At 49.1% G+C, this 71,169-nt stretch overlaps 1 protein-coding gene across 8 annotated transcripts; it reads right to left on the minus strand.

Moving 5' to 3' along the window:
* Positions 1-7,856: 7,856 nt before the first annotated feature.
* ZNF384 (zinc finger protein 384) lies at positions 7,857-53,886 on the minus strand. Of its 8 annotated transcripts, none has more exons than XR_008598502.1 (10): positions 53,500-53,825; positions 50,381-50,451; positions 50,055-50,295; positions 49,396-49,726; positions 20,631-20,855; positions 19,879-20,061; positions 18,992-19,070; positions 16,495-16,653; positions 15,469-16,353; positions 7,857-8,267 (listed from the first exon to the last, which is right to left on the minus strand). XR_008598502.1 is itself a non-coding variant. In XM_055002404.1 (10 exons), the coding sequence occupies exons 1-10, from the start codon at positions 53,765-53,767 to the stop codon at positions 15,607-15,609; spliced, it is 1,770 nt and encodes a 589-aa protein (XP_054858379.1). In that variant the 5' UTR covers positions 53,768-53,825; the 3' UTR covers positions 10,679-15,606. The 8 variants fall into 8 exon arrangements, 7 of the variants coding, with proteins under 7 accessions (XP_054858379.1, XP_054858382.1, XP_054858383.1 ...); XM_055002404.1 differs by lacking the exon at positions 7,857-8,267 and having other exon boundaries at positions 10,679-15,729; positions 16,264-16,353; XM_055002407.1 differs by lacking the exon at positions 7,857-8,267 and adding an exon at positions 52,013-52,087 and having other exon boundaries at positions 10,679-16,353; positions 53,500-53,517.
* Between the last annotated feature and the right edge of the window lie 17,283 nt (positions 53,887-71,169).

The raw sequence follows: 71,169 nt of genomic DNA on the forward strand, positions 1-71,169 counted from the left end.
TCCCAGCCCCCTGCGCTGCCTTTCGCCTGCCCCGCAGGACAGGGGGCGGCCAGCTTGCCGCGCACCCCTTGTCCTGCGGGGCAGGCAAATGGCGTGGGTGGCTTCTGAGCCCGGCCCCGTGCTGCCTCTGCCAACTTGTGGAGTGCCGGGGCACCCAGCTTGCTGCACGGGGCTGCATGCTCTGCCCTGCATGATGACGTCGCAGAAGTGACATCATCATGCAGCACCGGGAGCGTGCGCACAAGGGGCTGGACTTGGGGTGCCCTGGGTGCCGGCAACCCTAGATCCGGCCCTGAGTTCACTAACTCTCCTGGCAGAAGTAATAGCTACCAGGAATGCCACTTTAATCGAAAGGATCCTTAAGGGACATGTGGCTAAAGGCTCAAATGGTCTAACCATCAGACTAGCCAGAACCAGCCGCAATGATCACTGAAGTACAATTCGAGCCACTGGAGGGAACATGTTTGAAGACCTTTCAGAAATAGTTTAGACGCATATTGCGAGAAAACTGTCTTTTTGTCTACAGGGGAATGAAATTCTGAGATTGCAGCCAGATACACTTTAGCCAAAGAGAAAGAAAGCCCAGCACATTTTAGATTCAACAGATATTTTAGAACAGAGGCTAACAGCATGTATGGCCTTTACTCTTGGATCACCCTACATGTTGATCCCATTTATGGGTGTCAGACTTCCTAGTGTTAGGCTTTCTAGCATTCAGTAGAACCTCTGCTATTCCAAGAAGACCCCCTACTGCAGGATTAGCCATGCCATCAGTTTGCGTCTGCGTAGGTCGTGATCCCTCACTCCTCGGTAGAGGAGGAGATCCGTTACCGACAGTAAGTGTCAAAATTTGCCCTTGGCCGTTAGAAAGTCTGGGAAACTATGCTTGATGAGGTGAAAATGGCACTATTACTATGCAGTTTGTCTTTCCATCTGTATTTTGCAGATAGTGTGAGCTATCAGAGGTATGGGTGCGAAGGCATGAAATGGGTACCCTGACCACGTTAACTGGAATGCATCTCCCAGAGATCACGAGTCCATCCCTCCTCTGGAACAGAACAATGCAGCCACAAATTGGTCTACATCCGGGAATCCCCATTGTTGGAAGATCGGACGTATACATGACTCTTTCAGTGACCAAGTTGTGAGTGGAGAAGCCTAGCCTGCTCAGTCCGTCTGCAATGAGACTGAATGTCCCCAGGACATGGGTGGCCTGGAGGGAGACATTGTGTTGCACTACCCAATCCCAGATCAACATGGACTCTAGGCAGAGGATCTCTGAGGTAGTGCCTCCCTGTTTGTTTATGTAGAGCATGGTTGTACAATTGTCTGTATTTGGACATGTTTGTTTTGCATATCTGTGAAGGAGATAAGTACATAACGAACCACGCTCGTTTCTAATATATTGATATGTAACTGTGAGTTTTGAGATGGCCACAATGTGCCCCCCAGTTTTCCATCAAAGCACCTGTGGTAACCGTGGCTTCAGTTTTTGGGGAACCAAACTGAATGCCTCTAAGGAGATGAGGACCTAATAATTACCAGTTCAACAATCTAATAACTTCCCTAGGAATGGAATACTTTCTATTCTGGGCATGTAGTGTTGGCGTTACGGGCAGGTAGAAACCATAGTTGTAGGCCCATCATATATAACTTTGCCAGGGGAGTCACAGATGGAGTTGCAGCCATTAGCCTAAGAAGCATTTGGATTTTCAGTGCTGACTGGAAACGACAGCACTGAGCCTTTCTCTTACGTGCTCTCTCCAATGGGAAAAAAGCCTTATTTAAAGAAGAGAGTCTATTAATGTGCCAATAACTAGCTTTCTTCTAGGAGGGTTAAGGCTTGATTTCTTAAAATTAACCATCAACCCCAAACGTTGACACGTCTCTAAAACCATGTCTATTTTTTTCCGTAAGGCCTTCTTAGAATGGGCAGAGATCAACCAATTGTCCAGACATGGGTAAACAGAACAATATCTAGTTCTCAGGTCTGCAACTACTACAGCCATGCTCTTAAATGCTCTTGTAGCTAGTTGGAACAGTAGGACCTAGTATTGATATGTGGTCTCCCCCAAACTGAAATCTTAGAAATTTCCTGTGAGATGGGTGGATTGAGATATGAAAATTGGCATCTTTAAGGTCCTATACTGCAAACCAAGAATCATGGGGCAACAAGCATAGTACCATACTTTGTGTTACCATTCTAAATTTACATACCATCTTGTTCAAAACCTTCAGGCCTAGTATGTGTCTAAAGCCCCCGTCCTTCTTGAGGACTATGAAGAACCTTGGATAAAACCCCAGTCTATGTTTGGATGCTGGTCCCCATTGTACAGCACCCTTTTCTAGCAGAGCTGACAACTCATTAGCCAGTCCAGGTATCTCAAGTAGATTGACGAGGAAGACTCAAACATGGGGAACTGTTAAATTCAATTTTATAACCATTTCTGATAACTTTCTATTACTGAAATATCCATGGTGATGGACCCCCCAGGCTGCATAATAGTGGGTTAGTCTATCACAGAAAACAGATTCCCCTTGTTAGTTGTTGTAGATTTTCCGGGCTGTATCGCCGTGGTCTTGGCATTGTAGTTCCTGACGTTTTGCTAATGCTAATGGGGGGAAGCCTAACTCAAACAGGACACAGTATCTTATTCCAGGACACTAAAATACTGGACAACACTTCCAACTACTTTGTCAGATTGCACAGGGAAGCCATTGAAATTCATAAGTATAAGCACAATTTCAACAGGAAAGAAGAGACTTTAAGAATGAATAGAGCATGGTTTCCAGTCCTGAAAAACACCAGGCTAACAAAATACTCTACATCTTTCAATAGCCCTGCAGAGAAGATTAGCATATCAAGCACCAATCCAGATGCAAAAGAACCTCCTCAGGATACAGAGAAGCTTCCCCCCATTAGCATTCCACACCCTGGGAAACTTACAGGATGACTCAGCCCAAACCCACCTTCCTGAGTAGATATAAATTGCATCTTCTCTACACTGTGACACTGAGAGATCTCTTTCTTTTGGTGCTACACCTCTGAAGATGCCAGTCACAGCTGCTGGTGAAACGTCAGGAACTACAATGCCAAGACCACAGCCATACAGCCCGGAAAATCTACAACAACTAACGTTCTCCGGCTGTAAAAGCCTTCAACAATATATAGATTCCCCTTGTGTTAGTCAAAATTGCTTCTGACTTTGGCTCAGATCCTTGCTCCCTGCCTTGCCTCTGTTTATGAGTGGGCTTACACCTCTGATATTGCCCCTAACGTCGAGCAACTAGTGCTGATAGTGTTGGTATCTGGAGTAGAGAGCTCTATACTGCTGCTGTTGCTGCTCTCCATGGGAGGGTCAAGAACTTGAGTGCTGAGGGGACGGCAACACCCCATAGGATCTTTCGGTCTGCTGATCCTTCTGTTGGGGGGGGAGGGGTGAATAGAAAGGGACATTTGTTCTCCTTAGTTTTAAAAAGCCTTTCAGCATTCTTAAATGTAGGGGACATAGAAACTGGTTTCTCACATAATAAAGACATCAAGTCTATTAACCACTCAATCATGGGGACCACGATGTTGGCTGAGTTCCCTGAATCGTGGTGTGGTAGTATTTTGTCTGTGGGACTTGGCTCAGAAGAAGCAACATCTATGTCCAAGGGTTTAGCCATTCAGAGCATCTACTCAGCACAGAGTTGAAAGTCATCTGTGGGAGAAACAGGTTTCTTATCATCCACAGCCACATCTGGAGATGGTTCAGATGAGAGAAGATAAGACTGGGGCTCCACTCCCCCAATCTGGGTCTGATTCAGGTAGATGAAAGGCCATAGATGATTTCAGAATGGAGTGTTGTCGAAGATGCACCCGCAGTTGTGCAAGATCAGATGAGGATCCCACAGATTCTGCTCCATAAGTTTCACTGCAGTTGACTCTGAAGGTGGAGGCGCACCATGATATCAAACTGGGCATCTGTGTGCATAACAGCTGTGATGTGAAATCTGTCCAGAACCCAAACGGGCCAGGTATGAGGGTTCTCAGGGCAGATCGCCTTCCTCCTCCCAGGAGCAAGCTGAGCAGGAGTCTGAGTGAGGGGAAGGGGGACGTGGGGTCTCCACTACCTCCAAATGTCCAGTCTCAAAATCTACAATTTGTATTCTGTGAAAACTCTTACGCTTGGAGCATTTGGATTTGGCCTTTTCCCTAGGTGGTTCAAATTATTCAGGGGTTGGCCCTTCTGCTCCCTTGGATCTATGCCCGACATAACTTTGGAAAGAGTGTGGATCTGTAGGTGTGATAAACTGGGCCCACACTACCCAACCTGATGGCTCTCTAGACTCAGAGAGTTGTTGGATCCGAGAGGTTGTCAAAGCTGGTGGGCTCGTTGATGTTGTCGGATTTGTGATGCTGCTGGATCTGAAGGACCTGGGCTGCTGGAGGCCGGCTGGTGGATCTGAGATGGAGTTGGATCAGTTGGCCTTGGTGCTCTTGAAGCTGAGCGATGTCTTTGGATCTGAGATGGGATGGTCAAATCCAAGGGGCTCAGAGCCTCAGACAACTGGTGGTGAGTGGTGACAGATCCGGTCGGTGGGCAAGCTCTGCAAGGGCAGAGAACGTCACCAATTCAGCAAAGGGGCAAATTGAAGCCAACGATACCTGTTTCCATAAAGTAGCCTTAAGCTTTTTCGGCTCTGGCTTTAGGGGTGAAGCTCTGGCAAAGTTTGCACAAGCAAACATTATGTTCCTCTCTCAAACAGATCATGCAAAGATAGTATCTATCTGTTTTCGTCATTTTCGTATTGTACTGAATGCATCTTTTAAATAAGGCCTTTTCAGCCATTCTTACCATCTCGCTATCTTCTTGTTTATCTAGGTGAAGAAAGAATCCAATGGAAAGACTCTTAAGAAGAACCTCTCTGATTGGCGGCAAGAGGAACTGAGGGTCAGAGGTGTCGGTCCTCCCAAACAGCGGGATGTTTCAGCGGGGAACAAGCTGCGCCGGTGCTCTGGGAAACAGCAGATTCCTCCTAGAGGAACTTTAGCTACAAAACCTACCTATCGGCAGGCTTGTCCATGCTCAATCCCACGTGGGACTGCGCAGAAGACTGAAAATGAACGTTAGAATACTTGAAGGGATAGCCTGTAAACTCAAAATAGGTGCCCCTGAAACTCCCTTTGTTCAAAACAATGAACTTAATATATATATCAACAATATACCAGTGAACTTAAGTTTCCAAAGGAGGGAGTACTTTTGGTATCTAACACTGGCCCTGCATCTAAGCAGGAAACATAATGTCCTCCGCTAGCTAATATTACCTACTTTTACTCCTATACCTAGTGCTCCCAACCCTTGACGGAGTGCAGCTCCAGCCTTCGTTGATGGTGAAGAGCCTGGGCATGTACCTGGATGCGACACTTTCAATGGAGGCCCAGGTCACGACTGTTGCCCAGTCTTTTTTCCATCTTCGATAGGCCATGCAACTGGCGCCCTACCTCTCGCCTTGGTGATCCATGCAATGGTCACCTCCAGATTAGACTCCTGCAACTTGCTCTACACTGGGCTGCCCTTGCGCTTAACCTGGAAGTTACAGCTTGTCCAAAATGCAGCGGCACGGGTTCTTACGGGAACCCCATTCAGGGTGCATATTCATCCAGTGCTGTGCCAGCTGCACTGGCTCCTGGTTGAGTTCTGGATCCAGTTCAAGGTGTTGGTTCTGGTATTCAAAGCCCTCAACAGGCTGGGGCCAACATACGAGGGATGTTCGCCTGTCCTCAGCTAGGGCCTGGGCCTTCTCTGCTCTGACTCCAGCCTGGTGGATCGCACTCCTGTTGGAGATGTGGGCCCTGTGGGATATGCTGCAATTCTGCAGGGCCTGTAAGATGGTGATGTTCCTCCGGGCCTTTGTTTGAGGACCAACATCTGTCCCCTTTTCCATCTTTTTTCCTGACCACCATGCCCCACTTTCTGTCCTCCTGCTCTGGTACCATTCCACAGTCAACCCTGCAGAATTTGAGCTGATGACTTTTATGGTGGCCTGTGTATTTTAACGATGCCTGAAATTGAATTGTTATGATTGGTGATAACTTCTATAGTTTTATGTTGTTAAGACTGCATTTATTGATGTTTTGTTAATATTAATTGCCTTGAGCCCGTTAATGGGGAGGATGGGATATAAATCTAATGGAATAAAAATAAATTAAATAAATTAAAATAATAATAATCACCCTTCATCGTTGCTAATCTGACTAAAACGTATTGTCTTTCCTTCTCTCTGCTTAACAAGGGAATGGTGTGACCTGATTTGTGCCACGGTTGAATTTAAATAATCTGCTCTTAAATCATTTTTAAAGGTAAAAGGTATTGCTTCTCTATCCCCATATGCTTTGGTGTTACCTCAGATATTTTAAGGACATCAAACTAATTAGTCTGCAAAGAGCTGCTCAAATCCCCACCTGGGGTCTGTCCTGTATTGAGGATGCCTCCATGTACTGTACCAGAAACGTCTTTTCTGCTCCCTCCGGCAACCCCTGGCAGCCATTAAACTTGAAAGCTTGCTCACTATTCTACAAATTACAGTTATTACTAATAAAGGTGTTATTTCTACAGCTGCCAACTCGAACATTTCCTTTGACCAAAGGCAAAAAACTGAGAAGTTTAATTTATTTCTGAAGTTCGATGCAACCTTTCGGCCCATGATGCAGGTCAGATTTTCCTTTGCTTGAAACATCGTGTGAGTTGGCAGTGCTGTCTGTTGAACAAAAATTACTTATTTTATTCTTTCTACATCTTAATCTGTCCACTATCCTGACTCCAGGATCTGAAGGCAAATCTATGATGCCTTTTGTGTTGAAGTTTAGCAACGTAATCTTGAAGGGGGAGCACAAAAGCACTTAGGGAGCCAACCAGGAGTTACTCCAGCGTATCCCAGGCTTATGCCAGTGTAACTCCCCCTACACCGGCACAGTGGCTGGCTCTGCTCTGACCTGGAACCTATGCTGGCACACGGCCACCGCGGCCAAGCACAGGTGTAACCACGGAGCAAGTTCATGTGCTGGCGAGGGGGGCGTGAATCAGTTGGCTCCCTAAACTGTTTTGGGGCAGGGAAAGGCCCCAGCAGCAGCAGCAGAAAGTTACACCATGGTAAACAACCATGTAGCCTGTAGGCACGCATTGTACGAGAAAAGCTGACCGCCCTCTTGTGCCCGTCCCCAACCAAGTGGCCCAGCAGAGCACAGGAATGGCCCTAGGGCCATTCCTACCCTGCAGTAGGTGCTGTTCTCCCTCCACTTTCCTGCCACCAGCTCATTCCAAGATGTGTTGGCCGAGGTCCTGGAGGAGTCCTAGTCCTTCGTGAGCCACAGTCTCCACAGCTTCCTGGACGCAATGCTGGGTCGTCTCCAGGAGCATGTCCGCTTCCCTGTAGAGGAGGCTGTGCTCATCTCATCTGGTCCAGCTTTCCCTCTCTTGTGAGGCCCTTGAATGTTGAGGGTGTAGTTGACTGCATGCACGTAGTCCTCTGTGCCTCCCCCCCATGCAATCGACCACTAGGGCATCTTCTCAGACTGCAACTGGGTGCAAGAGCACCTTTGGTGTGGTAGCCTCTGAATGGTGGCCCTGTCCCATGGCACAGGGGTCCATCATGTGACAGCCCACCCACATCCCTCTTCCTGTGGCCATGGACCGCGGAGCCTGCCTGCAGTGCTGCTGCGAGGGCGCTGAGCTGCCCAATGGGCTTGGGACCATCCCTGAGGATGTACGGTGGGGCTGCCCCTAGGAGGAGTGGGGGATGCAGGGAAACTGCTGTCAGCTGCAGTTGGGTAAAGAGGCAGGCAGGCAGGCACCGAGAGTTCAACACAGGCTTTATTGAAGTGCCAACAGCAAAGACAGTGTGTTCGGGTACGTGTTGCCAACTTCCTTTGGCTGGGACAGCAGCTGTGTCTGCTTGCGTAGGGATTGGAGCCGCAATGGCCATTCCTCATGCTGCTGCCTCAGGGCTGCCCAGGGAACGGTTCCGTGGGCAGGGCTAGGATGGCAGCAGGGAGGGATCACTGGAGGCTGGAGCAGCCAGGCTCTTTGGTCTCCCTGACCGGTCGTGACCTGCCTGAATGGGAAACAGAGATGTGTGGCAAAGGATTGGGCCTTGTGCAAGCCACAGGTAGGTCTGCCACATTCTGGAAGGCTGTCCGTCGCTTGGGATGGTGCTGCCGGCAGGGCAGTGCTCGTCGTCCGCATCTGGCTGTTCTGTTCCCATGGCTGCTTGGAGCTCTGATCCTGTGAGGGAGGCAGACAAAAGGGTTTCCACCTGCTATCGTGAGGGGGTTGCCAGAGGAAATACCCAGTCACCCTGGCCTGCAGCAGCACCCTCTCCTCTGCCTGAGGGGGAGCCCGTCCAAGGGGGTCTGCTGCAGAGCCATGCCATGGGCTGCTTGGGGCCCTCCCCCCGAAACACCTGCTCCAAGCAGGGCTCCCTAACTGACTGCCTCTGTGGCAAGCATGGGCCACGCCGGCTCACGGGCAGGGGACAGCACACCCCCCCTCCAGCACGTCTCCACCACAGAGGCCAGAGGGTGCAGGTGAGGAGGAAGGCCAGTGTGAACAGACAAGCTGAGGCAGCCGCGTCCTCAGCTCCTTACCTGTTGGTGCGCCCTCACACCTCCCCAAGCCAGGACTCGGGATATGGGCGCCTTGAAAGGGACGTGGGTGGTAGTTGTCAGGCATTATGGATGTGGCTATTCCCCCATGTGTGAACGCAAGGCACACCCCAGATTTCACAAAGTCCCCCCTGCATATTCTTGCCCCGCCACTTCGAGCCCCTCTCCTGCTTTGCACAGGGGACTCTTGGGCAGAGCCTCCAGCTGCCCTCCTACTTAGCTGGGATTATGGGTGTCCTGGCCGTGGTCATGTAGCGTGCCCAGGGAGCTGATAGGACGTGGGGGAGGGGGCTCGGCTGCCACAGAGGCAAGTGGATTGGCCCCCGGGGTAGTCGGCATCCTATTTAAAGTGCTAGTGCTCCCAAATTCATATTCATTTAGAACATGCAATTCATACAACAAGATCATGTATTAAATACAAAATGCAAAGTTCAAAGAACAAGGACCACATATTCCCCTCCCATACATTCCAAGGAAGCAGGATGCCAACCCCAAGTCCAATAGCAGGTAAGTGCTGTGCTTTGTAGAGAGTACAAGGCTCATTTGGTTCTTTTTTTTTGCTGATGGGTCTTCTTCAATATTCCATACGAGAGCTCCTGAAGGGTAGTAGCCCAAACTGGGGGCCGGCTGCAACGCCAGATTTCGTCTTCCGACTTCCTCAGGGGCAGGCAGAGGATCACCGTATGGAGATAAACTATTTTCAAATGTCCATTCCCTCATAGAACCTGGAGAGTGACGCAGAGAGAGAGAGAGAGAGAGAGAGAGAGAGAGATGAGGAAGTCAGAAGACGAAATCTGGTATACTTACCTGATATTGGACTTGGAGTTGGCATCCAGCTTCCTTGGAATGTATGGGAGGGGAATATGTGGTCCTTGTTCTTAGAACTTGGCATTTTGTATTTAATACATGATCTTGTTGTATGAATTGCACGTTGTAAATGAATATGAATTTGGGAGCACTAGCATTTTAAATAGATCATATGACTGTTTCTTTAATCCCGGGTGGTGTTCTTTTCCACTATGCTTTTGAGCTGTTGCTCCGGGATTTGCCCTGTTTGTTTGCTAGTCATGAGGGCCAGGAATACATTGGAGGGCTGCTTGGGTAGCTCGCGGCTGCGGCTCATGCACCCTACCAGACCTGCTGTCGGTGGGGGTGGCCCAGGTACGACTGGGGGGCAGGGAAGCCTCCCCAGGGATGAGCCCAGCATGGCCCCCTCCTTGTCCTCTGGGGGGCTGCAGCAGGCGCTGGAGGATGGCTCCCACACACAGCTCCCCGGCATGGTGCAACTAAGATCGGTTCACGTGGGACAGCCCCCTCATCTGCATAGAGGGATCCTTGCAGCGGCAGGATGGGCAGCTGCAGCAAGCTGACCGCCCCCTTTGCACATGGGAGGGGCATCCAACACTGTCTAGTGGGCCACGGGAGGGTGTTGTGGGACTGCAGGCGGTGTGGTTGGGGCAGGACGACGGCGTTGGCAGGCAGCGAGGATAGTGTTTTGTGCACTGGCTGTGCTACTGGCTCACTGCTTTTGTGCCTCACAGGTCTGGTGCAGGCATTGGGGGATGCTGGTGGGGCTGCAAGGGGAATGGTGGCACACTCACCCCAGCAGGCTTGCTGCACCTTACCGGCCTCAGCCGCCCGTGCAGCTCTCCTGCCAAAGTCTTTAGGAAGCGGACTAGCGGTGTCGCAGTTACGTGGGCATGAGGCCAGCAGCAGCCAAGCAGGCCTCAGGATTATGCTGCCCATCACCTGTTTCAAGCCAGCCCCTTGGTTAGACGGAAGCGTTCTCCCACTGGTTTCTGGACGTTGCCACTTTTAATGTCAGATTTGTGTCCATTTATTCTTTTGTGCAGAGGTTGTCTGATTTGTCCAATGCACAGAGCAGATGGATATTGTTGGCACATGAGGGCATATATCAGATTGGAGGATGAGCAGCTGTAAGAGCCAGAGACAGTGCAGTTAACGCCATTGGGTCATGTAATTGTATTCCCTGGGTAGATATAGGGGCAGAGCTGGCATCTGGGTCTGTTGCAAGGCCTGGTACCTGTGCTGGTGACTCTGCTGGCCGATTCATGGTTGTGAGTGAGAAGTCGTTTAAGGTTGGGGGGCTGTCTGTAGGCAAGGAAAGGTCTTCCACCCAGGGCTTCTGAGAGAGAGGTATCATTTTCCAGGATGGGTTGTAGCTCACTGATGATACGTTGGATGGGTTTGAGCTGGGAGCTATAGGTGACCACCAGTGGTGTTCTGTTGTTAGTTCCTTTAGGTTTGTCCTGGAGCAGACTGTTTCTGGGTACTAGTCTGGCCCTGTCGATTTGTTTCACCTCATTTGGTGGGTACTGTAGCTCCAAAAATGCTTGTTGTAAATCTCTTAAGTGGGAGTCCTGATCAAGAGGACAGGAGAAGATACGATTGTAACGTAAGGCTTGGCTGTAGACAATCGACTGGGTGGAAGCTGGAGGCATGTAGCTATGAGTATCGGTCGGTGGGTTTCCGGTATAAGGTGGTCTTCATCTGTCCATTATGTAGTTGTGCAGTGGTGTCCAGGAAGCGTACCTGCTGTGGGGAGTGGTCCAGGCTCAGGTTGATGGTGGGGTGAAAGTAGTGCAGACATCTGCACTAACAGACATCCAAGTTCACAGGCACTTCCTCGCAGCAAGACTGAAAACATAGGGTTGGGCACCATGGACCTGCTCTGCTAGCAGTGGCAATTTTCTGTGGTGTAAGGAGCCCTCCTCTGATGCAAGAGTCTCTTTGAGCCACAGTATACAACTCACACCTTGGCTGCACAAAAGTTAACTAGAGCTATGCTCTAGTGCCCAGGTTTGAATCTCTGCTCTGCCACGGATGCTCACTGAGTGACCTCGGGCCCCTTACACTTTCGGCCTAACCTCCTTCACAGGGTTGTTGGGAGAAAAGAGAACGATGCAAGCTGCTTTGGTTCCCGCTGGGGGGAAAAGGCAAGGTATGAATGAGGGAGAGAGATACTGAAGGAGTTTCCTTCATTAACTTACTTCTGTCATCTTCATCACTTGCATGATGAGAATCAAGGAAATGCCAGATGGCGAAAGTAAAAACGGGGAGAATACAAGCCAGGGGCTCTGCAAGGGAAAGCGGCTCTCATGAGGCCCAAGAGGCCTTTGCTGGCCTGCAAGGAGTTGCTTGAAAGCACAGCTTGCTGAAGTCTTGGAAGCGGAGTAGTTCCGAGGGGCAGGCAAGCAGAACAAAAAAGCTGGGCCCTACTGGGCTCTTGGCCACTCCCTTGAGTTAAATGCTAACACAATAAAACTGGAGGATTGTGCTGATTTTCATAATTCATACATCATATAAATCAAGCTTTTCTTTGGATTGTTTAGGCAGAGATCGGTAACTAGTAGGCAGCATATGCAAACATGAAGCATTTCTTAGGAAGGCAGTAAAGACCACCTTCAAACTCCTTGAACGGAACCACCAGGGAGTGGAAGAGTCACAACTGTCAGGATTTTAAAAAGCAGAGGAAAGAACCCAGAGAGACGCACACGGGCCCACTGTGGCCCCCCCCCTCTGTTGCCATGAGAGGACAGCCCGAGAACTAGGAAGACGAGACTGGGCCTGGTCAGCCCTCTGGCCTCCTACAAGCAGCAGGACGAACAGCAGGATTTGGGCACCTACTTTTTTCTGCTTTCAGACTCTTGGTCCACCCAGCTGTGTTCAATGGTTCAAGAAAATTCACACACCACACAACCCCAGTTCCATGAAAATTAAGAGGGCTTTTGGAGTTTATTTGTTTTAAAAAAATAGTAATGAAATTAAATACAAAATAGGTCTAATGCAATACTAAGGTTGGAAATTTAAAATATCCCCTTTTCTCCCCTCTGGGAAATGCAACAGGACAGGGGCTGTAGAGCAGCTGGAAGCCCCCCCACACTGAGCTGACGTGGTGATTTCAAAATGTACAAGCAAACAGGAAATCCTCTCCTTAATATGCAGCGACCTAAACTCTGCCGGTATGCTTCTTTTTCACTGAAGACAGAAAAATATCCAGTAACACACGAAAACTACCCAGAGCCATAAACTTTTGGCATATCTTGACTTGGTGCGTTTTGGTTGGCCACCTTAACACTGTATCCGGGGAGCAGTGATTGACACACTGCATAAAGAAATCTGTGTACTCTTACCTCCAGATTCCACAATCCATTTTCCTGGAGCGGCACAGAGAACTGTGAGTATGCGTGTTAAAAAGATTTAAGAGAGGCAGGAGAGAGGGGAAGGGCCGCCAAGGAAAGAAGATTTTCTGCTCAGTCTGATGGACTGCAACATTCCAACAGCAGCTCACGCGGTCTTGACACCTGCACAGGCAGATATGACTCTCAGCCCCTGCCAGGTTTCAATATTTGGGATCACAGAGGACTCATCCATACGCTAACATCGCAAGGAGGGTGCAATTCTCCCACCAGATCAAAGACCTCTGTGCTTGGAGCACTAAGATTCTCAGCCACGCTGCTAGCCTGGCCCAAGAGCAGGGCACCGCTGCTCGTGACAGCAAACTCACCATTGCAGGAAAGCTTCAAAAGGCACACAGCACAAAGGATAGCTGGTGTCCTCACATATTCTCCTCACATATGGGTGGCCATCCCCTGGACAGCGTGCACATTTTCCTTATTTGGTAGCTACTGGGGATGGTACAAGAGATGGTTTTTTTCAAATCGCTGAAAAAAGTAGAACCGTTGATGCCCCCCTGCCCCTCTACAGTAGGTCCACAAACCTGTTTGACCTGAGGCTGTATCAAAAAGGGGGGGTGGGCTTAATGAACATGTCCCCACACCCACTGATGGGCCTCTCCTACCTCATTTCCGGAGCTTAGAAAAGTCAAGAGGCTGGATCAATCTGTTCAGCTCATGGAGGCGCTTCCCTCCAGCACGACCAGTCTGGAATAAACACCTCCACTAACAGAACAGATCCACGGGATCTAACCCACCCTCTGCTGCCCTGTCTTCTACTGTGCTCTTCACAGCTCAGCAAGCCCTTGCTCTGTCCTCAGAGATGAAGGAGAGGCTCCTGCCACTTTGGCCCAGCAGCACAGCTAATGATTCTCCCGACCCCGAGCATCCGCTGCTGGGCAAGTGAGGAAGAGCTGGGAATGTATGAGCCGTGGGCCAAATGGCAAACAAACATTACTGTGTAACAACTGGAGCTATGTTGCAAAACCTTGACAAGCCCCCCCCCTTGCATTGTTCCACTTCTGCCTGGTATACGCAAAAAGAAAGGGCAGCCGGGGGGAGGGGGGACGGACAGACGGGAATTCCCACATCTCTCAAATGCTCACAGTGACAAGAGACACAAAGTCATCTCGGAGCCAGACGAAGGGAAGTGCAGGATTCTGGCAGACACGCACAGATAGTGCTGAAGAGCAAAGACACTTTGTAATATTCATACTCACGCCTGACACAGAAGGAGCACGCACACTGAACATTCACAGCCTCCGCCCCCCAACAGTCAAAACAGAGTCTTGGAATATTTACGCACCTGGTTCTTTTAATTTCAACAGGGCTATGTGTGGGTGGTAGGAGGTGTTGGGGGAAGGATGTCGGGGTAAGTGACAACCAGTCTTGGCTCAGCCCAAGAGTGTAGGGCTTATGGAACGAGTCTTTGCACAGGGGTTGCTTTCAGCACCAGGGCCAGCAGCACAGTCTGCATGAAAGGTGGCCCATGATACCCTTGCAGGGCTGGCTCTCTATGGGGCAGGAAGGGGGAAAGAACATGCAATCCCCACCCCTCTCTTCTTGGCCTTGTTTACACACAGCTTCCATCAGCTACTGCAAACACCATTCACACAGGAAAAAATATATCAGAACCCATTTATTTTGATGCACCAATATTAAACACCCCCCCTCCCCCTGGCATTTGTATTCTCTCTAGGGATTTTTTAAAACTTGCCTTAAACCTCAATTAGATTTTTTCCCCTATCTTATTTTCTGTTATCCAAGTGAGATGCAGAATATTGAAATGATAGCATAGGGAACCACATTATTAAAAAAGAGGGCAGGTAGTGGAGGAAGGAGAGAAAAAAAAGGGACATAACTTGATGAAAACAGTGAAGGGGGAGATAAACACAAAGGATTAAATATTCTTTTAAAATTCCAAGGATAGTGCGTTTTATAAACACAGATAGAAACAGTTACAGCAAGGAACGGAGCAGGCTGAGTAGGGCGAGGGCGTGAATAGGTATCTCTCTCTCTATATATATCTATAGATATATGTCAATTCAACGGGGTGGGGTCTCGAGTCTTTTTTAGTATTCCCCCTTCTCATTGGTCTCTGCACAGGCCGGGCTGCTTCCACGATCTGCTTTTCGCCAGTGCCCACCCTTTGGCAGATTCCTCGGGCTGCTGCTGTCCAAGGAGACCACCATGGCTGCCTCCCGAATCCCATCTGCCTTGGCAATGCAGAGAGTGAAGGAAGCATCTGGGCAATTCGCTGCAAGAAGAGGAGCAGCTCAACCGTTCCCTTTCCTGATGGCCCCACAAAAGCCCTCCTTTCAGCTGGGAGGTGGGGGGCAAGCAGCCTGTGGCGTCTGGGGGAGGAAGATGGGAGGAGTTCTGCCTCGGCCCCTCTCTCTGGGAGAGAAAGAGAGGGGGGACCACATTCGTTTTGGCACTCGTTACCACCAGCTGCTGTTTTGGTTTGGACTTTGCTGTATTAGGATAGCACGGAAGCTGTGAAAAGGGTGCGAGAGCTGCAGTCTCTCCCCTCCCCCTCCAATCCATCTCAGCGGTGGGGGAGCACTAACTCCAACACAGCCCTCCACCATTGGTGAGAGAAGGCTGACACAAGTCCAGGCATACCTCACGCCCTCATTTCCTTGTCCCTGTGGTTCTGCACAATGGGTACATCTGGTGCTCGGCCCTGGAGCAGTAATTCCTCCTCCCTCTCAAAAAGAAGGGGAGGGGACAAAAGAGCCAATTTTCTCCACTCGACACCCTTCAGGAGTCGCCCTGTTGCGTGCCCTCGGTATTCAGCCACCAGCCAATCTTGAAGTCCCTCCCGTCTGTTAGCCTCCCCTCGTTCCTCATCAGGTACCAGAAAGGGGGCGGGGGTGCTTTCACCTTAAAAAAAGAAGACAGAAAATGGGGGGAGGCCTTCCTTTGACAAACCGAACACGCTTGTCGAAGGAGAGGACCCCCCCCTCCCCAACAAGAAATGAGCTCCCTTCCCCCCCATTCAAGGCATGCCACTTTGGCCTCTGGAGGCATTAAGGGTCTCCGCCAAGAGGGGGCCGTTCAACGGATCTAACCCACCCATTCCCCTCCCCCAAAGGGAAGCCATAACAGAAGAGGCTGGAGGCTGCTGCAGAAGAAGAGGCCATCGCACAAGAAACGCGCCCTGGGGCGCCAGAAGTGTTCCACTCCCTTCTGCCAAGGTCTCTAGGAGCTAGACAGGTGTTCCACTTGGATGGTGCTGGTGCTAACTGTGAGACAGATGTCCTTGTGATGCTCTGAAGTCTTGTAAGGAGTAAGGTCAAAGGAACACTGGGGCGGGGGGTTGGGAGGGTTGTCCCCCGACGGGCCCCCCGCTGCCCCGCCACCCTGCGACTGGAAGTGCTGCTGCTGCTGCTGCGACGCCTGGGTTTGGGCTTGCACCTGAGCTTGCACCTGGGCCTGCACCTGGGCCACCTGCTGCTGGGGATCAGGGACATTGTGCTTCCGCATGTGCTTCATCAGGTACGTCTCCTGTGACAGAGGAGAGAGGGAAGGAAATGAGAGGGACAGACGAGTGAGCCAGGTGGGTGGCCTGGCAGGAGCCGTCTCTCCAGTACTGCTCCAATTCCGCAGTGCTCCCTGCTTCCTCCTCCAGCTCAGGGCTGTCCTTACCGAGGTGTAGGCCCGATTGCACATGGAGCAGTTGTAGATCTTGGCGTGCTTCACTGTGTGGGTGGCCAGATGAACCTCCAGTGAGGCGGCGTCTGTATATGCACGGTGGCAATTGTGGCACTTGAATGGTTTGTCTTTGTTGTGTTGCCGTCTGTGAGACTGCAAGAGTGGGGGAGAGGGGAGAGAGAGGAGTGCATGGAAATTAGATTTACAGATGTGTTTCCAGGCATTCTCTCTGGTATGACTGTAAATTCAAAAATCAGGAGCTCAGCTCTCTCTACTCCATTTTGCAAAAGTTTTAACACGCTCCACAGCAGTGACAACAGAAAGTTTTTATTTAAGGGGCAGCTTCACACATCTATTTATAGAATGTGGCTACAAAGGCACCCCAAAGATAATATAAATCTCGAAGCCGTGCAAAGAAGCCACGGGATCTCCAAAGCCCTTCCAGCCCCACCCCCCATGCCCCAGGCTCCTGGCGGAGGGTGATCTGGCAGCTGCTCCACGAGACCTCCAGCACGAGCAGCTTTGGCTGGCCGCCACCCGCCGCTCCAGCTCAAGGGCCCCTGGAACAAGGGGGCTGCGGCAGCACAAACACGGCTGAGCCAGAGCGACTGCCAGCCTGCCTCTGGGGAGGGACGCCTGCACGTGCACGTGTCAGGCTGTGGTTTCAGGCCTGAGTTGTCTTAATGTCCTGTTAGTTCCTTCGCAATTTAATGCTTTAATTACTGCTTTCCATCTTCATATCCATTAAGATTACTATGAGGATGCAACTTTTCTTCAGTCCAGCACTGACTTCTGCTGCTACTGTTACTATGAGTAACAGTATGAACATGGCCTTATATTCTTTCAATCTGAAGGAGGTACCAGGATGATATGAAAACAAGTTTCTTACCTGGGATCTTGTCCTATTACCCTGCATATTCCGTCACACAAGTTCGTATTGTGAATCATCTGTTATCGATGATTCTGGATATTAAATTGTGCGTATGTTAACTGTGGATTATCTCTTATGCTATTATTACTCAACTGCATGTGTGTGTAAAGTACCATCAAGTCAGAGCTGACTTTGGCAACCCCTGCTGGGGTTTTCAAGGCAAGAAATGGAACGAGGTGGTTAATCATTGCCTGCCTCTGTGTAGAAATCCTGGACTTCCTTGGTGGTATCCCATCCAAATATCTATTGCAAATAAATCTGGTAATTTTAAACATGAGTGTCTGATTCATAGTGCACTACAATTTTCCACCTGAGAGCATCATATACCGGGGATTATTATTTTACCGTTATTTGCTATTTGTGTACTGCAGGGAGTCCTGACCTCGTCTTAGCTGTTTTCACGTTCTGCTAGCTCCTTCCTCTATGAAAAATACTATGACTAAACTCTGTACCTCAGTTCAGACCCAGACCCTTCCCAAGGATTTCCTTCTACCTGTTTCTCTTCCTATTCTTCCCATAGTTTTGTTTTCTCCCATCCTTTCCTGGCTCTCTGCTAGAAACTCACATTCTATCTCAGACGGATCTACACAACAGGATGCAAAAAACCACCCACCCTCAGGTTCGTTCTGCTCTCCAAAATCCTCATATGAAAACCCAATTGTTATAAAAGCTGGTATTACTCTGCAATTCTTGCTGTGTTTTCTTCAAATGCTAAATGTGTGCACAGTTCTACATTAACACAAAGATTTCTTCTCCGCAATCTCCAGTGAAGCAGTGGCAACTGCCCTGACCTCACAGCCACTCAGAGGTACCACAATTCACATGCGTCTTAGACATTAGTCAGCTCAACTGTGCGAAGATATTCCGAACTAACTACTGGGGCGGCACTTCACCAACTATTAACAATCCTCATATGACTATACAAGAAATTAAATACTAGAACAAACCACAGCACAGTAGCAGAAAACACCCACGCAAGAGCATTTTTCCTCACTCTTTAAGAGAGACAAGAACTTGAAAGACTTCTCTGGTTCCCTTAAAACAGGCAACCTGAAGGAACTTTACTTCAGAGCCATAAGCCCCATGGCAGAATGAGACTGCAGTTTTATTTGCTGTTCAACGCCTAGCAAACCTTTATTGATCATAAAAATGCAACACTAACAACAACACCCTAATGGCAATAAAGCTAAGACTCTGTTTCCAACTCCACAGGCTGCAGAAAGTGCCAGGAGGACTCTTTCAAGCCCCAGCCAGCTGCTTCTTGCACAAAACGACTCTCAGCCCCTCATCCCGGGGGCTGCCTGCCAGCCATGCCCAGCCAGACCTCCATTTCTATGTGTTCAGTTCCAGGGCACAAAGGAACAACCTCCAGCGCAGATCAGGATTCAGAAAGCGCAGAAATGCTACTCTTTGCCTGTCCCTTGTGTGAGAGCACAAAACGTCTCCCTCGTGAGCGACAGTGAGGCCTTCAACTATCACTTCAGAGACTCTGGGGCAGAAGTGGGGCACACGCACCACCCCTCCTCCCGGGGCCAGTGGGGAGCGAACAGGCCGTCTTACCTGCAGATTAGAGAGCTGTGTGAAAGCCTTCTCGCACCCAGGGTGAGCACATTTGTAGGGCCGGTCTCCAGTATGGATCCTACCACAGGAAAAAAAAAGAGCACCAAAGCCAAGATTAGCGGAAGGAAAGAGCCCCGCGCTGAAGCCCAACAAGCCGCGAGCCCCGAGACGGGCCAGCAGGAGAGGTGCAGCCACCCGCCAGCCGGGCCGTGCCCCAAGCAGCCCTGCAGGCCCCCCCCCCCCCGCAAGCCAGGCTGCGCGAGAAAGAGGCGAGGGGGGGGGCTCAGCAGGCCACAAGCAGGAGGGGGGAAGCTCACGGCCGTCGCCGTCATCTGCAGGAGCGCCAGGGGGAGGGGCTGGGGGGGGAAGGTCTCGGTCTCACAGCCGAGGTGGCCGTGTGGTTTTACACGGCCCTCCGCAAAAACACGAACGGGCAATCCCACCGTTCACCCGCTCTCACCTTTCCCCCTACCACCAGTCTTCTGCCCTCCCTTGAAAGTGCTGGGCTGAAGCTGATCAAGGAAAACGATGTGCCTATCGACCCCCTGCGCTGCCAGTGGAAGATCCTGCGCACTCTCTCCCCCCCTCCTCCGCTTCCCTGCAGAGTGGGACCCCCCCGGTGGCCCAGGCCTGCCCCTCTCTCTGTGACCCCCTGGGGGGAATGGCAAGGTTCCCAGGGCCACAACATGCCCACCTCAGCCCTGGCACGGTCAGTGTCTTCTCTGCAGCCCCCACTCCATCTTCTCCGGTGGGCTGCATCCTCCCAGTCTGACAAGGCTGGCTGCATTCCCCACCCGCCCACTGCATGCTTGGCGTGCGTGCTCCAAAAAGGTGCATGCTGACGGCACGGGGGGCCAGGCTGGGCCCCCAGCCTCCTTGGCCCTTACCGTGTGTGCTGCTGCAGGTGGGAGAGCTGGCGGAACGCCTTCTGGCAGTAACGGCACGTGTAGGGTTTGACCCCCGAATGGATGCGGAGGTGCTGGGCCAGGTAGGACGTGTTGGCGAAGCTCTTGGAGCAGTGAGGGCACTTGTGCGGCTTGACAATCGCCGTGTGGAGCTTGGAGTGGATCCTGCCGAAGAGGAGGAGGAGGAGCAGGGGCAGCAGTTGGACACGACCGCCAGCTGGCTGGCAATGACAACATGAGGAACGGCACCATGCTGTCTGGTGATGCCAGAGCAAACCCAGGTAGGGCTCTTGCCATGAACGCTAGCGAAAGGCCAAGGCCTAGCTAGACCCAGGGGGGCAGAGAGAGGAGGTGTAGTGGTGGCAGAAGTGTGCGTGGGGAGGGGAACTGAAGGCTGGAGTAGCAGGGTGGGGGGCACACAATCAGTTTTGGGGTGGTGTTGGGGGAGGCTGCTAATTCTGCACCTACCACTTTCACAGACCCCTGCCTCCGACAGCTAAACAGCCCTTCAGCTTATCACAGGCGGGGTCCTGAACTCATGCCTGCCCATTGACAGAGGACCCGCGAGCACACAACAGGGGGCGCCTGACCTGCCGCACAATCTAAGGGGGACCTGCAGCAAATGGCCAGAGCTGCCCAGATCAGTCTCCCCATGCCGAGATCGCCAGCAGCATGCATCGTGGACCGCATTTCCTGCCCCCCCCCTCCCCCGCCCCCACCTCTGGGGCCCTTACCGTGTGTGCTGCTGCAGGTGGGAGAGCTGGCGGAACGCCTTCTGGCAGTAGCTGCAGGTGTAGGGCTTGGCCCCCGAGTGGATGCGTATGTGCTGGGCCAGGTAGGAGCTGTTGGCAAAGCTCTTGGAGCAGTGGGGGCACTTGTGGGGCTTTGCCTCCGTGTGGGATTTGGAGTGGATCTGCATCTCTGACTTGGAGTAGAAGGTCAGGGAACACATCCGGCACCTAAGACCAGGATGGAGAGAAAAGAGAGAGACTCACACAAAGCACGGGTGCTCTCTACTACCCATGGCAGATCAGGAAACTCCAAGGTCGAGACCATCCCCGTTCTGGGAGGCAGCCCAACCCCCGTGTTCCAGGGTTCACTCCGATTTCCTGGAATGAGTCCTAATAGAACATTCACTGCACAGAACACGAAGAAGTCAGCTACTGCTCCATTCAGGTACACGCCTGTTATCCTATAAGCAAAAGGACCCATGGCCAGTAACCTCCAGTGAACACGGCCAGAGAGATACCGGATTGTGCTTGGCAACCATTAGCAATGTGTGCACGATTTCCCCCCAAACCCCCTTTCCTCAGTTGTCCCTTTGGATCCCTCAGAAGAGGACAGCTGGAGCTGTGGGGTCTGGACAGTCAAAAGCTGTGTGGGTTGAGGGCCTGTGACAAGGATGGGGGGAAATCCTGTCTCTTCCAGCTCTTTCCAGCAACCACTTATTGGACCCAACTGTTGAGAGCACGAACATCCTGTGTCCTCAAATTCAGTGCCAGGTTTACCATAACCACCACCCGGGCCACAAGCAGTTGTCCGCAGAGCACCTTGACAGCCATGCGCTTTTTCAAGCAAGCAAAGGAGCACCTGCTCATCCCAAACAATTTGCAATCTTTATTATTTAACCAGGACATTTTTATCCCACCCTTCCCCCAAGGCCCTCAGAGCAGCAAACATGGTGCCCCCTTCCCTCTTTTTAGACTCCCAACAACCTTCTGAGGTTGGTTAGGCTGAGAGCGTGTGACTGGCAGATGGTCACTTAGCAACCTTCTGTGACTGAATTTCAACCTGGGTCTCTCAGTTCTGAGTTCACCCCAACTACACACGGCTCTACACACGGCATCCGAGGTGCCACTGCTTCACCCTTGGACTCCCATCTTCAGCCCAACCCGTGCCCCATTCCAGGAGGCCAGCATCGCAATCCCAAGGAATGGGGCAACAGAAAGGGTAACAGGCAAAGGTTTCCTGTTCTACAGCTGAACCAGGAGAAACCCAGGAATTCATGAAAATTAAGCATGGGTGGGGGTGGGGGTGGGGACAATACAGAAAAAAGAGCTGCAGATCATTGCTGTGGCTCAAATGGGCTGTGTGGTGCCCAGCACAAGAGATGCAGGACAGATTCCAGGCCTTGGGACAAGGGAGCAGTGGCTGTCAGGCACAGCTGTAGCCTCTCGCAATGTTTACGGACCGACCTCCCTTTTTTATTGCAATGTCTTCTACTCTTGTCACCCTCTTTCTGCATTAGGGCACTTCATGCCTTAGGCAATTTTGATTGGCTCAGGTAGTCTTTGGTTTGCCTTGTTTTCCAGCTCTGTACTCTGAATCTCACGGCACTGTTTAGTGGAGCCTCTGCAGTCTGAACTGGCTTTGCTAGGAGGCAATCTGCCTGGAGTCTCAAGCCAGGAAGGCAGACTGTAAATGAAGCAAATAAATAAAAGCCCAGGAGCTGAATGCGGCACCCATGTTGGTTGGCTCAAGGTTTCCCAGAATGCTACAAAACTATGGCTACTGCCTGCTCTCGGTTGGCAAAGATTTAGCTCTTTTGCTACAATCGGCAGCCTCAAGACAGCGTCAACCAAAGCCTGGGTAAAATGGTTTGCAATTTGCTGGTTTCCCAAGGGCAAAAAAAAAAATAAAAAGGGCTGCTAACCATACACAGCGCTGTAAAATGGAAGATTCTCTCCCTGCCCCTGATTTAATGGAGACGTGACACTTGGCATACTTGAACTGCCAGACTGGAGCCAAGATACAAGATGAATGTTGACCTTGCAGGCGATCATAGTTAAGAGCCATTTATTTATTTACTTATTTACTTACTTACTTCGTTTATATCCCACCTTCCTTCCCAACCGGGACTCAAAGTGTTTTGCTTCCTTCTCCTCTCCTTCATTTCATCTGTGCAACAACAGTGTGAGGAAGTTTAGGCTGAGTGTGTGTGACCAGCCCGAAGCCACCCAGCAATCTTCTGTGGGAAGAGGGGGGATTCGAAACCAGGCCTCTCAGATGCTGCTAGTCTGACACTCCAACTGCCACACACCATGCTGGCTCTCACATCTCTCAAACTATGATGTGGTGTCTGTTGGTCTCGAAGGATAACAGTACTAAAAGTGCATTACCTCTCTAAGGTATTTTTTCTTTCAGAGACTTGTGTGGGATAAAAAGAATGAGTAAGCCTAACGTATCTCCAAAAAGGTGGGCTGAGGGCAGACCTGCTTTGACCGGCATAATCTTCTACTATGTGGCCACGGAAGCCCAGCAAGCTGATACTTGATACAGACTAACCTCTTCCTGGACCTTACTTCTGTGTGGGAGGAAGGCGGTTGCTTTTAATGTCCCAAACTCAGCAACTAAAACAGGACTCCCCAATGCACTCAAAAGTTTACACTGCAGGAAGAAGGCAGGCTCGAACTCTTCGCCTTGCTGATTTTCTAAAAGCCGGGAGGGGAGGACCCTCAGCTGCACACGCCAGCAGCCCAGCAAGGGCTTTGCCGCCTGGTTCTTCCATGGCCTGTAAATGCTGGCCCTGAGCCACTGGAATCTTTTAGGATAAAAAGAGTACAGATGAAGAACGGACTCCGCTAGGGGCGAATATAAAACAGGCAGACTTCCAATGATGGGACAGTAAATCGGTAAGAACAAACTGGTTCAAAACTGACGAGATTAGGCCCATTCCAATTATATTAATGCAGAGATGCATTATACCACAATACTAGAAACATTTGGTCAAGAGACAGAAACCCATCAACACAGGGAGAAAACACATGAAGTTCCCAGGCAAACTGCTAAGACCCCTGTGGAACAGAAGCCCTGTCCCACTGCCCAGAGTTATGTTCAGCTCCCTCTATACGGATACCTTTCGTCATAGATGCTAAAACTGGAAGCCAGCTTGATATGGTGCGTAGTGGGTTCCAGGAGACCCAGGCTGGGATCCCCAGTCTGCCAGGGAAGCTTGCCGAGTCACCTGGGCCAGTTACTCTCAGCCTAACCTACCTCACAGAGTTGTTGTGAGGACTGAGTAGAAGAGGGCAGCCAACGGACCCTGTCCTGAGCATCTTTAAAGTATGATGGGATACAGCCAGTTTGGTGTAGCGGTTAAGAGCGGCAGGACTCTAATCTGGGGAGCCGGGTTTGATTCCCCACTCCTCCTCTTGAAGCCAGCTGGGTGACCTTGGGACAGTCACAGCTCTCTCAGAGCTCTCTCAGCCCCACCCTCCTCACAGGGTGATTGTTGGGGGGATCATAACAGCATAATTTGTAAACCACTCTGAGTGGGTGTTAAGTCATCCTGAAGGGCGGTATATAAATCGAACATTGTTGTTGTTGTTATTAAACATATAGTAAATAAATCTATAATCAGCATGCCTATTGCTGGCTTCAGGTGACTGTCCATTTCCAATGCAAAGCCACGCCCTAGCATGCCATATGCTGAACACAGAAATGGGGCACCCTGGAATTAAAATAAAAATGACTGAGGAGCAAAACGTGTATGTGAACGGTTGATCTGCATCAAAAATTAGGGCAAGGAATTCTGAAGTCTCAGCTATAGAAAAGCCGAATGTTCCGCCGCGGCTCGCTTTCTCCCTCTCCCCCCTTCACGCTTTCGCCTTTCGCTTTTCCTTTCCTGGTACGGCTCTTTTGGCCACAGCCTTAAGCCTGATCCTGCATTAACAAACCAAAACCAAAATACTAGAACTCCTATTACCAACAACAGTGATAAAAGAATCTCACTCCAATCACAAGAATTTCCTGATTTCAGGCTGGATTACTAGAAGGCGGGATGCCAGTGGCCTGGTGCTGTTTGGGTCCTTATCTTGTAAAGGAAAAGAAAGGCTCTGATTCATGTTTGTGAGCTCCTTCTTCTCAAGCATCGACTTCGTGCTTCCTGGTCTTGGCTCCTGTTCTCACCCACCACGGCCAGCCTCGTGGATGTGTTCAGTCCAGGAATGGCTCGCTGGCAGCCAGCATCCAGTTCTCTCCTGGGAAGTCAGCGGGCCGCAGCATCGTAAAGGGGACGTCCCCAGACGCCTGCGGGAGCTCCGGAGCACCAGAGGCACCATGCCCAGGTCACGTTTGGATGCTGAAGCTCTCCATCTCCCTCCTCTTTGGCCTAACTGAAAGTGAACCGCCCAAAGAGTGGGGGTCGCCCTGAAGGAAGCCAGCCCCTGCCCCCGCAGGCCCCTCCCTCCCTCCCCCCCCAAGAAAGAGCTCCAGAGTGACATTTTCATAAAATTTGGTTTAAAGCATCCACTTGCAACACAGTTTGCCTTTTAAAGGCTTCTTCAAATGAGGCCCCGCACAACCCAGACAAGCATGTCTATCACTTTTAAGAAATGTTCTATTTTCACGAGGAGCCTGTAAAAAGCCAGTGTGGTACAGTGCTTAAGAGTACCAGAGAAGCCTGGGTTCAAATCCAAACTCTGCAATGAAGTTTCCCGGGTGACCTTGAGCTAGTCACTTTCTATCAGCTGAATATACCTCACAGGGTTGTTGTGAGGATAAAAAAGGAAGGGGGGTTGCCAGGAGCTCCCTGGAAAAAGGGTGGCATAAAAATGTTATAATATGGCGCATGCAGTGCAGGAGCACAGCAACAGCACTGAACACAACACTGGACAGAGCACACAGCGCCCTCAAGTTTCCCACTTCCGTTAAACGTTACCAGCCCTTACATCTATGAACAGACGCATGATGCGCAGTGCATGCGGGCAATTTCTACTGAGCTCTCAGGAATCAAAGAACGAGGAGTGTACATGCGGAGCAAAGCAGGCACAGAATAAAAACCAAGGATCAAGTTTCCCACAGTTCACTTGCCCTGTCCTAGGATGATTAAAGCCTATGTGCAACAGTAGCAAGAGAAATTATATAAGCCGGCCCTCTTTGGGTCTTTTACACCCAAAGCACCTTTTCTTGGCAAAGACAGCTTCTTAAAAAACCACTCCGGATGCCATTCTGAACACAACTCGGAAGGGCAGGTCTTGCACCCCTCCCCCCAGGACGCCTTAGTCGTGATTCTTAACAGAAGGGGCCCCTACAAGCACGCAGGTTTGCGAGGGATGCACTGGGAACGTGAAGGGAGGGCCGGCCCAATCAACCCTAGCCGACAGCAGGATATAAAAATCAACGCAACACCTTTTATTAGGTCCAACCAAAATGACACAAAACGTTGTGCTAGGTTTTCGGCTTATCAGAACTCTTCTTCTGGTCCGATGGAGACTTCTGAAGTGCTCGCTCGTTGCTTTGTGTCATTCTGGCTAGCCCCAATAGAGGGCATTGGATGGATTTTGTTTCTTGCCCTAAGTTTTGCTTGGGCCAATGAGGCTGTTTACTACTGTCATCAACAGGGATGACAGATGCAGCAGCGAGATTGCCTTCACACCCAGAAACAGGGGAGAGGGGGAACTCTGAACTTCTGGGGGCAAACAGGAGGTGGGATCTGGGGCCTTCAACAGCCCCTTCCCCCCAGTTGCAGAGACTTCCCACGGCCAGAGCCAGAGACTTGTTTTACACTGTTCACTCTGCCTGAAGAATAAAATCCAGATCCCTGATTTTCCCCCAGAGGCACTGTATGTAATGTATGCATGTATGTATGTAGCCCCCCCACCCCACCCCCACACACACTTTTCAGCAGGCTCAGGGCAGATTACATTCAATAAAAATATTACAATAAAACTTACATTTTAACAGATTAAAACAGCAGTAACAAAATCAGTGTAATATAAATATTTAAAAATATACAAGAGAGCAGCAACAGAAGTAATCAATCTGCCATCTGACCATCACTTAAAAAGCTAGCTGGTGGGTGCTTCTAGTAGGGAGGGACCCCCATCTCCTCTATCCGGCCAGTGGGAGCCCAGCCCAGCCCAGCCTCAACCAGACGTCTGGCGGATCAGCTCCGTCTTACAGGCCCGGCAGAAGGCTAGTAGGTCCTGCCAGGCCCTGGTCTCATTAGACAGAATGTTCCACCAGGTTGGAACCAGGACCAAAAAGGCCCTGGCTCTGGTTGAGGCTAGGCGGGCCTCCCTGGGACCAGGGACTACCAATAGTTGTTTATCCTCTGACTGGAGAGTCCTCTGGGGCACATATGGGGGGAGAGAGTCCCGCAAATACGCCGGTCCCAGTCCACATAAGGCTTTATAGGTTAGTACCAAAACTTTGAATCTGATTCAGCACTCTACTGGCAACCAATACAGATGGTGCAATACCGGTGTTGTATGTGTACCACTTGGCACTCCAGTAATGACACACCCTGCTGCATTTTGGACCAGCTGCAACTGCCGGATCAGACTCAAGGGAAGCCCTGCGTAGTGCATGTTATAGTAAACTAACCTAGAGGTGACCACTGCCTGAATTGCTGTTGTTAAAGTCTCAGGTCGAAAGATAAGGGGAAAGCTGCCTGGTCTATCGAAGATGGAAGAAAGAAGACCTGGCAACTACTGCGACCTGAGCCTCCATTTTCAAGGAGGCATCTAGGATCACCCCCAGACTCCTGACCCTCGGAACTGGCATGAGTAGCGCCCCACTGAGGGCCGGAAGCCGGAGCCCCGAATCCACGTGCCCGCAACTCAAGTGCAGGATCTCCGTCTTCGTGGGATTTAATTTCAGCCAACTCTGCTTCGACCATCGAGTCACGGCTTCAAAAGCATGCTCCAGGACATCTGGGGTCGAACTAGGCCAGCCGTCCAACTGGGCATCATCAGCATACTGGTGACACCCAAGTCTGAAACTTCGCACCAGCTGGGAGAGGGGACAGATATAGATATTAAACAATAACGGGGAGAGTCTTGTCCCCTGCGGCACAACGCATACCAGTGGGTGTCGGGATGACAACTTCTCCCTCAGCGCCACCCTCTGTCCCCAACCACGGATCAAAGGCCATCCCTCGTATCCCCACATCGGTGAGGCGGCGTGTCAAAAGATCGTGATCGACTGTATTGAACGCTGGTGAGAGATCTAATATCAGCAGTGCCGATCCACCCCGATCCAGGTGTCTGTGATGATTGTCTGAGAGGGCGACCAGCAACGCCTCCGTCCCCCGTCCTGGGCCAAAGTTGGACTGGAAAGGATCCAGGGCCAAGGGACCCTCCAGGAAGCCCTGCAGCTATTCCTCCACTGCCCCCTCAATCACCTTACCTAGGAACAGGAGGTTCGAGACTGGGTGGTAACTGACCAGGTCAGCGGGATCCAATGATGGTTTCTTTAGAAGAGGCCTCATCACAGCATCCTTTAGCACCCTGGGAAAAACCCCGGAGCCAAAAGAAGAGTTGACAATGGCCTCCAAAGAATCCCATAGTCTGTCGGCACTGGCTTTCACCAGCCACGACAGACACAGGTCTAGGAGGCATGTGGTAGGCCTCACTGCCCGCAAGGTTCTGTCAACCTCCTCCTGTCGCGCACAGGGCTGGGCACAGCAGGCAGGAGGCTCACTGGTACTGCAGGGCTGAACACAGCAGGCAGGAGTTCAGTATTACAGAAGACAGCAAACCAGGGTCCAGGAGTCAGGCCAGGTGTCAGGGTCAGGCTATCAGTCAGAGAGAGAGGGGCAGGCAGAAGAGTAGTCAGTAGGCAGGCCAAGGTCAAAGTCCAAGCAAGCAGTAGAGCAGGGTACACGAACATCCAGGTAGCAGGGAGTGGCGAGCTGAGTTGCTTCCACGCTTGGTTTCCTCAGCGTCTTCCTTTATTGCTGTCCTAATGAGGGACAGCTGTTGCCTCTCCCTCGAACAGCTCAGCTCGGCGTTGTGCTTGCAGACGGCCACTCCTACGCCTCTCCAGGAGCGCTGCCTTATCTCTAAGTTTCCTCCTTTCAGCTGGCCCCAGAGGCTCGGATTTCGCTCTTGCCCTGGGGGAGTCTTTGTCTCTTACAGCCTCTGTGGAGGTTTCTGGCTGTTCCTCGTCCCTGACAGTCTCTGCAGAAGCTCCAGGCTGTTCTTGCTGAATTCCCTCTGGAGCAGCAGCAGTGGTTTCTGACTGCTCCTCCTCTCCCATAGCTTCTGCAGGGGCTTCCGACTCTAGAGGAGATCCTGCTGGCCCTTCCTGCTCATCTTCTGAGGACTCTGAGGAGGACTCTGAGGCACTAGGTAAGGTGGCCAGTCGGGGCTGGGGCTGACTCATGACACCTCCCCTGAGAGTGGGCTGAAATGATCAAATATAAGCCCAGAAGACGGCCAAGGGGCCTCTCGTTCACGTACTGTATCAATCGTGGCCTCTAAATCACAGCGGAGACAAGATTTTGCCATCAAAAATTCCTGTGCTGGTACACAGCACAGAAAGAATCCAGCCCGATGTTAAGAAACTGGCTGATGGCCATTGGGCACAACAATAACATTCGATTTATATACCGCCCTTCAGAACAACTTAACGCCCACTCAGAGCGGTTTACAAAGTGTATTATTATTATCCCCACAATAAAACACCCTGTGAGGTGGGTGGGGCTGAGAGAGCTAGAAGCTGTGACTGACCCAAGGTCACCCAGCTGGCTTCAAATGGAGGAGTGGGGAATCAAACCCGGTTCTCTAGATTACAGTCCCGCCGTTCTTAACCACTACACCTTGAATATATCCTAGATCCCGGTATCATATGCATATAAGAGCCAGTTTGGTGCGGTGGTTAAGAGCGCGGGACTCTAATCTAGAGAACCGGGTTTGATTCCCCACTCCTCCGCTTGAAGCCAGCTGGGTGACCTTGGGCTAGCCACAGCTCTCTGGAGCTCTCTCAGCCCCACCCACCTCACAGGGTGTTTTGTTGTGGGGATAATAGTAACATACTATGTAAACTGCTCTGAGTGGGCATTAAGTTGTCCTGAAGGGCGGTATATAAATTGAATGTTATTATTATTATTATTTAAAATACCTTTATAAATAAAACAGTTTTGCCTGGACCTCTGTTTTATCTTGATTATAATGTTCCATATTTGGTGGGTGGTAGTGGATTAAAAAGCAAAAGAACCTTGACTTTAGAGAAAAACATGCCACAGCAGGGGGCAACAACGGAAGTGTTTCATCCCTTACTATTTGCTGTTAGCTTCCTACAACCTAACGGTTCAGGCGTACCCACGTCCTGAGCGTGCATTGCAGTGGCCCTATTTCCTGCATTCACATAAATCAGGATAATCAAGTGTACTTGCAGAAATGACCACGAGCACGGCTCCCACAGCATTAATTTGGTGCTTTAAAGCGTTGTGCACATTGTATTCCATTGTAAAAACCTTGTGAGCTGGCTCAATATTACAGATCTTGGGGCCAAAGTTGGGTCAAACGGTCAGATTAGAATTTGGGAGACCCAGGTTCGAATCCCCGCTCTGCCAGGGAAGCTACGGGGTGACCGTGGGCCAATCACACATACAGCCTAACCTAAAGCAGCGGAGACGAGAGCAACATAAGCTGCTTTCAGCTCAGAGATGCATCCGGCTTCCTCTATTGTTGTCTTCTGCCAGCAGGTGAAGATTTTGCTATTTTGTTTGGCACACCCCCCAGCAACTCTTATTGGCCCTCTGCCCTGGTTGTGCTATTGTCTGTCTGTTTACGTGGCTTTATTGAATTGTTTAAATATTTTAAATGCTGTTTTAAATGTTTTGATCCTTGCTGCCTTGGGGAGGAAAAGCAGTGCAAAAGGTTTTGTTTATTTGTTTATATAAAGGGTATAAATGAAATAAATAACCGAAGTAGAATGACTTGCCTAAGGCTATCTAATGAGTTCACATCAAGGGGAGATTCGCCAATTCACAACTCTGCCACAATACGGCACCAGCTTTCAGTTAAGCTTCCGGGTTAGATCCCATTCCTGCAAACTGGATCACATCCTACTATATAAAAGGAAAACCATATTCCTGACAACTCCTCTCCTACCCTGATGCGCTTTCAGAGGGCGCTGCCGTGGAGGGATGCGCAGACGAGGCAGCCCATCCCTCCACAGAGCGCGCCACGGCAGGAGGCCCAGGACAGGATCAGGTGTGGAGTAGGCAGCAATGCCTGCCCCCCGCCTTCACCCAGCTGGGATCAGGAGGGGAGCAGATGGCCATGCCTGCCCCCCCCACCATCACCCAGCTGGGACCAGGAACACAGCAAATGGCAATGCCTGCCCCCCACCTTCACCCGGTCGGGATCAGGTGTGGAGCAGGAGGCAATGCCCGCTCCCCCCTTCACCCAGCCGGGATCAGGAGCAGAGCAGGTGGCAATGCCCACCCCCCGTTCTCCCAGCTGAGAACAAATGCAGAGCAGGTAGCAATGCCTGCCCCCCCTTCACCTGGCCGGGATCAGGTGTGGAGCAATGGCAATGCTAACCCACCCCCTTCACTCAACTGGGATCAGGCACAGAGCAGGTGGCAATGCCCCCCCCCTTCACCCAGCTAGGATCAGGCACAGAGCAGGTGGCAATGCCTGTCCCCCCGCCATCACCCAGCCGGGATCAGGAGCGGAGCAGGTTGCAATGCCTGCCCCCCTTCATCTGGCCAAGATCAGGCATTGAGCAGGCAGCAATGCCTGCCCCCCCCTTCACCCAGCCAGAATCAGGTGCGAAGGAAGAGGCAATGCCTGCCTGACTTCCCCTTTCGCCCCAACAGTGGAAAGAAGTCCTCTAGCATGGGACAGAATGGACTTCATTTGGTAACGTTCACATGACCAAAGTTCAGGAAAGAGATACACTCCTCCTATACAGCCTGGAAACTCCACAACAACCACTCTTCCTCTTCCTTGCCTGTTTCTTTAACTCTTTGAGGAAGGTAGCAAGAGTTAAGAGTGGATAAGGGCTTGTTAACAAAGTGTTCTTATTCACACAACCTTCACAGAGATCTTTTCTTATGCCAGAGTCTTAAAAAGCACCTCAGGAACTGGCAAGTAGCCATCACTCCTTGAAGGTGTGGGTTGCTCGGCAGACAGGAAAGAGGCTAAGTGGAACCAACGGGGTGGGAAGGGGGTGTCTGCTGAAGAGAGCAGGGCTAGACCAAGAAGTCAGCGGCAGGAGACACAACAGGGCCCTTTCCCGCTGTCCTTTCCAATGCCATTCTTGTGCACCACTCCTCTCCGAGCCTCCTCCTCCCTCTTTGCATTCCTCCAGTTTTCTGATGTTTCCCAAGCCCAGCAAGGTGGTTTCTTCTTCTTTCACATCACCGGGCTCTCTTTCGGGCTCTTCATGCAAGTTTTTGCCCAGCAGTTATCCATTTCATTGATGCCCTTCTTCTATCTAAGAAGACTCATTCATTTCAGTCAGTCAGTGCCTATGGCTTTCGGCTCTCGACTCCCTCAAATGTTTTATTTTTATTTTTATTCTTATTAGACTGCAAACCCACTGGCCAGAGCTGGTGGTGGTATTATTATTATTATTATTATTATTATTATTATTTGTACAGCAGCTAGGGTTTTTTAAAATGTGCACTTCCCAAGTAACAACCATGTCCTGACACCCATTCTCCATTCGCTGGATTTCAGGACGCTCCCCCTATGTTGTCTAATGAATGCGGCTTGTGATCGAGGTTTGCTATTGAAACAGACTGCCTGCCTGCAGGGGAAGGCTGACCGGGGCGGAGAGAGCCCCCCTGTCAATTCTCCCGGCACTTCCCAGTAGCTTTCAGTCCTATCGATCACACTGTCCTTGAGGACAGTCTTGCCAAGCGTGCGCGTGCATGCGGGGATAAACGCACAACAGCAATTCCAGTCCTCTCGACTTTAAAGAAGAATCTAAAAACCAGAACAGGTTTTTGGCAGGGCCTCTGCCCACGGACACATGAAGCTGCCTCGCTCGGAGTCAGACCCTTGGCCCCATCAAGTATTGTCTACTCCAAGTGGCAGCAGCTCTCCGCACTCTCGGGCAGAAGTCTTTCCCCTCACTTACTACCTGATCCTTTCGTGGGGACGTCACCCAGAGCAGACGACACTGAGAGACGTGCAACGGCCTGATACAGTACAGGGTGGCTTCCTATGCGTGAGAGAGGAAAACAGAACATAAAGCAGAACAGCTCCTGCACCTCCTACAAAAACACATCATGCCTCAAATTAATGTTCAAATTAATAAGGGATTGAACTTGGGACCTTCTGCATACAAGGCAGATGATCTGCCATGGAGCCACGGCCCCTCTACAGAACAGACGTCCAGAACGTGCAACAGGGGACCGCGTGCTTCCCCTTTGGTCCCCCTATACTATTCAACATCTGCATGAAATTGCTGAAAAGGGTCATCTGAAGGCCTGGGAAAGAGTCACCAGGATGCAGGTGGCACCGAGTTCTCCTGCATCGGACGGGAAGCAGCAGACTCACCCAACCACTTCCAAGGGGCGCACAGTGTGGTGTGATAATAACAACAACAACAACACTCGATTTATACAGCGCCCTTCAGGATGACCTAACATCCACTCAGAGCAGTTTACAAAATATGTCATTATTATCCCCACAACAACAATCACCCTGTGAGGTGAGTGGGGCTGAGAGAGCTCCTAGAAGCTGAGTGTCACGGGCTGGGCCAGCCCAAGCAGGGTGGTTCAAGTCCAAACCTTAATGGCAGAGTCTGAGGGGAGTTCCAAGAGCAAAAGCCAGGTCAAACCGGTGGTCAGAGCATGAGATAACGCCAGGAGTGAGTCCAGAGTCCAAGAGCAAGGTCAGGTACAATCCAAGGTCATTTACCGGTAGTGTCAGGTCCAAAAGCAGGCACAGGCACGGGCAAGGTTCACAGAACATGGAGTGGTTGCAGGCAATAGACACGTTGCTTCCACGCCCGGCAGTTCCTCCAGACTGGCTCTTATAGCCAGGCGTGGTTTTCAGCCAGCTGCTGGGGCTCCATCCTGACACTACTCATCATCACTCTCCAACAGCTGGCGTTGGCTCAAGAGGCGAGCACTGCGCCGTCTCTCCTGCAGTTCCAGTCTCTGGCACTGCCTGCGGCATTCCTTGGGCGTGGGTGAACCTGGGGGGGTGGAGGCTCTTGGCTGCGCTGCACCTGTAGAAGTCCCTGGCTGAGCTTCCCCTGTAGTATTGGAGCTAGAGGGTGCTGGTGTCTCAGCTGCTGGCTGCAAGCTCTGATCAGCCAGCAGCTGTTGCTCCTGATTGCTGGCTTCTGCTGAATCAGGGCTAGGGCTGGATACACAGGGCTCCTCTTCTCCTGAGGAGTCCTGGCTGGCTACACGAGGCTCCTCTCCTCCAGAGGAGACCTCACTCTCAGACTGGGCCATGACACCGAGACTGACTGAAGGTCCCCCAGCTGGCTTCAAGTGGAGGAGTGGGGAAACAAACCCGGCTCTCCAGATTAGAGTTCTGCCGCTCTTAACCACTAGAGCGTTAGATTAGGACCTGGAAGATCCACTCTGCCATGGAAGCTTTCTGGGTGACCATGAACCAGTTACACACCCTCAGCTTACCTACTGCACAGGGCTGTTGCAAGAATAAAAAGGAGAGGAAAATGGTGACAGCTGCTTTTCATCCCCTCTGGGGAGCAAAGTGAAGTGAATAAATAAAATGATGCTCTGGATATCAGTTAACAAGCCAATACCTAAACTAGAAAAGGAGGCGGTGCTGCTAAGTGGGGATCTGGCTTATACCAGAGTGATGTTCAACTGTATTGGACAGGGCCAGATCGAGGGGGGGCAGGGGGGTTGTCTACCCCTGGTGCTGCCAAGGAGGGGGCGCCGGGCATAGCTGCCAGCCGCCGGGAGTGCGCAGGCGGCCTCCCAGCCCCCTGCGCTGCCTTTTGCCTGCCCCGCAGGACAGGGGGCAGCTGGCTTGCCGCGCACCCCGTCCTGCCGGACAGGCAAAAGGCAGCACGGGGCGGGGCTGGGAGGCCGCCCGCGCCATTCGCCTGCCTCGCAGGACAGGAGGCGGGCGGCTTTGACGTGCCCCTACCTGGACACAGAAGTCCCTGGGAAAGGTCCTATTTTGAATGCCACAGCAATTATTTATTTATTTGTTATTCATAATCTGCCTTTCTCACTGAGACTCAAGGTAGATTACACAGTCCTTGATGCAAGAATATCAAGTCAACATTATCAACAGCCAGAACATTCAATGAATACAATAGGTTAGGGGTTGCAGAATTTTGGGGAAGAATGCATAAATCCAAATACAGAGATGAAACACTGCTGAAACAAAGCACAAGTAATTAACGTGACATATTTAACAACACGGACACTACCCAGGAGGAGCATAGTACAACAGACAGCACCTAGTAGCGTAGTCTACAGTCCCTGTTCATTTACCAAAGGATCTCTCTAAGCCACTTCTTAAAGCACAGCCCTTTTAGGAGGACAGGCTGTGGCTACATATGACAGAGTCCTTCTGGTCAGTTGTAGCAAGATAGGGGGGTGCCCCTCCCCAAATACATTCCCACTTGACATCTAGGAGGGAAGCAAAAACCTCCTTCTGGGCAGATGTTTGGGTCAACCTGACAATTGGCTGCTGGGTGGATAAGCCTGTTTTCTGCTGCTCTCCTTTTTTTTTAAATAGATTTTTACTGGATGGTTAACATACATATAATATTGCTACATTTACTTATTCCCCATATACCTACTATATGCTTCCCACCCCCTTCCCTCCCTCTTTCTTTTATTGACCTCCAACACCACCACAACCCCCCGTTTCTTATCACTAATTCTATCTCCTATTTGTCATTTTAATATTATTGGTAAAGATTTAAATTATAGGTGGTTGTTGGGGGTTTTCCGGGCTGTATTGCCGTGGTCTTGGCATTGTAGTTCCTGACGTTTCGCCAGCAGCTGTGGCTGGCATCTTCAGAGGTGTAGCACCAAAAGACAGAGATCTCTCAGTGTCACAGTGTGGAAAAGATGTAGGTCATTTGTATCTACTCAGGAGGGGTGGGGTTGAGCTGAGTCATTCTGTAAGAGTTTCCCAGGGTGTGGAATGCTAATGGCGGGAGGCTTCACTGTATCCTGAGGAGGGTCTTTTGCATATGGATTGGTGCTTGATGTGCTAATCTTCTCTGCAGGGCTATTGTCGGGTGTGGAGTGTTTTGTTGGCCTGGTGTTTTTCAGAACTGGAGCCCATGCTCTGTTCATTCTTAAGGTTTCTTCTTTCCTGTTGAAGTTTTGCTTATGCTTGTGAATTTCAATGGCTTCCCTGTGCAGTCTGACAAAGTAGTTGGAAGTGTTGTCCAGTATTTTGGTGTCCTGGAATAAGATACTGTGCCCTGTTTGAGTTAGGCTATGTTCAGCCACTGCTGATTTTTCAGGCTGTCCAAGTCTGCAGTGTCTTTCATGTTCTTTTATTCTTGTCTGGATGCTACGCTTTGTGGTCCCGATGTAAACTTGTCCACAGCTGCAGGGTATACGGTATACTCCTGCAGAGGTGAGGGGGTCTCTGCTGTCTTTTGCTGATCGTAGCATCTGTTGTATTTTTCGGGTGGGTCTGAATACTGCTTGAAGGTTATGCTTTTCCATAAGCTTTCCCATCTGATCAGTAATTCCTTTGATATATGGCAAAAACACTTTTCCTGTAGGTGACTGTTTTTCCTTGGTTGTTTGATTCATCCTGGGTTTGATTGCTCTTCGGATTTCATTTCTGGAGTAGCCATTTGCCTGAAGTGCGTGGTTTAGATGATTAATTTCCTCATTGAGAAAGCGCGGCTCACATATCCGTCTTGCACGATCCACTAATGTTTTCATTATGCCTCTTTTCTGTCGGGGGTGGTGATTGGAGTTTTTGTGTAAGTACCGATCAGTGTGAGTTGGTTTCCTGTAGACCTTGTGACCTAACTGAAAGTTTGCTTTGCGGATGACCAAGGTATCCAGGAATGAGAGTTTTCCCTCACTTTCTTTCTCCATTGTGAATTGTATGTTCAGGTGGATGTTGTTGAGATGATTCAAAAACTCCCTCAATTCTTCCTCCCCACAATAGCCCTGCAGAGAAGATTAGCACATCAAGCACCAATCCATATGCAAAAGACCCTCCTCAGGATACAGTGAAGCCTCCCGCCATTAGCATTCCACACCCTGGGAAACTCTTACAGAATGACTCAGCTCAACCCCACCCCTCCTGAGTAGATACAAATGACCTACATCTTTTCCACACTGTGACACTGAGAGATCTCTGTCTTTTGGTGCTACACCTCTGAAGATGCCAGCCACAGCTGCTGGCGAAACGTCAGGAACTACAATGCCAAGACCACGGCAATACAGCCCGGAAAACCCCCAACAACCATCGTTCTCCGGCCGTGAAAGCCTTCGACAATACATTTAAATTATACTTTATCTTATTTAATAACTTTCAAAAGACCATAATTGTCCTTTAACGTCCCATCTTTTCTCTAAATGTTTTCTCAATTTCCCCCAATCCTCAAAAGATTCTTTTGGATCTTGATCTTTCAGTTTTCTTGTCAATTTGTCCATTTCTGCCATGTACAACAATTTTTGTATCCACTCTTCAATCTCTGGTATTTCTTCTTTCTTCCAATATTGTGCATACAAAGTTCTTGCCGCTGTTATCATATAGTACAATAATACTTTGTCTTTTCTATTAATGTCCTCTAAATGTAAAGACAGTAATAACATTTCTGGATTCTTAACAACATTATTTTGGAGTATTAAAGACATTTCAGCACACATTTTAGACCAGAAGTCTCTAGCCTTGCCACAAGTCCACCACATATGAAATAGAGAACCTTCATGTTCCTTACATTTCCAACACTTGTTGGATAGCTGTTTGTTAGCATTGGCTAACTTTTTCGGTGTTAAATACCATCTATATATCATTTTATAGCCATTCTCTTTGATACTGGTACATGTTGAATTTTTAAAGTATTTTTCCACAATTGCTCCCATGCTTCCATCGTTAACTCATTATTGCAATTTATCGCCCATTTTACTATTTGAACTTTAACTGTCTCATCTTCTGTATACCATTTTAACAGTAACATACATTTTAGAAATTATTTTGTTATTGTCCCCCAGTAAAAGTTCTTCTAACTCTGAATTGGCAAAAACCCAGCCTGATCTTCTCCTACAAAATCCATTAACCATATTTTAAGTCTATCTGCTAATATTCTTGCAAATATTTTGTACTCATTATTTATTAACAAAATTGGTCTATAATTTTTGACGTCGGTTAATTCCTGTGTCTCCGTTGGTATCAAGGCAATATTTGCTTCATTCCACGTATCTGGAAGACCTTCTCCTTTCAATATATCATTCATTACAACTCGTAATACTGGTACAAGGTCTTCCTTCATTGCTTTATAAAACTTGGCCCGGGTGCTTTGCCAATCTTTGCCACATCTATAGCTTGCTTAATTTCTTCTTCTGTTATCGGAGCATTTAGCTTCTCCTTCATATTGGTTGGTATAGTTGGTCATTCTATTCCCTGTAGATATTGGTCTATATTCTCTTGGGCTGTTGCTTCCCTTTGAAATAATTTTGCACAATATTTGTAGAAAGCTCGTTTAATTGTTTGCCGGTCTTTTAGTTCTTTCCCTTCTTCGATTATTCTGCTAATTCTTTTCTTTTCTCTTCTTTTCTTCTTCTTCGGTTGCCAGGCTGGACACTTTCCAGGCTTGTTGGCTCCTTCAAATGATCTTTGCTGTAATGTCCTCAATTTCCATCCTAGTTCTTTGTTTTCAATTGCTCTTATTTGCTCCTGTAATATTTTGATTTCTTGTACTATTGATTTTTCCCTGGTTTCTTCTTTAATTCCTGCTCTTTATTACGTAATTTCTCTTGTATCTCTTGACATTTTTCCTGCTTCCTTTTTTATCTCTATTGTTTAATGTAATTAATATTCCTCTTATCATTGCTTTATATGTGTCCCATACCATCTGGGTTGAAACTTCATTATTTTTGTTGTTTGGAAAAAATATTTTGTTTCTTTCTGCATATATTCCATATTTTCTTGATTCTGCAACAAATCTTCGTTTATTGTCCATCGTAATTTCTTCTGTCCCATTGTAGCTTTCCACAACAGTGGATTGTGGTCTGAACTCACTCTCGGCATTATTTCTATTTTTTTTTGTCCATACAGCTAATTCTTTTGTTGTCCAAATCATATCAGTTCTGCTGCTCTCCTGAGGTTTATCACTGGTACCTGCCATGCTTTTATCCAGAGCGACAGTCCTGTTTCTTCTGGTGTTATAGCATTGTTTTTGAATGCTTTACTGTTTTTAATAGATTTTTATTACAGTTTTGTGGTCCTGTAAGCCGCTTTAGTGGCACTTCCACACTAAGCAGTTTGATAAATAAATGAGTATGCTGCAGTGAGGTGGACTCCCTGAGTGGCTTCATGGATACTTAAGCAAGTTTTCCTGGAAGTCAAACAGGTATACTGTTTGTCTTTTCAACAACAAACAATTATTTTCTAGTCCAACCAAGGCTTTAAAACTACAGACGTTGAGAACAAAGTTGGGGAGGGGGCCGCTTGCAGGCGTAAGAGGAACCAAACAAAGAAGAAGGTTTCGGTCCTTGACGTACGAGTGGCAAAGGGCTGAACTACACATGCTGATTGCTGCTGGGTAGTGCCCGACTGCCTCCCAGAGTCCCACGTCACATGGGAAGGAGCAGAAGTCTGCTCCCGAGGTGATCGTGTGAGGTGGGCTTGGGCTGAAGTGAGGAGCATGCCCTGTTCCTTTCCAGGTAACGCAAGTGCTGGTGCTGAATGGGCTCACTGGCCAGGGGGAGGACCAAGAATAAGGCTTCTCCCCCCCCCCCATGGGAGGAATACTGAGCAAGACATCAAGGTGGGATACGGGTAGAATCGGCCAGCGCCCGATCCAGGTGCGCGGGCGCCCGGGGCAAACCTTGCCCGGGTGCTCCGTGCACGCGCAGCGCGTGCGCTCCAGGCATTGCGTGATGACATCACTTTTGTGATGTCATCACGCAGGGCGGGAGCCATGCCCGCCTGCGCGGCAAGCCTGCCGCTCCAGCGCCCGGTGAGCCATGGAACTGGCAGCGGTGCAGGCGTGCGCTGGGGCGGCTGGCTGGCTTGCTGCGTGCGCAGGACCTCCCAGCCCTGCGCTCAGCCACCCGCACGGCAAGCCAGCTGCCCCAGCGCACGCTCTCGCTGCCGACAGCTCCGCGGCTCACCAGGTGCTGGGGTGGCTGGCTTGCCGTGCAGGTGGCTGAGCGCAGGGCTGGGAGGCCCTCCGCGCAGTTAGTGTGCCCCACTGCCATGTGCCGGCCACCCCAGCCCACGGTAAGCCGCGGAGCTGGCGGTGGCGAGGTCATGCGCTGGGGCAGCTGGCTGGCCGCGCTGGTGGCTGAGCGCAGGGCTGGGAGGTCCTGCGCGCGCGGCAAGCCAGCCAGCCGCCCCATTGGCGGGGCTGGCGAGGGTCTCCCAACCCTGCACTCAGCCTCCCAGGCAGCTGGCAGCCGCGCCTGGCACCCCCTCTTTGGCAGCGCCGGGGGCAGTCTACCCCCCCTGCCCCCCCTCGATCTGGCCCCGGAATCGGCTACCCTCGTCCCACAGTCATGCTGGCCCTTCCTCATGAATAGTAACACAAGAATCACACAAAATATTGCACCACTACGGAAACTAAGAATAAGGAATCTTTTTTGCACCAGTCTTACAGATCACAAGTGGCAGCTTGTCTTGGTGCAGAAATTTTACTGAATGCAAACTACATGCTCTCCTGAATGTACAGTTTCTTCCACACTATCCATTTTATAAGCTTTGTCATCTCCTTCCCCATAACAGCTATGTGTCTCCATTCTAAATCCCTGGTTATGTGGAAAAACCATTGTATATCCTCCATCATCCTGTGGTGCTAAATTTATACTAGCTTCCTTCCATATCCCTTAAGATAACACAACCCTAAAAACACACTGTAGCCAATCTGAGGGCATCTGTACTGACAAAGGATCATTATATTCCTCTCCATTTGTTCCAGCGGTCCCTACCGCACACCTCTGGGAGAGCTAGAATAATTTTTAAGAATTCTTTCATTAGCAAGCTCCATCTTCCTCAGGCAATTAAAGCGGTACCACCCTCCCCTGCATTTAGAAGGATGGCTGCAGTCTTTCCAAGAAACAACTGAGTGCCACTGGCACGCACAATGCCAGATTTCAGTTTCCAGGTGTGTGCACATGTGTGTATTTTGCAAAGTACTCAGCAATGGCTGATAGACACAGGTGGTTTTGATTAAACAGAACTTTAAAAAACTAGACACTGCAGACACTTGAACTCCAGGTTGCAGCATAAGGACCTCAAAGCCAGATTTGCTGTAGAGAGAATTCCTGCCATAGCTCAGCAGTTAACTCATTTTCCTTTCTCAACCCTCATAACAAACCCTCAGCAACACCCCCGAAATTAAGCTGGCCTCCAGGAAGCTTTGTGCAGCCATTCCACAAGAGAAGGAAAGAGAGAACTGCATGCCCTGAGAAGCAGGAACATTTCAGACCAGTTTCTCACCTCCTCCTCAATTTTTATTTGTATTTAAAACTATTATTATTATTTAATTTCTAGCCTGCCCTCCCCACAAGCGGGCTCAGGGCGGGTTACAGCAATAAGTAAAAATACGAAGAGTAAAAACAGTAAAATCAGAAATCTCAAAGGACTTAAGTTCCAGTGAATCAAAATCTCCACACGTATAAGTTCCAACACCCATGGTGGGGCCCCTTCACACTTCCCTGCCCATCATACGTAAAAAGGATAGAAGTGCACGTTGGTATCATTCTGTAACTATCATTGAGTAACTTTACTCAAAAGTTGGTGTTAAAAGCCAACCTCTCTTTCCTTGGCATTTAGAAAGCTTTGTCTCGTTTTCCATTTCCTAGAAAAACTGCCAGCGTTGCTCGAGGATTTAATGGAGACAGGCTGAGTGATGACATACAGTCCAACTTTGATAATTAATTCTTATATTTCAACCTGAAGAACCAACCACCCAGTGTGGAAGCCATGAAAAAGTTTCACTTTTAACAGCAACATTCTTTAGGACATTAACAAGGGGAAGTCAACATGTTTATGGCTGCCAATGCAGTAGAATGCACCACTACACATATATTTCTTTTTAAAAATAAATAAGATGGCTTCAGAGGGAGGGAGAGAAAAAGAGGGGTAAAATATGTTGAGTTCTTTTATAAAACCCATTGATAAGTCTGGTTGAAGAACTTGAAGCTTAGAGGTAAAGCGGATGCCTTGCAGGCTCAATCCCCAGAATTGCCCGTTGAGAAGGGGGCAGGGCTGAAAAAGGGCTCTGCTCGCAGCTCAGGAGCTGTTCCGAGCCAGAAGGCAATCCTGGGCTGGATGGACCAGTGGCCTGACAAAGAACAGAACAGCTCCACGTGCAAATGGAAACCCTCCCATTCTCCCCAACACTGGGTCAGTGGATTCACGGCTCTGTTTGGGGAAAGAGCACGCACACACGCAGCCACCAGACCTACAGCAGCTCATTCATTCTTGCTTGCAGCTAGATCAGATGCTCGAGACAGACAAAACGGCAAGAGGGGTCATGTCGGTGCCGTGCCGTGGAAGGGTCTAAGCAGTCACATGCCAAAATGGACTCCACATTCCAGTGGAAAGGCTGGAGGCCGGGCTCAGATACAACAGCGAGCAACAGGACACACATCTAGGATCTCAACACCTGCATGCGCCTTTCTTCGTGTGTAGCCAGCAGTCAGATAATTAGATCATTTCTGGAATCTGCACCAGGTCACAATGTGCAACGCCCTTCTTTCCTCTAGTAGACGAGCCCTCCAACAACTTGGCCCTCAGACAACATGAAACGGAGCCTCCCCTGGTGGACGGCACTCTCCGTTAGAGGGTTCAGGAGGAGTCACTGTGACGTATCCCTTCTCTCACCCTGTACAGGGAGGCATCCATCCGACACTCAAGCAACTAAAGACAAGGGAACAGACTTCACCAGGAACCAGACAGAAAACAAACAGAGACTCCGCCACAACAGACCACCTTTTGGTCCTGAGGGATACCACTGCAATCTACCCAACTCCTTAATGTTCACAGCTGACATCTCTGTTGCTGCTGTGGTTCTGGAAACAAGAAGCCACCACTCATATCCCTAATTCCATCTGGAGAACGCACTTCAGGAGCCCTCCATTTATAGCTCATTCCTGTCATGAACCTATGTGCTGAATACCTAACAGGGCTTCCAAGTAGGGGTGTGTGATTCTGTATCCATATAGCCAGTCTGGTGTGGTGGTTAAGAGCAGCAGGACTCTAATCTGGAGAGCCGGGTTTGATTCCCCCCTCCTCCGCTTGAAGCCAGCTGGGTGACCTTGGGCTAGTCACAGCTCTCTGAGGGCTCTCTCAGCCCCACCCACCTCACAGGGTGTTTTGTTGTGGGGATAATAACAACATACTTTGTAAACCGCTCTGAGTGGGCATTAAGTTGTCCTGAAGGGTGGTATATAAATCAAATGTTGCTGCTGTTATAATTTATTATTATAATGATTTTTTTAAAAAAAACAGATATATGCCTAATCGGCATAATCCGGCTAAACTGAGTTAAATCAAAGAAACCCAAATCAGATTGGGAGGCCAGATACTGACTGGCCAGATAAAACAGAGTTTATTTGGTTTTATCTGGCAAATGCAGCTGCAGCCGTTGGCGGGCTGGCTTCTCCAAGTCCCCCCCCCTTTTTCTTTCCAAACAGGCATGGGGGGGGGGAGCACGCCTGCCTCCCTCAGCCCGCTGCCTTGGCTCCTTCCAGCCTCTCTGCTGGCCTTGGGCTGCTCTCCTGCTGCAGAGCTTAGCTTTGCGGAAGGGGGTCATGCGCCTCCTGTCCTCGTGCTGGGCGGCAGCGGCAGGCAAGGTGTGTGGCTGGAGGGGAGCTCCGTTGCCAAGGCTCCCTGGGCTGGCTGGAGAGTAAGGCAGCACTTTTCGCTTTCTTCCCTGCATAGGAGGACTCCCTCCCCCCCACCTTATTCCCAAAGAAAGGAAGCAGTGCCCCAGCCTCGTAGGCTCTGTGGTTCTCTCCCTAACAATGGCCAACACCTCAGTACAGCCCCAGCCGCCCCGCCACCGCCGCTGACCTGCTTCTTCAGGCACTGGGGGAAACGTTACTTATACCCATGTGGATTCGTGCATCTGACGAAGAGAGCAGTGGTTCTCGAAAGCTTATGCTACAGTAAAGTTGGTGAGTCTTAAAGGTGCTTCTGGACTCTTTTCTATTTTGCTACCACAGACTAACACGGCTCACTCCTCTGGATCATGTGGATCCGGCAAATCACGGCAGCGGAGAGTGTGGGTGGAAGGGTGGTTAAACTGTGACTCAAACAGGGGGGTAGAGAAAGGCTGGCAGACCGGACCGGGTTCTCCCAAACGGATCCCGAGGACCACACAAACTGCTCGAAATAAAATCCGCAAAAATCAAGGTGTGCGGGCATTTCAAACGAAGCAAAACTCGCTTTATCTCCTTCCCTACCACCACGCCTCAGATCTACGAGCCTCCTTTCCAAGTAGCTCAGCAAGAAGGAGGGGGCAAAGAGAGGCCGACCACAGCGACACACCCTCTTCTCCCCGTGAGCAATTGCAATCGGGCCGGGGGGGGGGGGGGAGAGGGAGTCCAATCTCACCCTCTGAAATGATACTGCAACGTTCCTTTTCCCACTAGGTCCCAAGTGCGGCTGTTCTGCCTCCTCTTCAAACTGAGGCTATAACAATTAATTCATAAATACACACATTGTGACGCAAACCTCAACCTCCAAAGAGATAAACGTGAGTGAAGACCCGAGCCCTTTCTTCCAATCTGCCCACCCACCTCTGGCTATTCAAAATTAGACTCTCTTCACCTCCCATTTGTTCAGTCTCTAGTTTGTGTGGCTCAGGTTAGGAATATCTTTGGGGATCCGCAACACCCAGTCCAAGGGCATCTCTTTCCCCTTTCTGCATCAGTTTAAACTCCAGAGTAGAAGTGCTTCTTGCCGTGGCACTTCGTGCCGTCACCTGCTTCTTTGCAGGTGACTGCCCTGCCCTGCCTCTGCTGCCTGCTTTTCTCCATGAGGGCCATGGATTCCCATCCTGCCCTGAGCTCCAAAAGAGCCTTTCATGCCACACTGCAGCAGCCTTTTAAACTCCACAGCTTGCACAGCAATCCCTAGCCCCCCCACCCCACCCCAGCAGCATCCCATTTTGGTGAGGTTCTCTGGTGTGACATTGGTTCTGGTGAGATTCTCTAGTGCAACGCTGGATTCTGTGCTTTGACATTGGTTCCCTTGCTCCTGTTTGGTTCTGGCAGAATTCCTCTGATTCAGTTTGGTTCTTTACTATATGCATTAAAATTTAATATAAATGGGAGAAATGAATGTCATTGATCTACTGGTTCTTTTCTGACTTGTCTCTGGTTTGCTTCAGTTTGGTTCTGCTGAGCTTTGTTGGGTCATCTTGCATTGGGACTTACGTGGGATTGGTTCATGGCCAGGGGCTGCCTTCGCTTAAGGTTTCTTTGCCCTGGAAAGCCTTACAATGTTTTCCCCCGTAGGAAACAATGGAGAGTGGCTGGGGGCAGCTTGTGGAGGGGCCCACAGAGTCGGACTCCAGGGCCCAATCTTCCTGAAATGTGTGGGGGCCTTCAGTGGACAGGAAGGACTCGGTTCCCTGCAAATTTGGTGGAGTTTGCTACAAAAATGCCCCCCGCAGATAGTTTTCCCCATAGGGCATAACAGCCAGATAAATGGCTAGAAAAATTTGGGATTCTCTAATCCTACGAAGCCAGATTACAGAATCTGACCTGGATATCACGAATACCAGATTTATGGTATTTCTGATACCCTGATCTGGATTCAACCCAATTTTCTTCTGCTGCACACTCCAAAGAAGTATAATGAGTCCCTGTCAAACAGCTGTTCACCTATCTAAGCAGAGGGCAAGAGTCCCCCAACTGCCAGATAGCCTGTTATAGGGAGACTGAAGGCCTTTAGGAAAACAGCCAACTATGTGAGAAACACAGCCCATTGCTTCCCTCTAGGGAGGGCTGCAAGGATAAAAAACAGCAGCATTTCTCTTGTCATTGACCTCCAAAATGATGAGAAAAGGAGGCAGAAATGCATGACCTGCAGCAGACGCTACTGGGACTACAGCAGGCATCCCTCGAACCCGTGCGCAGAGCAAGAGATTCCCTGAGCAGTGGAACCCCCCAGCACCATCAGAAGGAGAAACAGCAGAAAGGCATCCAGTCTCAGCCATACCTGCTGAGAGCCTCGCTCTGTGACGATCTAAGGGCCAGCACTGGGCACGGAAACTGCCCGAAGTAATCCAGGGCATAAGTTGTGTTGCACAAGGCCTAACCCAGCGCCAGCCCTCCTAATGGCATTGGTCTGCTGTGGCCCTGCTTCCCAAGACACCAGAGACCGAACCCACTGAGGTCTAAAGGCTCCCTCTGCCTGGCCTGTCTCAGACAAGGCCTGCTGGAATTTATAAGGCCCATTTCGAAGACGAGCAGGAAAGCTTGCCTGAGTGGGATTTTGGAGTTTCAGGCCTCAGCTTCAGAAATGAATTAGTTTCAGGCTCCCGTCCTTTAAATATACGAAGGACATGTTGGACATTACTCAGCGAGGCACAGGCATAGCCGATGGAAGTCCATGGCTGTTATTCTTTTGTACTGTTATATCAAATCCTTCCACTGGGTTCAATGAACCAACACCATTTGTACTTATCTTCTTGAATGAACAACTCAGGAACAGCCACTCTTTGGAACACCTGTAGTGAGTATGGGTAGGAGAAAAACCCAGCTGGTACTAAATAAAGTGCAAGGAAGTGGCTGTGGCTCACTGGTAGAGCACCTGTTTGGTATGCAGAAGGTTCCAGGTTCAATCCCTGGCATCTCCAGTTAAAAGGATCAGATAGCAAGTGATGTGAAATGCCTCTCCCTAAGACTCTGGAGTAGATGGTCACGAACGGGGGGGGGGGGGGCCGGGAACGAACTGGGCGGTTCATGGTTCGTCGCATTTCATGAACCATGAACTTTCACGAACCTGCCCCAGTTTGCGAATCGGTTCATTTGGTTCGTGGAAACATCACTTCTGGGTCAGCAAATAATCACTTCCCGGTCAGCAAGTCTGCAGAAAAGCCCATTCCCCCATTGCCTAGGAAACTGATTGATCGGCGCCAGGCTGTCTGCAGTGACAAACCAAAAAACGAACCAAATGAACCAGCCTAAAATTTGTGGCGGTTCGTCAGAAATGGGCTCTGATGAACTGCTGGTTCACTAACTGGCCTGGTTTGTGCCAAGCTTTGGAGAGCTGCTACCAGTCTGAGTAGACAACATCAATCTTGACAGACCAAAGGTCTGATTCAATATAAGACAGCTGCATGTGTTAATGAGAAGAGATCACACACATCCTTTAGGAATCCGAATACTCACTGGCACCAACTGAATACAAATGGGAAGGGTCAGGAGTGAAATTCCAACCAATCTAGAAGACTTCCATCTCAGCAGCAAGAAGCCAGGAGCAAGCCAATCCTACGAGAGATTACATTCCTCAGTCTGAACTGAGCCTCAAGGAGCTTGGGGAAATGGCAGCCACAATCAACCAGTTAGGTTACCTCAAACCAATGTGAAATTCAGCCCCAGCCTTGTTCCTTAGGAGCGCCAGATCACAATACTGCAGCAACAGTAAAAAAACACGCCCATCGGAATGCACCTTCTGCAGCCACATTATCGGAGTCAGCAACCCTATGCTCCCTCTCCTTCCGGCCCAATCTTAGATGCCAAGCAGTATTTTGCCAGAGTCTTACTCTCTCCTTGGTCCGCCTTTTAACCAGCGTCACACAGTGTTTCTTTCGGCCCCTGCTTTTCAGCCCACTGATCTTGTCCCCCCACTCCAGTCCACTGCCAACTCCCTCATCTGCACAACGTTTTGTCAGTTTCTCCTGAGGTTTTTTCAGAACCCTTTTTGCCTAAACTCCTTGATTCCTCCACCCTTCATATCAGGCTTCCTCTTCCACCACCTCCTTTCAGTTTTCCATTCCTCAGTCCACTGAACCCTTTTCCAGCCACCTTGCATTTGGTCTCCCTGCCCCTTAGAGCTCCCAGGGTCTCTTCCTCTCCAAAATCTGCTTCTGCCTGCATGTTTTTTCATCATTCCAGCTTCCTCTTCTCTCACATAAGTAGAGTGCAAATATATACAGCTTTCCATTCCTGACCATTTCAAATTCCCACAACATAAATGTTCTGAGCCGTCACATCAGTTCATCCAATCGATGCAAGAAGCTTCTTCACCACAGGTACAACTGCATACAGAAACCAAACAGCAAGAGGGTCCTTTGAAGTTTCTACCACACACAGAAGAGCCAGTCTTTCAGGTACTGAACCCAAAAAGCAGCTTGGCTGTCCTGCAGTGCTAGTGAGGCTAGTGGAAACATCAGAAGGGTCCATAGCTACATGCACGGTTAGGAGCTCCTCTCCCCATGCAGATATAGATTTACTAGAGATCATACGGGCAAACATTGCCACTGGGGAAGCTTTTCAAGTTTCCTCTCATCTGGCAAAGCATATGGGGAAGGCCACAAAGCAGCAATCCAGAAGAGCAACTCTGCCTAGATTAAGAGGCCTGGCTCCAGGTGAATGGATCGCACCCACCACACAAACACTGCAGAAGCAAAAGTGCTGTGGGGGGAACCAAAAAATCTACTTGAAGCTGCTCACCAGAACAGGACACAGCCAAGCTATATACAGATACAAAATAAACTTGACTTGCACCATAAGGACAGTGGAAAATCTCATGCTGGCTATCGAACAATAAAGTGCACACGAGTCTTAAGATGAAGAAAATTATGAAATACAGCAGATACCAAAAGCGTTGCCTTACCAGCCCAAACCTCTCTGCCATGTCACAGAGCTCAGAACAACTGGCCACATGAGTCACCACACATGAGACACAAAACGATGGTGCAATCAGACTCAGTTGCGTCAGTACAGGAAAACTGGAAGCAGTCAGCATCCAATATTAAGAATCTACTCCTGGACTCCAAAGGTATGACTGTGATACGTGCTCTGCTTGTAGCCGTCAGGCTGCTAAAGATACTCTCACCATTCAATGGCCTCTGTCCTTCTCACCGGCTAATGAAAATGATTAACACAGAAGCAAAAACCTTGGCAGCAGGAGGCAGGTAGCAGAAGATTCTAAAGCCTGAGCAGTTCCACTACCATCAGGACAGGGGGGGAAACTGCAACTCCAACAGCACCAATGATGAGATTAAGTATACTGGGTGGAACAAGTCACCCCTTCCACAAGCTTCATGTAGCCAGCACCTGCACAGCTCTGCTCTTAGCAAGACCACCACCTGGGCTAACCTGGACAATACTTCGGCTGTCCAGGTCCCTGCTTCTGTAGTCAACAGTGAGATACCAAGCCCAGTCCTAGACAGACAAGAAAGCTTTTTGTGTACTCCTCATCCCTCTATAGTTCAGCAACATGCTTCCTTCTGGTCTGCCCTATGATTAAAGCAGAATCAAAGAGACAAATAATTGGGTTCTAAATCAAATCAAACCTGAATTTTCCCTAGAAGCGTTCTCTCTCGCTCTCGCTCTCTCTCTCTCTCTCTCTCTCACACACACACACACACACTCAGTCTTCTCAACAAAAGAGACTGATGCCAGCTACGACAAAAGCAGCATTTGAATCCCACCTGTATGTCTTGCCATCCTTGTGCTGGTCATCCTCATCCTCGTTAGACAACACAAAAGGATCCGTTATCTCTGGCAAGCCAGATTCCTGCAGCCTCTTCTTTTTCCGGCCTCGAGGTGCTTTGGGAGTGATGCCTCCGGTGCCACTGGCTGCCCCTCCCTCAGAAAGGGCAGGGGCCCCCTTCTTGGAAAGGTCAGGGACAACCTGGAGAGCAGCCTGGGAACTTGGTGGAAGGGCTGAGACAATCATGGGGGCAGAGATGGGGAAGGTTTGTATGGAGGAGGCTGTGGTCACCAGCGACCCAGAGGGAGAAGTGATCACCAGACCAGGGCCTGCAGGGAGAGAAGAGGGGAAGGTCAGACATGAGCCCCAGGAGAACGTCCAAACGTCTTCCTAGTCCCCGAAGGAAGCAAAAGTTGCGCCTTAAAATCTTCAGCCACAGAGACTGTGCAACATCCATGCATTCCTAGAGATACAGGACTGGAATATTACATACTTGTGACTAGATGGCAGGCAGGTAACAGGTTGGGGGTTTAATCGTGCGATGGTGTTCAGGCCACATTTTTAGGAACTCTCTTCCTTTGCATCACCCCAGGCATTTCTGTGAGGATTTGGTAGCCCTTCTAGACGCCCCCCTCTGCATCCCCCAGCACCTCTCACCTGTTGTCATGAGCCCAGCAGACTGCACAGGCACCACCGTGATGTTCTGTGTGGCAGGAGCTTGACTGTGTGGGGTAAGCTGCTCAGGCTTCGTGTCAGACTCCATAGAGATGTTGGTGGGCAGGGCCACAGAGGTGGGGACCGTCAGCAGGGTGGGGTAGTGGGGAGGAGCCAGACCACAGGCTTTCTCTGCAGGTAGCAGTTGCTCCTTCATCTTGTTAATGAACATACTGTTGTCAATCTGGAGCAAGAGGGGAAGTAAGCTTGTTTAGAATAGTGGTGGGTCAGCTCTGCAGAAAGCACACTGAAAGCGAGACGAGCCTTACCTGTCCAGAGACCGTGGGCACTGCAGGCCAGAAATACGGAGAGGAGTTGAAGTGAGATTCTTCCATTCTAGCTGGGGAGAGAAAGACATGAGGGCTTTCAGCTCACCTTTCATACAGTGTTCTTAAGAGAAAGTCCCTTTCTTATTTGAAACCGAGTCCCAACTCTACCGGCAAGACTCCCTCAGCCTGTAAAGCACATGTGGGTGAGGCAGAATGCTCCCTAAAGTCCCAAACCTCTCAAGTCCAGATCAGCCTCCAAGTTCCAGGGTCACTCTTCCAAGGACAAAAACAGGCTCTGCACGTATGGTCTGCCTTTGCAGAAAGACCGCAAGAATACTGAGCAATTTGAGCCCAAAGGCCGTAAAAGCCCGCACAGGCTTCCCTACACTCTCACGGCATTGCCCAAGTGCTAAAACAAAACACAGCAGAAGCAAGTGAAACAAAAAGGCAGCAAGTTTCAAAACTTGAAACCTCCCGTTGTTTAAAAAAAAAAGTTTGCATCTTAACACCTGTAGAAATGTTGACAGCATAACTCTGTTCATTGTTCTACAGGAATATTCAAAATTGCTGAACATTGGGACAGCGAGATTTGGTTCCAGTGGCACCTTAGAAACCAAGATTTTCTGGGTTAAAGCTCCCTTCATCAAAACCACGAATACTGACAAAGGAAGCTTTGCCTCTCAAAAGCTTATGCCCGGAAAATCTTGTTGGTCTTTAAAGGGCCACTGGACTCAAATCTTGCTGTTTTACTGCAGAGCAACCCAGCTACCCACTTGGGAGCTTGCAACACTGAGTCCAGTTTGCTGCAGCTCACTGGGAAGTAATGGACAAACCCAGCTCAAGGTTGAAATGACCAACCACCTGTATACATACTCTGTTCAGCCTAATATGCAGGTCCCAGTTTTGACTCCCCTGCATCCCTTTTTTCTCATGAAGCCACTCCCTTTCCCATACACAGCAACGGAACTCTTGAGCCCTGTGCCCAACCTTCCTATTTACAATCATTCCAGCCAAGACTCAAGCAGAGGTCTCCAGGGTGCAAGAAGAGGCAGGCAAACACTACTTCTCTTCAGCTATTCGTTCACTTTTACAAGAAGCCTAACATGTTTTGCTTTTGAGATCAGCTATAAAAGGCAAACGTATTTTCCCAAAAAATTCCACACAGAAGGTGGAAGCACACGTTTCTGTAGAACAGAAATCTGGCAAAAGGAACAGACGGTGGGACGGCAAGATTCAGGCTCTGGAGCATTCATGTCTCATCTTACTGCGTATCCTTTTCATAGCAAGATGTGGACCTACAAAAAGCTACTCCCCGTACTACCTGCATCAGACAAAATCTTCCGAAAGAAGATTTAATTGATAATTATAGGACAAAATGTGTAACTCCTTTCTAATATTTTAACTGCAACACTAGCCTCTTCAAGCCTGCACAATAACAGCTACAACTATTTGCACACTTTCTCAGGAGTAAGCCCCATTAGACACAGCAGTACTTGCTTCCAAGTAAACATGTATAGGGAATCAGGGCCACACAAAATGTAGAATCACCTTGTTGTCACTACGCTTCCTACCGAGTTAAAGAAGACTATCATCTCAATGATCAAAGACAAGCCAAACAAACCTCCTTCTCACCTATCAAAGAGTGACCAGGGCAGCTTTAAACCTTCTTCTCACCTCCAAACCTATTATCAAGAGTGATCAGCACAGCTTTAAAGCAAAAAATAAAACAAGAAGCATTTCCAAGCCAAAATACATATGCACCGGCAAAAAGAGATCATTCACAAATCATGTGCAGAAAGAATATCAGCAAGCCTGAGCCACCTCCCACTTCATGGGGACACCGACCTGACACACTTTAGATGCAGCAACAACATATGAGGGCACAGAGCAAAAGCCAATAGCAAGTATGCAAGGGAAGATGAGAAAGCACATATTACTGTCATACAGTCATTTATTGAAAACTGTTTCATTTCATTAATCTTCCAGGTCTAAACTAATGCCATTCACGAAGGATCTGGTTTCTGTCAAACAGGCTGTTAAGGGTCAGTAAAGAGAAATATTAGATCTGTTAAGAAGCAACCAACATTTATTTTGCTGCCAGGGATGAATCGGTCAAAACTAACGAATGCCCTGTGCCAATAGAGGGGTGCTCACTACTACAAGTGAGCAATTTCCAAACTAGAACTCAAGCTTCTGAAGAAATCCAGAGGCCAAAGTGAGGGATTTTTTAAAGGCAAACTCCAGAATAAAACATGTAAAATACTTATAGAGAAAAAAACACCGACACGCTCCTTCTGCAACTCAGATAATGGGGGATGAGCAACCTCTGCATCTTGCATGTTTATCGAACACCAGTAACTAAAAGCATATCAGATCTCTTTCCTCACCCCCCTCTAAAAACCACATGTAGGGAAAAATCATTAGAATAAAGCACTTGCTCTTATTGGAACAGTGTATATGTGTGTGGCGGGGGGGGGGGGGGGGAGGTTCTACCTGCTGAACTATTCTCCCATGGAACTTTAACATGATTTTTGCCTAATCTCTCCCTTTTAAGTGGTCATCTACCTGGGGAGAAGGCTATACTTCAGCTCCCCTTAAGGATCTCCAGTGTGGCTTGTAACATCCTCAACCATGCTTCGAGCAACTGATGTATGATGAACACAGGCACAATAGAAGGGGGGAGCTCCCCTTTCGTTCTATGCCCTGCTCCAGCCCTGCCTAACCAGCATCCCCTTTCCACGGCAGTCAAGCAGATGCTTCTCGGAAGCCCGTGCGCCCCCCCCCCCGACACCTGTATTCCGTGGCATATCGCATCCGTATATGGAGTTTCCACTTAGTTATTCTGGCGGCCAGCCAACCAGAAGAATGCTGTAGCCCTCTTTTAAAGCCACCCAGCCCGAGGACAACAACCCGCTCTTGTGGCAGTGAGTTCCGCAACCTAGTCGCCGGTTGGGAGAAGAAGTACTTTCCCTGCCTAAGCGGAGTCTCCCGGCCGTCCCTTGCCCTGAGTTCCACATCGGGAGAGAAGGGCAGAAAGAGGAGCCGCAGCGCGCCGAGCCCCCTCCCGCCCGGCCCCCGAGAGCACCCAGCGCCCGCCGCGTCCCGTGGTTGGCACTGACCCCGCCCGCGGCCCCTCACTCTCCGCCCCGCCCGGGCCGAGGCGGGGAACAAGGGCCGGGCCGACGCGGAGTCCAGCGGCGCGCGGGCCGCCTGCTGCGAGGGGCCAGCCCCGGAGCCGCCGCCACTGCTGCCTCCCGCCGCCGCCGCTCCCCCGGACAGCCAGGCGGACAGCAGGCAGCCCTTGTCCTCTTCCGCTTCCGGATGGCTCAGGCCCGGAAGCGCCCCCTGCCGAAGGCACTGGCTCATGCTCCCCCGCCCGCTGCCCATGCCCGGCCCCGCCCGGCCCCCGGAGACGAACGCCCGGCGCCGGCCCCACTGGCGGCAACGGTAGCCTCCTCCTCACCGGAAAAAGGAGCGGGGAGCCACTTCCGAGGTCAGGGGCGGCGCCTCGCCTAGCGCTTCCGGGGCTAGGGCGGGGAAGAGGCGTCACCGGAAGCGAGGCGGGCTCAGAGTTCGAAAGGCGAGCGCGTGGAGGAGAGGACGGTGAGCCGCAGGGATCAGAATTCGCAGGCGCGAACGGAGTCTGCGTGGCCGCTTGGTGCGACGGCGAAGGGCCGTTTCCGCCCCGCGAAATCCGGCCGCGCCTCTTTGGAAACTTCCGTCGTTAACTGAGTCCGGGCTGGCTGACGGGCGCTCCGCTTGCAAGGCCCGGCCCTCCGCCTTTCCAGATCGCCATGGAGACGCTCAGCGTGGATTGTCAGACCAGCGGCCCGGGGAGGAGGGCCCCGAGCCCCGCAGAACGGAATCAATGTGCGGCTTTTGGAGTTGGACGGTGGTTGCCAACCTCCCGGGGTGTGAGTGGCAATGTCCCAGGGTTGACTGATCTTAAGGCGGGGGCGATCTCTTCCTCTGCAGAAATTCTCTGCTTTGCGGGGAGAGCTCAGTGGCATGCTCTCTCCAATGCCCAAATGCTGCCTTCTCTAGACCCCCCCCCCCCCAAAATCCAGGAATTTCCGAACCTTGAGTTGGCAGCTGTACACTGTACTAGGACCTTGGTTGAAATGTCCGCATTCTGCCATGGAAACTTGGACCACTCGCGCACTCTCCGCCTTACCTCCCCCACAAGGTTACAGAGGAACAGAGCTGGAAGGGATCCCCAAGGGTCACGTCCTCCAGCCCCCAGCCCAATGCAGGAAATTCACACCTCTCTCTCTCCCAGTGACCCCTGCTCTATGCCCAGAGGAAGGCAAAAAAGAAAAGGGTTGTTGGGAAAATAAAATGGAGGAACAGAGAAGACTGTAATTGCTTTTGCTCCCCAATGGAGAGAGACTGGGTATAAATGACGTGAATTAATAAATACGGGGGCAAAGCAAAATTGCACAAAGCACTGTGCAACCGGGCATGTCCAGGGCCTGCTGGGAGGTTCATAGAATTATAGAGTTGACCATCTAGTCCAATTCCCTGCCCAATACAGGAACACCCTAAAGCATCACCAACAAGTAGTCCTCCAGCCGCTCCTGGGCCCTTTTCACAGTGCTTACCTTCACTCACAACGACATGGACCATAGCGCTAAAAACGTGGAAGATCACGTTTTCTCGCACGAGAAAATGCGATCTTCCATGTTTTTAGTGCAATGTTCTGTGTTGTTGCAAGTGAAGGTAAGCAGTGTGAAAAGGGCCCTTGAAGGCTGTCAGTAGGGGGAACCCACCACATCCTCAGGCTGCTGATTCCACTGCTGAATTACTCTTAATGTGAAGTTTTTTTTACTGTCCAGCTGGTATTTTCCTTCCTGTACTTTAAAGCCATTATTGCAAGTCCTATCCTCTGTTGCCAACAGGAACAACTCCCCTCTCCTAAGTGACAGCCTTTTAAATACTTAAAAAGAGCAATTATGTGTCTCTTCAACCTCCTCCAAACTGAACATTCCCAGATCTCTCAGTCTTTCTTCAAAGGGGTTAGTCTCCAGGTGTCAGTTTCTGTTCCATGGATCTTCCCAAAAATATCCATACCGATCAGATCAGGCAGACACAGATTCAGTAAATGGATTTTTTAAATTCAGGAATCACAGTACAACCGACTAACATAAGGCAATTGTCAAAAATGACTGTTTAACTGTAACAGTGCTAACTATATACTCCTTGCCCCTCTCTTTTCCTATGGAATGGAACTCTTGGCTTTGACAGCCTTACAACACGAGAAAAGAAAACTAAACTCTATGTAACTTCCCTACCTTCTATAACTGACAGGCTAACTCCTGTCAGACATTAAACTGCAACTATGTAACTGCTGCCTTCTATGCCATACAGGTTAACCCCTGTTTGACATTCTGCCCCCCCCCTTATTTTCAGCTTCCCCTCGGTTTATCTGGATATTGTTTATGAAACTCCTTAACTAATTTTGGAGATTTAACATCTTCCACTGTGACCCACTCTTGGTGACTTTGATTAAAACATTTCCGTCGAATAAGGTATAATAGTTTCCCTCGTTTGCGTTTTGAATCCAGAATAGATTCTACTTCATGATGCTGTTGGCCGTTCACCATCACGGGGGTGGGGGAGTCCCCGGTTCTGTGTGCCACTGGTCCAGATCTGGTGCCCTTTTTAGGAGGCTGCAATGGAAAATGGGGTGGACACTCTTTAAATTCTTTAGATGCAGAGGAGTTAGCCGTGTTAGTCTGTGGTAGCAAAATCAAAAAGAGTCCAGTAGCACCTTTAAGACTAACCAATTTTATTGTAGCATAAGCTTTCGAGAATCAAGTTCTCTTCGTCAGATCCATGATACAGAGACTGGTCAAATACAGAAGAGGAGGGAGGAGAAGAGGAGGAGAGAGAAGAGGCAATTAGGGGGGGAGGGGGAGGGAGCAACCAAAACATTCCTTTGCAGGTAACAGATTTCCTTTACAGAGGTGGGGTCTGGGGGAGCTCAGTGGCACCTGGCGTGGGCTTTCGGGGACCACAGATCTCTTTGTCAGATGCATCTGGCAGGGAGAGCTGTGGTTATCGAAGGCTCATACTGCATTGGAATTGGATGGTCTAGCTGTTTGGCTGCTACAAACTAACAGGGCAAACTCCTTTGAAGCCAACTGATCCACACACCAAAAGGAGATGTTTACATATACTAGCAAAGGAATGTTTTTTTGTTGCTCCCTCCCCCTCCCCCCCCAATTGCCTCTTCTCTCTCCTCCTCTTCTCCTCCCTCCTCTTCTGTATTTGACCAGTCTCTGTATCATGCATCTGACGAAGAGAACTTGATTCTCGAAAGCTTATGCTACAATAAAATTGGTTAGTCTTAAAGGTGCTACTGGACTATTTTTGATTTAAATTCTTTGGCAGTTTTAATCTCACTGTTACTCCGTTAATGACTTCTATTATTTCAAATGGGCCTACGAACTTCCAACCTAATTTTTTACTAGACTGTTGTCCCCATAAGTTCTTTGTAGATATAAATACCCGTCCTCCTACTTTTAAGTCCCATTGAGGCGAACGCTTCTTGTCTGCTTGGGCCTTGTAATCATTTGCTTTTCTCAGGGTCTGTGAAATTAGGTCCCACTGTTCTACAATTCCCCTCCACCAATTGTGGAGTTCAGTTTTCTCCTCCTTTCTCTGGATGAGTGTCTCTAATAAACGGCATTGCCGTGCCCTCAAACTCTTGGGTGATCTTGAAATGCAATGCTCTGGTAGAGCTGTGAATGCTGCTGTTATAACAGTATTCAGCGAAAGCTAAATAATCTGTCCAATTATCCTGCTGATAGTTTATATAACACCTTAGAAATTGTTCTAACACCTGATTGACCCTTTCCGTCTGCCCATCCGTTTCTGGCTGGTATCCCGATGACATCCCTTGGGTGATGCCAGTCACTTCCATTAACTGTTTCCAAAATTTAGCAATAAGCTGTGGGCCTCTATCCAAAATTACTTTATCAGGGAAAGAGTGAAGCCTCACTACGTGCAACATGAACAGACTTGCTAGCTTCTTGGCTGTGGGTAGCTTGGCACAAGGGACAAAATGTTCAGAGAACAGGTCCACCACCACCCAAATCACTGTCTTTCCTTTACTCAGAGGAAGATCCATGATAAAATCCATTGATACTGCAGACCAAGGTCGAGGGGTACTCTATTGGTTGTAACAATCCTGGTGGTTTTCCCCCTCTTGGTTTTCCCATTAAGCATACTTGACAGGTGGCCACATATTGGGACACATCCTTCCTCATTTTGGGCCACCAGAACTGCCTTTGGGTTAGATTAAATGTTCTGAGGTAGCCAAAATGGCCTGCTAGCTTACTATCATGGCAATTTTTTAATACTTCTCCCCTCAGTCCCAGTGGAATATACAGCTTCCCGTTTTGATACCAACATCCATTTATCCTCTTTTCCAGTTGCTCTGGTAATCCCTCCCCTGGTTCTTTTTCCAGTTCTCTCTTCACCGTCTCTTCTCAATCCATGGGAAGGGAAGGCAGCGGGGAAGTCCCCTTTCTAGTTTGGTTCCTAGTAACTACTGCTCCCCCAATTGAGGAGGGGGAAACATTGTGTCTACCACCTCCTCTCTCTGGCTGGCATGCTGTGGGAGGCAAGACAGGGCATCTGCCAAAAAATTCAACTTCCCCAGGAAGTTTTTAAGGGTGAAATTAAATCTGGAGACAAACTGCCCATCTTAGCTGCTTCGCTCCCAGTTTGCGCAGTTTTCTCAAAGCTTCCAAGTTCCTGTGGTCTATCCACACCTTGAAACCCTGGCCCCTTCCAACCAATACCGCCATGTGCTTAAAGCCAGTTTAACAGCAGCTGTTTCCTTATCCCAGTGCTGCTCGGCATCTGAAATTTTTTTTGATATGTAAGCACAGGGATGCATCTTCCCATCTTCCCCTTCTTGTAATAGAACTCCCCCCATAGCCACATCACTTGCATCTACCTGTATTACGAACGTATGAGCTTCATTTGGGTGGTGCAATACCGGCTCAGAGGTAAACCAAGATTTTAATTCTGTAAATGCTGTCTGGCATTCCCTGGACCATACTAACTTTGCACTTGGTATAGTTCCATTCAGGCCTGTCCTTTTGGTTTTTAGTAAATCAGTGAGCAGTAATGCAACTTGGGCAAAATTCCTAATAAAGGCTCTATAAAAATTCGTGAATCCCAAAAAGGATTGCAATTGTCTCCTAGTTCAGGGGGGCTTCCCACCCTAACACTGCTTCAGTTTTTGCTGGATCCATTCCCAAACCTTTGTGGGACACCTGATAGCCTAGGAAGTTCAGTTCTTTCCTGTGCAATTCGCATTTAGAAAGCTTGGCAAATAATCAATGCTGAAGCAGGGCTCTTAACACTTCTCTTACTAACTTCACATGGGAAGTGAGGTCTTGCGTGTACACCAGCACATCATCCAAATAGACCACCACCCCTTTGTACAAATACTTATGCAGAATGTTGTTAATTAGGTACATGAACACTCCTGGGGCCCCTTGTAGACCAAACGGCATTACTCGGTACTCGAATTGGCCCCGTGGGGTGTTAAATGCCGTTTTCCATTCATCACCCTTTTTTATTTGTACCCTGAAATACGCATCACATAAGTTTAGTTTTGTGAATATCTTGCCTTGAGCTACTACCCCCAAGATATCCCTAATAAGTGGGAGGGGGACATGGAAATCGCATTAATTCCTCAATAGGTACATAGCCTCAACCCCCCCCCCCAATTTTTCTTTTTCCTGAATAACACTGGTACGGCATGGGGAGATTTCGCTGGGCAGATAAAACCCCTAGCTAGGTTTTTATCTATGAACTTGCGCAATTCCTCCCTCTCCCCTAAACTCATTGAATACAGTTTCCCTTTTGGTAGCTTTCTCCCCTGTATTAGTTCGATCACACAATCAGTTGACCGATGAGGGGGCAGTTCGTCCGCCTCTCATCTGACGAAGAGAACTGTGATTCTCGAAAGCTTATGCTACAATAAAATTGGTTAGTCTTAAAGGTGCTACTGGACTCTTTTTGATTTTGCTACTACAGACTAACATGGCTAACTTGGAGATTGGTCCCCCGCCTCGAATTCAGCAGGGTGATGACACAGAAGAGTAAAGCTCCTTTCTGTCTCACTTTCGTTGGCACCTGCTCCTCCGTGACCTGCCAACCGGTGCCCTTTACAGCAGGTCTCCATCATTTCCCACAAGTGGTTTGGTGTCTCCTTCGTCAGTTGAGGATGACTCCCCACTATATACCTCAGTGTCCCCGTGCGCTCGAGCCGCCACCCTGCCGTCTCCTTCTCAGCATGACAAGGTCTGGGTCTAGGCCGCCTCTCCTGAGTCCTTTTCGGCTTCCATCTTGGTTCTGGGTACACTCTTCTTGTCTCGGAGCACTCCGCTATGAAATGGCTGCCTTCCCGACATCCTAGGCATAACCCCTGGCTCATCCTTCAGCCCTTCTCGTCCGGAGGGAGGGGGCTGTTCCATTCCCTCCTTAGATCTCGTGGTCACCCTTCCCCGAGGTTCTTTCGCTGTCCGTCCTGGTGGTGTAGACGCAGCAACGTCACCACCTGTTCCCTATTCTTGAGCTCTCAAACTAGCTGGATCCATCCTAATAAGGTTTTCGGATCATCCTGTACCAGGCCTTAGCCACCAAATCTAGATTTACCCAGCTTGGAAAAATTCAATTTTCATTCCCTCTGTCCAATCCCTCATCTTAGCTGCGTGCTCTCTAAACTGGGCTGCATACTCGCATACAGGGCGATTGCCCTGCCTCAGGCGCTTCAGGTGGGTTCTCGCTCACTCTTCCTCCAAAGCATCTTCCTATTGCTCTTTAAGAGCTTGCACGGACGTGTTTACATTTTGTAGCTCAGGGGCTTGTGCCGCATAGAGAGTTACGTACCATTTGGCCGCTGACCCCCCTAAATGGGACCCGATATAGTTCACCCGTCTGAGGTCACTGGGGAAGGTATGGCCTCACTCGCATAAAAACTCCCCCACCTGTACCAGGAAGTACGCCAGGTCTTCAGGGTCCCCCTCAAATCATGCTTCTAACTTCCACCAACTCAGGGGGGCTTGACCCTGGATCAAGGGCCTCACTGGTTGATTGTGATAAGAGAATGTGTGGGCTCCCTGTTGAAAGGGTGGAAAGGGAGAAGGGTCCCTGGGTAAATTGGAACGTCTCTGAGGCAAATCGGCTGGGGCTCTCATTCCTCCCACTATCTCCCTCATTGCCGCTTTAAGCTCTTCTACTTCCTCCCATACAGCTTGTACTTCCCTGGTGTTACGGCCTTTGGAGTCTCCCCCCCTCCCCTGTTTCCTCTTCGCTCTCTTCCGTCATCATTCAGGACGGGTTCTTCCTTCCCCCCGCTCGGACGTTCTGATCATCCTGGCTGCTCTCTTCGGCACCCATTCCAATTTTCCATATCCTTTTTGAAATGAGGCCTCCAGAACTGCACACAATACCCTAGGTGGGACCTGACCAATGTGGTATATAGTGTGATAATGACATCCTGTGATGTGAATGCTATGCCTTTGTTAATACACCCCAAGATTGCATCCGCCTTTTTTGCTGCTACATCACACTGACTGCTCATATTTAGCTTCCCAGAAGCTAAACTTCTGCTACCCAGAAGTGTATCCCTCATCCTGTATGCATGCTTTGCTACCCAGGTGGAGAACCTGGCACTTATCCATGTTAAATAACATTCAAATCTGCGCACTTGTCCAGTGTGTTCAGATCTCATTGAATTCTATCCTGTCTTCAAGGGTGTTTATTACTCCTCCCAGCTTGGTGTCACCTGTCAATTTAATGAGGAATCCCTTCACACCCTCGTCCAGATCATTTATAAAAATACTGAAAAGCACTGGGCCCAGAACCGAGCCCCGTGGCACTCCACTGGACACCTCCCTCCAATCAGGCCTGATATAATTGACAAACACTCTTTAGGTGCAGTTATCCAGCCAGTTCCCTATCCATCTAACCATCCTAGAGTCCAGCCCACAGTCCACCAGTTTACCCATCAGAACATCATGAGGAACCTTGTCAAAAGCTTTACTGAAATCCAGATAAACTACATCGACAACATTCCCACAATCCACCAAGCCTGTCACTCGATCATAGAAGGAGATGAGGTTGGTCTGCAGGACCTGTTGGGGCCAAATTTGTGCTGACTTCCCCGTATCACTGTGTTGTCCATCAGGTGCCCGCAGACTGATGCCGTTAATACCTGTTCCAGTATCTTTCCTGGAACAGAGGTCAGGTTGACTGGCCTGTAGTTCTCGGGATTGTTCTTTTCCCCTTTCTTGAAGATTGGGATGACATTTGCCCTCCGCCAGTCTTCCTGCACATCACCTGTCCTCCAAGATTCCTGGAAGATGATTGATAAAGGGTCTGCAAGCTCTTTCGAAAGTTCTTTAAGCACTCTCAGGTGCACCCCATCTGGCCCAGGGGATTTGTACACATCCAGGACAGCAAGGTGTTTCTCCACAACTTTTCTGCCCATGTCAACCAGCAGCCTTGAAGCCATGCTTTGCCTACTACCATCTCTAGGTGGGCCTGTTCTCTCCTTCAAGGAGAAAACTGGGGCAAAGTAGGCATTGAGATTTTCTGCCTTCTCTGTTCTCTGTCAGAGTTTCTCCATTTTTACCCAGCAATTCAAGTATCACCCCCTTCACCTTCCATTTGTTTCACACATATCGGAAGAATATCTTTTTGTTGTGGTGAGCCCCCCTGGCCAGTCTCAGCTCATTCTGAGCTTTGGCCTCAACAGCTACCCTAATGTGTCTAGCTACCCCTAGATACTCTTCTTTGGATGCATTTCCTTCCCTTCATTTCTTGAATATCTCCTTTTTCCCTCCTTAGCTCATCACAGAGCTCCCTGTACCATATTAAGCTGATCATGGAGGGCAGAATCCATATCTCCGTAGTCAGGTGGTCTGTACCAGACCCCAACCACAATACTGTTTGTCCTTCTCTCTTATCTTCACCCAGACACTTTTCACTGGATTGTCACTCTTATCCTCCAGTATTTCCCAACAAGCTCTTACCTCACATACAGCAGCACTCCACCTCCTTTACAACACTTCCTATTCTTTGCGAATATCTCCTACCCATCCACTACTGTATTCCAGATGTGGGAATCATCCCAACAAGTCTCTGTAATGCCTACTAATGCCTACTAAGTCATATCTTTCTATCTGCATTAGTAAATCAAGATTCTCTTTCTTATTGCCCAAGGTTTGGGAATCAGTATATAGGCACTGGAAGGCTTGCAACATTCCCCCTCTTGACACCAAACTGGGAGGAGTAGCAAACACCCTTGAAGACAGGGATAAGAATTCAATGACATCTGAAGACATTGGAAAGGTGGGCAGATTTGAATAAGATGAGATTCGGCATGGATAAGTGTCAGGTTCTCCACCTGGGTAACAAAAATGCAAAGCGTGCATACTGGGTGAGGGATACACTTCTGGGTAGCAGCGTGTGTGAACAAGATCTTTGGGTACGGGTGCCTGGGAAGCTAAATATGAGCAGTCAGTGTGATGCAGCAGCAAAAAAGACGAACGCAGCCTGGGGGTGTATTAACAAAGGCATAACATTGTGTGCTGTTCTGGAGGCCTCACTTCAAAGAGGATGTGGACAAATTGGAGTGCGCACAGAGGTGAGCAACCAGGATGAACAGGGGCCTGGAGACCAAGCCCTATGAGGAAAGACTGAGGGACTTGGGAATGTTCAGTCTGGAGAAGAGGAGGTTGAAGGGAGACATGACTGCTCTCTTTTAAGCGCTTAAAAGGCTGTCACTTGGAGGAGGGAAGGAAGCTGTTCTTGTTGGCAACAGAGGACAGGATTTGAAACAATGGGTTAAAACTACGGGAGGGAAGGTATAGGCTGGATGTTAGGTGTACTGTAACCACAGCTTAGAAAGCCTCGTATCTATGTAGTCAGAACTATGTGCTGTCCCTTTAACAATTGGTACTCATGGGAATTGTAGTCCCCCCTCCAATATAGAAGTTTATTGTAGGCTTCATGTGAAGGTGTTAAAAGTTTATGGTCCTCTTCCTCCCTTTGTTCGGACCTTTTTCCCTCAAGCAAGGATGCAACAGCTATAATGAATTTATTGCTAGTCTACGAATAAATCTGGACCAATAAAGATGTATCTTGCTTCTGATTGCACCGTGTCTCGTTCACTGGCTCTAACTGTAAGTAAGGATTCCTTTAAATCTGGGTTGAAAGAGGCTGCACGTTAGAGCTATCTGGAAGCCAGCATCTTTCCCAGCTGCTTCCAGAATAGTAAATTCATTAAATGGCTCGTCTTGCTCCTTCACAACAGTAAATTCATTAAATGGCTCATCTTGCTCCTTCAAAGATCACAATAGTGAATTCATAGCTTCAAATGTTTTGCTCCTGCAAAGATCAAAAATTACATGTATGCATGTCTGCATGAAGACGGGAAAGACAGCAAAATCTTAGCTCGCTCTCCTCCTGGCTGCATAAGGCTTCAAGGATTCTCGTTTGTCCTGTAAATACTTCTACTGGAGTCTTTCAGTTGCTAATTCGACTGATCACAAACGAAATGGAGAGAGTGACGGCGTAAGACTGCAAATCAACCAATGTAACCGTCACCTACTAACTAATGTAACATGAAAGAATATTCGACACTCTTATATACAAAATTACAAAATTTACTCGCACAGGATTGAATCACAAATATGCAATCAAAACAATTCTAATTGAACAGCCGTATTAGGGCATGTATCGCACTCCAAATGAAAACAACCAGGGGAGGGGAGAAAATTTTTCAAACCAATCCCCTGTAGTTTGCAGAAACACAACCACTTTGAATAGGGCTAAGAGAGCCTCTACACAATTTCATACGGATTTCAATATGTACAGGGCACATACATGTTGCTCAAGTCAGTATTTCAACAAAAAGTAAATTGTTAAATTAGAATCGATATTTTTCAAATTGTAACTGAACGGGTCAGCTAGCAAGAGGTCCCGTTTCCGGTATCCCCTTCTTCAGAGCAGTTACAACTGTAAAGAATATATGAAAAATACAAATTAATATAAATTAAACAAACATCCAATAGGCTTTCATTCAATAATTCTGCAAACGCATACTCACATACAGCGATTCAAATGGTACATCTATCTCATTTACGGCTCGCTCACTGGCGTATGCAAAGTAACTAATCGTGTCTACTCCCTAAAAAGTCATTGCTTAATTATCCTCATATACAGCTTTTAATTATTTAAAGGAACAGAGTCCCAAGATAGTCCTCACAGGTAAGACGTCAAATCACAAGCAATATTCAGTCCATGTGGCTCCTCCGTATGTAATTTATAAATCCACCACGCCTCTTTCCTTAATAAATCCCGTTGTGCAAAAGTGTCCTCTTTAAATTTGCTTATATGCAGGACTGTGTATACAAAGTCATTCTCACGATGTTTCATCACGTGGACAGCCGATAGTAATGAAATTAATTACCTGGACGTGTCAGTGTTTAGAGCGGAGGGGGATGTGGCTCATGTGCGCCCCTATAGGAAGCCAACAGACAGGAACGCCTTCTTACATTATCAGTCTTTCCATCCCCCCCACCTACGATGCAACCTACCTTTCAGTCAGTTCCTATGCCTACGCCAAAATTCAACTACGGTGGAAGATTTTTTAACCAATGCAGAATATATGGGGGACCAGTTTATAACTAAGGGATACCCGGAGCATGTGATCATGAGTGGCAGGGAACGGGCACTTGGAAGAAACAGACAGGAAATGCTTAAGGAACGTAGGGTAGAGAGGGAGACGAGAATTTGCTTCGCCCTTGACTACACACCGTTAGCGAAGCAGATTAAACAGATAATATATAAATATTGGCATTTAATTGAAGACCTCCCAGGCTGCAAAGATAAACCTTTAGTAGCTCACCGGAGAACTAGGAATTTCAGAGATCAACTTATTCACACAGACTTGACATACAATAAACATCTCAGGATGCTTCCCGAAGGACATTATAGGTGTGGAAGTTGTAACAGCTGTGACTTAGTAATGCCTGTGCATAGTTTTAAAGCAATGGGACTTTATTGGAAGGATTTTTCGAATTGTAACACCAAGAATGTGGTATATCTCATTGTATGTACCTGCCGCCGCCTCCTGCAGAGAGCTACACATCTTCTCAGCAATTGCAGCCGTAGCATATCTGCAGGTCGTTGGCGGGGAGAACCAAGTCCACGTGGGCTTCATCCTGGGGAAAGCTAAGTTAGCCCCGCTACAGGGACACACTATCCCGCGTCTGGAACTATGCGGTGCTGTGCTTGCTGTGGAGCTTGCAGAGATAATAGAGAGAGAGATGGACCTTACCTTTGATGCCACTACCTTTTACACAGACAGCAAAGTAGTGCTTGGATACATACACAATCAAAGTCGTCGGTTCTATGTGTATGTCAGCAACAGAGTAGAGCGTATTCGACGATCCACATGCCCTAGCCAGTGGCGACATGTCCCTACGGATCAGAATCCGGCAGACCACGCAACACGGTCTATCCCTGCCTCACAGCTGGCTGAGTCCTCCTGGCTGAAAGGACCTGACTTCCTCCTGCGCTCGGTCAATCCAGTACAACACGAGGAGGAACACTACGAGCTCCTAGACCCAGACCAGGACAAGGAAGTTCGGCCTCAAGTCACCTGCATGAAAGTGGGAATCGAGACCGACCGCCATCTAGAAGCAAACGATTCTCCAAATGGAAGCCACTGGTTCTAGGGATGGCACGCCTCATCCACTTTGCTCGCCACCGGAATACAGAGCCAACCTCGTCAGAAGTACGACGCAGGGCAGAGTTCCTGATTTTCCAGAGAGTACAACACGAGTTCTATGTAGAAGAACTCGAAAACACCAAGAAAGGGTTGCCTATACCCAAGAACAGTCCGCTACTTAAGCTGAACCCCTACCTCGATGATGATGGCTTACTTCGGGTAGGAGGGCGTCTGAAGGCAGCTGATGTAGGCTCAACAGTAGCGAACCCTATCATCCTTCCAGCTCAACATCACGTGATTGTCCTCTTGGTGCGCCACCACCATGAGCGGGTTCATTATCAAGGACATCACTTCACAGAAGGAGCCATCAGAGCAGCGGGCCTATGGATAGTGGGAGCGAACAGATGCATCGCTGCAGTCCTACAGACCTCCGTACAATGCCGGAAGCTCAAAGGTTCCCATCAGCAGCAGAAGATGGCCGACCTGCCACCAGATCGACTCAGCACTGAGCCCCCTTTCACTAATGTTGGACTTGATGTATTTGGCCCCTGGAATGTAGTGACACGTTGGACCAGGGGAGGACAAGCCAACAGCAAGAGATGGGCAGTGCTATTCACATGTCTGAGCATCCGAGCCGTACATATCGAATTGATTGAGTCCAGCTTCATAAATGCCCTCAGAAGATTCCTTGCCATATGGGGACCTGTCAAGCTACTGAGGTCTGACCGTGGCACGAACTTCGTTGGCGCCTGCAAGGAGCTAGGAATCCATGGAAGCACAGATCTTGATCCAACCCTCAGCAGCTACCTGAGTGGCCAGAATTGCAAATGGATCTTCAATCCACCCCACACCTCTCATATGGGAGGAGTATGGGAACTCATGATTGGCATTGCGCGCAGAATATTGGACTCTATGCTAGCAGGAAAACCTTCACTCACTCATGAGACCTTGGCTACCCTCCTGGCAGAGGTGTCCGCTATCATCAATGCCAGACCTTTAGTTCCAGTATCCTCTGAACCTGAGAACCCTACCATCTTAACACCAGCCACCTTGCTGACACAGAAGACAGGCACCTGGCCTGCACCTCAAGGAGACTTCATCTCTAAGGATATGTTCAAGCAGCAATGGAGGCAAGTTCAACTCCTCGCTAACACCTTTTGGAAGCGATGGAAACAAGAGTACCTCCCAACTCTGCAATGCCGACGCAAGTGGGAGAAGTCTGAGCCCAACCTACGAGAAGGTGATGTCGTCCTCCTGAAAGACAAGGATGCTCCTAGGAACTCGTGGCCCATGGGACTTATAGATCGAGTTCTACCCAGTGCGGACGGGTTGGTCCGCAAGATTGACGTTCGTGTAGCCAGACACGATGGCCCGAAGATTTTCACCAGACCAGTCACCGAAGTGATCCTGCTTGTTCGGAAGATTGATCTTGAAGACTGAAGCTCAAGCTTTGCATGCCATTTTGTTGCTATATGCTATATTTAGCCTTTATTTGCCTAGTTATGAGAATTGTGTAGCATAACGTATATGCTTAGACTTGTTAGGATACTCCACTAGCTTGCATGTTGGGGTGGAATCCATAGGATCCCAGGCGGGGAGTGTACTGTAACCACAGCTTAGAAAGCCTCATATCTGTGTAGTCAGAACTATGTGCTGTCCTTTTAACAATTGGTACTCATGGGAATTGTAGTCCCCCCCCCCAATATAGAAGTTTATTGTAGGCTTCCTGTGAAGGTGTTAAAAGTTTATGGTCCTCTTCCTCCCTTTGTTCGGACCTTTTTCCCTCAAGCAAGGATGCAACAGCTATAATGATTTTATCGCTAGTCTACGAATAAATCTGGACCAATAAAGATGTATCTTGCTTCTGATTGAACCATGTCTCGTTCACTGGCTCTAACTGTAAGTAAGGATTCCTTTAAATCTGGGTTGAAAGAGGCTGCACGTTAGAGCTATCTGGAAGCCAGCATCTTTCCCAGCTGCTTCCAGAATATTAGGGAAAACTTCTTTATGTTCAAAGTAGTTCAGCAGTGGAATCAGCTGCCTAGGGGTATGGTGGCTTCCCCCTTCTTGGCAGTCTTCAAGGAGCCCCTGGACGAATCCTTGTCAGGGATGCTTTTGGCTATTCCTGCATTGGGCAGGGGCTTGGACTAGATGGTCTATAAGGCCCCTTCCAACTCTGTGATTCTAGGAAAGGTGTTTCAACCCCTTAATTGTCTTGGTTGCCCTCTTCTGTACTTTTTCCAGCTTAGCAATGTCCTTTTTGAGATACAGTGACCAGAACTGTGATTGCCTAGGGTGCCAGGCTGGGGTGTGTGTTTGTGTGTACCAAAAAGTGAGGGAGTCACAGGCAGACCCAAGGCACAGGGCAGAAAGGGAGCCAAACCAACATTCCTCCTATATATGCCTACCATGAGTACTCAGAAATAAGTCTCATTATGTTCAATAGGATTTACTCCCAGGTAAGCACACCTAGGATTGCAGCCCTTGAAATAGATCCAAAGGATCTGCATCTGATGAAGAGAGCTGTGGCTCTCGAAAGCTTATGCTACAATAAAGTTGGTTAGTCTTAAAGGTGCTACTGGGCTCTCTACTATTTTGCAGCCCTTGAAATCAGCTGGTTGATGTGTCATTATGTTTGTGTCTGTGTATTGAATGAGGGGTGAGGCACCAAAGCCGTCATTTGTCGAGGCTGCCAAAACCCCTTAGGCCGGCCCTGATCCTCAGCATGGAGCTTGCCTTTTTCACTGCTGCCTTGCACGCAGTTGACATTTTTGTTGCACTGTCCACTACAGCCCGAAGATCTCTTTCTGTCTTGGTTTTAGATAGTTTAGTCTCCATCAACATACATTTCAAGGCAGGGTTTTTTTCTTTCAGGGTTCATCACCTTGCACTTATCCACCCTGAACTTCATTTCCCACGTGGTTTCCCACTCACTCAATTTAGGGACATCCTCCTATAGCTCTTCGCGGTCCACCTTGGTTTTCACCATCCTGAGTAATACAGTATCATCTACAAACGTGGGCACTAAACTGCTCACTCCCCAACTCCAAATAATTTATGAAAAAATTAAATGGCGCTGTCCCCGGTGCTGCTTCCTATGGGACCCCACTGTGCACTTCTCTTCATTGTGAGAACAATCCATTTATTCCTACTTTTTGCATTCTGCAATTTAACCAGTTTTTAAATCTATAAATCTAGCAAACTTACTCAGGAGTCTGGTGAGGTACCTTGTCAAAAGTCTTTTGGAAGTCCAAAACCAACGAAGCGGTGGAGAATGGCAGCATTAAAAAATGATGATGATCAGGATAATAAAAGTTTGCTGTGGAATATATGGGCCTGGAAAGACAGTGGTGGCATGTTGAATTTTTTTTTCTTTTATAATGATCTCTCTGGTGAATTCAGAGGGAGAAAATGATACCAACAAATCCTTTTTAATAAAATACATGTTTATCTTGTGTCAAGTGAGGCAAACAGCAGTGAAGAAAGTGGGGGAAAACATTAGATATCTTGGTATAAATAATGGTTGTATCAACAGTTAGATGGGAGAAAAATTGCAAAGGAAATGGGTCTCTTTGGAGCCTGAGCCGAAGGATGACGGGTACGCCGAAGGAACTTTCCCAGGGGCTTATTTCCAGAGCTGTCATCATCAATATTTTAATGCTGTCAGGTTGAACTATAACAAATGCAGAAGAGATGATGAAGGAAAAGGAAGCAAACACGTAAATGGCAGCTTAAAAGCAAACAGCTGATATGTTTTAAGTGCGCAAAATAAGTATGAGGACCCCCTTACGTACTGAGTGCTAATAGGTTTAGAGGACTTTTTAAAAAATGGCAGTTGAATTTATTACTGTACTATTATTGAAGGGAGGGAAACTCCTACTCAGAAAGATGATTAATGGTAAAGTCGGGCTTGTTAAAAATTTGCAGACAAATAAATAATGATGTAGTCTACCCATATGGTTTGCCAAGGAGAGATAAAAATGCAGATATTTATTGTTGCCTTTATAGTTACCCAAAGCACATTGACCAGTATTGTCCTCATAAAAGAAACTGCTGAGGTTAAAAAAAAATACTTGGAGAGGGGGCTCTTGTACAAGTTCACAGCTAGGGTGGCATGTTAATTATTGTCTGTAGCATCTGCATTGGCAAGTTCCATCAACGTTGTGTAAAAGTTTGGTCAAGGGGAAATTGGAACGTATTCCCATGGAAGAATTTACAAGGAAACCCTTAGGTCAGAATTTCTCAATCTGTATGCATTTTTCCAGGAAAGCCTACGAGCAAGGTTCCACATGTTTGTTATGTATCTTTGCTGATAATTCCAGTTGGATAATATCTACACGGCACACTTATCTTTGTTTTTATGCCAGTTTATGGCACTTTATGCTGCTTTTATGGCACTTTATGCCACCTGGTTCTTACAAAATGTGGTTTAGTGAGGGTGCTGAGAATACTGTTAGCATCCAAAAACACATTTGCCAGTTGTCTGTGGAGAAGGAACAAGTTTTAAACCCCATTTCAACCTGTCGTGTAGACTTGCCCTCAGAGTGGGGTTAACAAACAATGTCGTCAGGTTATCAGTTTGGACTTTTTCTCTCAGACGCTCAAGATACTTAGTTGTTGTTCAGAAATCTCATACTGGCCAAGGGTTTTTTCTTTTAGGTAGGTTGCCACAAAAACAATGGAAAAAGCAAGTTTCCACATCCTCTTAGCCAGTGGGAGCTCAGCAGAGATGTGATGCCATCAAGCCCACCTTTCAAAACTTTTCTCCAGGGGAATTGTTCTTGGTAGTTTGGGGGAGAGTTGTAATGCTGGGAGAACTCCAGGACCCAGCTGGAGGTTGGCAGCCGACACAAGCTGGAGCACCAGTGCTGGTTGTCTGCCCTCCCAAACTCAGCAAAATTTTCTAGAATCAGCCCCCAGGGGCATCAAAAGTTGCTGGGCTCAGGGGTGGCGCCAGAGTTTCTGGCGCCCATGGCTGCCCTTACGCGCGTGTGTACGGAGTGCACATGTGCGTGCCCCAGACTGC

The sequence above is a fragment of the Eublepharis macularius genome, chromosome 18 (genome assembly GCF_028583425.1).
Source record: "Eublepharis macularius isolate TG4126 chromosome 18, MPM_Emac_v1.0, whole genome shotgun sequence".
In the NCBI taxonomy this organism is placed as follows: domain Eukaryota; kingdom Metazoa; phylum Chordata; class Lepidosauria; order Squamata; family Eublepharidae; genus Eublepharis; species Eublepharis macularius.

Excerpts from the sequence above, each read along its gene's own strand:
- ZNF384 (XM_055002403.1), bottom strand. The coding sequence starts at position 53,767 with ATGGGCAGCGGGCGGGGGAGCATGAGCCAGTGCCTTCGGCAGGGGGCG. Across the intron at positions 19,071-19,878 it reads CACCTGCAGCAGCACACACG|GATCCATACTGGAGACCGGC; the intron begins GTAAGGGCCAAG and ends TTCCTGTGGTAG. Across the intron at positions 16,654-18,991 it reads CACAGCTCTCTAATCTGCAG|TCTCACAGACGGCAACACAA; the intron begins GTAAGACGGCCT and ends CCACTCTTGCAG.